Source organism: Phasianus colchicus, chromosome 3, assembly GCF_987193195.1.
Source record: "Phasianus colchicus chromosome 3, bPhaCol1.hap1.1, whole genome shotgun sequence".
NCBI classification, from domain to species: domain Eukaryota; kingdom Metazoa; phylum Chordata; class Aves; order Galliformes; family Phasianidae; genus Phasianus; species Phasianus colchicus.
The window spans coordinates 63162383-63234471 of record NC_143438.1 but is presented as its reverse complement, the minus strand read 5'-3'; the positions used below and the strand labels follow the sequence as shown (position 1 = coordinate 63234471).

At 39.1% G+C, this 72089-nt stretch overlaps 1 long non-coding RNA gene across 1 annotated transcript; it reads right to left on the bottom strand.

Annotated features, from left to right (window-relative positions):
- Positions 1 to 19910: 19910 nt before the first annotated feature.
- LOC149918639 (uncharacterized) lies at positions 19911 to 52444 on the bottom strand. Its single transcript, XR_016465615.1, has 4 exons — positions 52364 to 52444; positions 24097 to 24224; positions 20923 to 20999; positions 19911 to 20134 (listed from the first exon to the last, which is right to left on the bottom strand). It is a non-coding gene; the product is annotated as an uncharacterized LOC149918639 (long non-coding RNA).
- Positions 52445 to 72089: the final 19645 nt, after the last annotated feature.

Genomic DNA, 72089 nt, shown 5'->3' with positions numbered 1-72089 from the left:
CAATCTTAAATGCAGAATACCTGCACTGACTGTCCTGGCAGAAAATCAGGAGGAACCAAAAGTGCTCCCAAAAGTATTTTGATGACTTTAAATTTGTATAAATGTTGTGTGAAATTTTGTGTTGTGTGTAATTTATGTGAGACTCTGACAGCAGATCATCAGTCAGAAAACTTGTATCTCCAATGCAAATCCATTCCTTTCCAATACATGTGTTTGCTTACACAAGGAAAATGCATCTCCAATACTGGAAATGCTAACAATTCTGAGTAAAAGAAACATAGTTTGCAATTAAGAAATACCTAACCCATACATTTCCTATTTAACAGCTTTATACACAGACTATTTTAAAACCTTCCAGCCTTGCTATGGATTCTGAACAAAGATTCATTTTTCTGGCTCAGTAAAGACAACTGTTAGAAGTACAGTTGCAATAGAGGTCTCCCAGATGAATGAGGGAGAAATTCATTTTAAGATCTCTCTATCTATCTAGAAGTTCCTCTCTCTCTCTCCACTGGCTGTAGAAGGACCCTAATGTGACCAGTTGGAAGATTTGGCCGAATATCTAACCTTTTAGTTAACCATCCAAAACTGGGTAGGATAAACCCAGGTTTAAGTGACTGAACTTCATATGAGCCAAGCAAGATAAAAAGAAGGAAGAACTGGGTTGTGGAGCTATGCACTCGTGAGCTTATATTATAACCAAATAATAGTTGCATTATTTGAATGAAACTGCACGGAAAGCTATGCATTCTACTGGAGAACAGTCACTTCCTCCACAAGTAGCTAATTCTACATTACAACACATGTGGATTTGGTGTTGCAGCACAGATTCTCACCAAGGCTAATGGTAATTACATCTAAGAATTACGTTCCATTACTGAGAAGTCTTTACTACTCTCCATTCTGAGAACTGAGAGATTTGTACACAGACCAGTGCACAGAGGATGGATGCTGAGCTGACTCCATAACTTTCCAACTGTTTGACCTTTGCCCATTCAAGGAAAAAATAATCTAGTACTCAGTGCAAACTGTGGGGAATCCTTAGGAAACAGTTATTTTAACAACTGAAGATGCAATAATTTCAGAAGGATTATTAGGAATGTGCACTCATTTTCAAGTGTCTGTAATATTTGGGAGAGTAAATCCTGTGGTTTTCAAAAAGATTTTCTTCCCTAAGTTTAAGGCAGATTTTTAATCAGCTGAGCAAAAATGCTTTCACACTAGGACTCTGAAAACAAGGGTGTGGACAAAAATTATTTCTGTGTTTTTTGATAAATACATGCATTTAAGAACATACTTGCCACAGAAATTGATATTTGTAATATATTCTGACAAAGCGCACTGGGAGAAGCTCCTACATTACATAGAGTCTCGTGTCCCCACAGTGCAGGCCCATTAATATTCAGGTTCTGAGAAGAAATAGGTCTCGGTTTCTTCACTGGTTCTGAACAGCTTGCAAATTAATTATAAAAATAATTTTAAAAATGCCTTATTTGGAATGCAGCATGAGATTTCTGCCAGAGTTAAAATTCCTAGTAAAGTTAAGACAGCTGATCTAAGTGTTCCTGCTCCGGCAGGGGGACAGGACTAGATGGTCTTTCAAGATCCCATCCAATCTATGACATTCTGTGTGATTCTGTGTGATTCATATAGAATCTATACAGCAAGACAAGCAAAACTTGAGAAAACCTACTGGCTGATAAATCACTTCTGTCATGCTGGTGCTGGTGGTCTGAGAGGGTCTGGGACAAGAAATATGCTATTTGAAGAATTATAATTAACCTTGATGATGTGATTGGAATTTAACAACCAGAGGAAATCACTTAATCCTCTATTGCTGGTGGAATTGTTTAAAAGAACTAAAATTTCCAGCATCGAAAAGAATTCATAATGTTGCAAGTGTTCCAAGACAACAAAACAGGCGGAGCTGAAAATTTGAAGATATGAACAGGCACAAACCCAACCCAAAGAAACTAATTGCTCAGCATCTGGAGCAAAAAGTTGCAAGAGCAGCAAAGGATTGCATCACTTTGAAGGAGTTTACAAAGTTCAGTGCAGTGAACACAGACAGCATGTACACAGCAGATAGAAAACAGCAGCATTAGCTTATAGGAATTTCCATAGGAACAACAAGAATAAGCTACATGGATACGAATTCTGAAAACAAATTGATTACTCTTTAAAAATTATTCTGATTTGCTGTGATGAAAGAAGGAACAGTATTAACACTGTAAATGCTAGTAAAGGGCAAAATTCAGGCCACTGTAGGGTCACAAAGATGATAAAAGGCCTGGAGCATCTCCCTTGTGAGGAAAGTCTGAGTAACCTGGGTCTGTTCAGCCTGGGGAAAAGAGGTCTGAGAGGAGATCTGATAAACATTTATAAATATCTGAAGGGAGGTGTAAGGCAAATGGATGAGGTCAGGCTCTTCTCAGTGCTGTGTAGTGATAGGACAAGGAGTAATGGCTTAAAACTCAAACATAGGATGTTCTATATTAACATGCAGGAGAACTTCTTAATGGCAGGGTAACAGAGCACTGCAACAGGCTGCCCAGAGAGGTTGTGAAGTCTCCTTCTATGGAGATATTCAAGACCCATCTGGATGCCTACCTGTGTGACCTATTGTAGGGTACCTGCTTTAGCAGGGGGGTTGGACTCAACCTCTTCAGGTCCCTTCCAACCCTTGCAATTTTGTAATTCTGTGATTCTTACTAAAATGTACCTTTCATGAGGGGAGATTTTGATTAAATGTTAGGTGAAAATTTTTCACTCAGAGGGTGAGGAAGCACTGGCACATGGATGCCCCATCACTGAAGTTATTCAAAACCAGGTTAGATGGAGACCAGGGCAGCTTGATTCAGTAGGCAGCAACCCAACTCACGGCAGGGGATTGGAACTAGGTGATCTTTAAAGTTCCTTCCCACCCAATCCATTCTATGCTTGCAGTAAGGATAAAAAGTAAAAAAACAAAAGCGTAAAAGTTCACAGAAAATCTTGGTTGTTTGTAATACCACAAGGAACTACTGTATTCCTTGAACATAAGCACAAAGAAGTTCAAAGCAGTTCATGTCCTGAGTATTATTCAGAGGGCAAGTTGTTCAGAGGAAAAGGGGACCAAAGTGAAACAGAAGTCTTTTGCAATAAGGAACTGAAAGATCCTGACTGTCCTGTGATTCATTTCTTCAGGGAAGTCCCTCTTGCTCTGTGAAGAAGGCTGAAGAGGAGTGGAGTAGGTCAGTGTTCTGGGAAGCCTCAAGAACATGTAACTGCTAGAAGATGTACAGTCTGTGGTCATCGTGGGGAAAACAAAACCAATGTCATTTTTTTCTCCTGTAGAAACAAGTCACCTTCCTCACAAAATAAACACGTACATTAAATGTTTCCTACAACGTAAAAAGGAGACCTTGGAAAGATGGTTAACACCAAACATTTTCACTTGTTGAATATTTCATTATTATTCTGGCATCCATATGGTCTGGACCCATCTGCATCCTTTTTGGGGAGCGAGTGAATATGTGCATTAATGACATCTGCTCCAAGGAAGCAATCTGTGATTCCCACCTCAAGTAGCAGAGAATGCCTTGCATTGTTTTGTTCTGATTTCTTTCGGATCAGACAAATGGGTTGTGTCCGTCTTGGAAACTGCTTACACTACCCTCCTCTCTGTCCCACTGGGACATCACTAAATTTCATTTATTTATTTTTTAACTGGAAGGAGGGAAAATAATATGAGATTACGTTACTGTTTAGTAGGAAGGAGATTTGGTGCATTACAGTTCTGAGGAAATGTATTATATTCCTAGGTGTGACATTTTCATATGAGTATGTTTGAGATTTGCCAGGCTTGTAGAACTGTGGTAGTTAACCAAGGCCTTCTCTCTCTATTTAGAAAGATCTCTGGGGCTGTCCAACTTGAGAATCATAGATAGGTTTCATCACAGGAGGAACACATATCACATCAGTTTGGGTTGTCCCCAGTTCTTGCAGCATTTTATAAGAAATAGATCAAAATTTACAGTATCTGAAAGAGAACTGTTTGGCTGGATGACATGTTGACATGGTGAAAACTAGGAAAGAAAGCAAAGACGTAACAACTTTCTGTAGGGCTACTGGATTAAAGCTTAGCTGCCATATTGGTGCAGTTCAGTGCATCATAAAAACTGGAGAGACTAAGAGACCAAAACATACAGGTAGGAATCATAAGGAATCATAAGGAATAACAGCTCATGAATAAATCTGACCTCATCAGAAATGACAGTCAGCTGATACACAGAGAGATATGCATACAATTAAGCTGTCTCAACCTTGGTAAAGATATTCAGATTGCAAGTCTAATAGTTTAAGGCATGACAATGATGTTCATGAAGCATTAACAGACAGAGCTAAAAGGAACCTGGAAAGTCACAAAAAATCTGAAAATTCTCTTAAAATCTGGGATGCCTCATTTTGGCTAGGGCATAACAATATGTCATAAATAAGCTTTGAAAATTATTTCTCAAGCCATTAATCATAGCAAAACACTTGTAACCACAGGACTTGCTGCCAATCTGTTTCTTACAGTAGCCTAGTGGTGCTAGGTGAGGTGTTTGCTCATCCTGTGGTACAGAACAGAATGGTTCCTTTATCTTAGGGGACTATTTCACATTTCTTTTCCACTTTATATATTCTGCCTGATTCTGTGATGCAAATTATGTCATAAGCACCTTGTTCATCAAGCTTCAAAGATAAGAAGACATATTTCCCCGTTCCAGACTGAGTATAGACCTGATGTGGGTGGAACAGCTGTGCAGATCTGTTTTTTTGCCATCCCTCACTGTGGGTAAAAGCACACAATTTTCCTCTGTAAATTGCACAAACGCATCTGAGGACATCCTGAGTTTGTAAGAGAGCAGCGGCTATCACAGATTACCACCTCCGTTACTGCCAGTTATCATCACTTGATCCCTTCACGTTATGAAAGAGAGGCCAAAGACAACGGAGTGTCTTCATCCCCCTGTTCTCATGACACTCACCTCTGGGTGAGTCTGGGTTCCAAGGGAAACACTTCGCCGTTTCTATTAGCTCAGACGCACGCTCTGCGTTTCCAGACGCAGCCTCCAGCTCACAGAATCTCCGCGGGCCCTTACTGCCCCCTATCGCCTCTTGCGCGAACTGCACCCTCCTCCGAGCCGCTCTGAGGGAGGCAGGGCCCCTCTCGACGCAGCAGCGCAGGCGAGCAGCCCCCAGCAGCTGCAATGGGGCGGGGGCTGTGCCCGTGGCCGCCCCACCTCACCCCTCCCGCGGCCGCCAAGGGCGCAGCGCGGGCGCCACCCGGTGGCTGCCGCGCTGAGGTGCGCCCTGAAAGGCGGCCTGCTTGTATGCTGGGATGCTGCGTCCGGATACAGAGTCCTGGTACAGCAGGGACACGGACGTGATGGAGTGTGTGCAGAGGAGGGACACAGAAGTGATCTAAGGATGGAATACCTGCACTACGAGGACAGGCTGAGAGTGCTGGGGCTGTTCAGCCCGGAGATGAGAAGGCTCTGGAAAGACCTGATGGCGGCATGTCAGTATCTAACGGGGGCTGTAAGAAAGAAGGGGACAGACTGTTTATCAGGGTCTGTTGTGATAGGACAAAGGGAAATCATTTCGAACTAAAAGAGAGGAGATTTAGACTGGGAATAAGGAAAAAGTGTTTTAGAATAAGGGTAGTGAAGCCCTGGAACAGAAGTCAGGGCCATTACAGCTGTAGTGCTGCCACAGTGGTAGCTCAAGGGAATGTGCATGGGGCAGGGGGGAGTCAGACACAATCTTGCATGGTACAGCACAGCATCTTTCAGCTGCACGCCTGGCAGCAGGAGTGAAGCCTCATATGTTCAATTCCTGCAGACTTGAGGCTGGCAGTCTTCCAGCAGTGGCACCAGAAACATCATTTTTCTTCCCATTATTTCTTTGAACATAGGAATAAAAGAAATGAAACTTGTCCCATTGCTACTACTCCTGTCTTGGAGCTGCACATCCTTGCACAAAATAATCTTTTTTTTTTTTCCTTTGTAATTAATCCTGTTTTACATCAGGTCATCCTAGAAGTGTTTTCTGTCTTCTCTCTCCAAATATGGTATACAAGATACAGTCTGAACAGAGGAAAGGAGAGGACATCATTGCTTAAGCCTGAAGGTCTGTATCCGATCAAGGAAAATGATGGAAGTATTTTCTTCCTGTTGTATCCCGAGACTGATTCAACAGACAGATAGTGACTGCAGCTAATAAAATCTGCTGGTATCTGATCAGTACCAGTCTGTTTGAAGAGTGGAAATGGCACTGTGAAGATACCTAGAATTACTGTGTCTCTTGCTATACAACCATATGTTCTTGCTTGCTATATAACCATTCCAGAAATTGGAGATGTCTCCTTGTACCTTCACCTTTTCAGTTTAATTCTCTGCTGATAAGCCAAAATCTATCTTGTCTGGAAATGCAGCAATGAAATATTGGCTTTCTGTCAAAATTCCTTTTGACATCAGTGGGATAGGATTTATTCTAAAAATTTAGTACATTCAGTTTTTATCTCTTTCTGCTTTTCTAGTTTATGTTAGGAGCATAAAAACTTCTGCTGGTGTAAAAAAAAAAAATAATTTTGATGCATCAGAAATGAATTTTTTCAGGTCCTGAGAAAAAAAACCTCTACCTCATAAATTTCTTCAATACTTAAGCAACAAAGCAACAAAGCATTCTCTGGAAGAGCCAGCTTCATCGGTCATCTTGCCCTGATAGTTTATCACTATCCCTGCCCTGTTAAGAATGTTTCCCTGATGTTAAGGAGCAATTTCCTGGATAAAAGGAACTCTGTCAAGCACTTCTACAGACTGTGCAAATAATGTTCCTTGCACTGTGGGAGCACAGATAAAATACAGACGAGAGGTGATGACTGGTCCTCTGATTTGTTTTGTTTTTCTGTATCCTCTTCTGACACTGCATGAAGACGATAGACTCTGACAGCTTCATTAATGAACTTTCTTCCTCCTGCTTCTAAGGCTAGCTTTCTCCTTGTTGAAAACAGTTACCTTAAAAAGGGGAAATCTGTCCAGACAAAGCTGCAGATTTCATCTATAGACAGTAGGCTTGGACTAAAGATTTTGACTGCCTTAGATTGCAAAAGCCTTCCAGAGCTGGTAGTGAAGTCTTTTAGGTGAGCCCATTTCATACACCCCATAGACGGACTGAGAGGTGAAAGTCTGGATGGTCTGTCTGGAAAATGAAATCAGGGTACACAGTGCTCTCTTTTTTCATCTACCTCATTAGGCCTTTTAAATCTAGGACTGCTGATAACAAAAAGCATCTGAGACAATGTGGAATCATTTTTTTGTTTTCTTTGTTTTTCCAGTTTTTAGTGGACTTGCTGAAAGACAAAGGAGAGCAGTCTTCATCCTTGGGAGGGGCAGAATATATGACTTCCATGTCAGTGTACCACTGCAGAGTCTCGTGTCTCAGACACACAGCTCCTCCCAATTTCAGTCTCTCCATTTCTACTTTATGTTAGTCCTTACAGTGGACTCCAGGTAAAAGTGCCTTTTATCACAGAAGAAATGATTATAATTCACAGCTACAAATAACACAGCAGCAACCATTTACATTTGTTGGTATTTACAGTTTGCCTGTAGCAATTCGGCACTCTAATAAATCTTGTTGTGGGATTAAATACTCATTTGAATGTTTATTAGTTGCAGTTTTAATCCAACGTAACACAAACAAACAAACGTGTGAGAGGATGTACCAAGTATTACTGCCTTAGCTGACTTCTCCAAGAGAAGAGCCACCTAAAACTGTAGCTGCTTAAAATGTCTTGGATCCAATAGATTCTCAGAATTTAAACCTGTTCCTGCGTATAACCAAAGCAAGGAAAGAATAATGTGAAGTGATTACAGAATATTTCTAAAGCTCTTTCTTCTTCAAGAAGAAAGTGTATCTTCCATTTAAATTAGTGAGAATTAAAATTTAATCACTGAAATTTTCTATGAAAATTGTCTAATCACTATGGAAAAAAAAAAAAAAAAAAAAGTCTTTTTAAACAGCAAATTTTAAATGTACAGTGTAGTTTGCCAGTTTCCAATAAAGTGAGACCAGGCAATATATTTGCTTTTGGATCTACAAGTAGTATACGCATAGTGCATCTTTCCTATTTATGCTCTGCAATTGTAACATTCACACACCTATTTATGCCTTGCAGACTGGAAGTAGTGAATCTGTCAAGATGTAACATGGAGGCGTGAAAGGATCTCACTGTGATGGTGAAGAAGATCTGCTGTCTGAGAAGTGGATGTCCCAGAGGTGAGCACTCCAGCTTCCATCAAGCCTGCTGGGGCAATGGGAAGAAGGGATGGAGTGTTCTTAGAATCCAAGAGGGACACATGGTGGAAGAATCTGTCTGCATCTACAAGCAGTTGATGAGCCAGATATATGAACTTGCATTAGCATGTGCAGACAAATGTTTTCAAATCAAACCATACTAGAGCCTAAGTACTTGCATGACCTTTTAAAGCTTAACAGTAACATTTTTTAGACTCATTTGTACCTAGAGCAATCCTTTATGCCCAGTACTTCGTTATTTATATTAATGGCCACTTACTGTAAGAAGCATTTTTACAAGGAGACTGAACTTATTATAATGACTAATAAGTATATTTCAAGAGGATAACTTTAGGCTGTGTGGGGAAAACGGTACCACCAGCACGTGAGCATGTGAAATTTAACTGGATGTCAAAGTAATATGCCTAAACAATCACTTGGTTTGTATTTCCTGAAGTCTGAAAGAACTCAATCAAAGAAATGGAGTAGAATGTAAACTTTGTAAGGGACTATTTCTGAATACTGGTGCACATATTCTCTCATTTTATAAAGCTTTAGGAGAAAGCTATAAAGCTATAAAAGAAAACTATATTTTTTACTCAGGCTAAATCATCCCAATTCACACAAGCTGAACTTCACTGCTTTATATAATGTTGTTCTATCTGAATTCATGTCAGCAATAGACTCACACCACAGCACACCACAATTTGCTTTACTTGACCTGAATAATAGCAGATATTTTATAGTTTTAATATACTGGCTGATACTAAATTTCATTACCCTACCATTCAGGAGAGTGAAAAAATGAAAAAGTATGTTAAAACCCTCTGAAATAACTTTCAGCTTCTCCCTAATCAAAAAATGCATTTTCTTTAAAATGATGGGACGATAACTGAACAGTGTCTACATATCTTACCAAACATACTGAATCCCACTGTACAGTGTCCGTTTTTAATACCCTAAACTGAACTGTCAGTCTGAGCAAGCATGGTTTTCATTCTTCCTTTTTATTCTACCTATGTATTTTGGAAGGGAAGCAATAGTGAGAAAATGTTTTATTTCATTTTGGAGTGGAAGAAAAAAAAAATTTAAAAATAGCCTGCCAGTGTTCAGAATCCGAAGTACTATATTTAAGAATAGGTACAAGTAATGAAAGTTTTCTGATGTCTAAATCACTTCAAGTTAAAGTCTTCTCAAAATTATTCTCCAAAGTCACAAAAATGTTGTGTTTCTAATTATGTTGTACATTATATAGTAAAATATTAAAAATAATAGCATGCATCTTCTCTTTTTTTCATATAAGGCAAAAGTATAAACTCCTCTATATGGTTTATACAAAAGAACATTTTAGAAACATATTACTCAGAAGTCTAAAGAGATAACGGTATGTAAGCATTCAGCACCCAGAGGTTGGCATGCTGAAGAATTTAGCTTTTTAAGTACTCAAAAGTATAAAAAAATCCTATGTTTGCACATAGTCAGGCAACTGACTATCCAAATAGTTTCCATACCTGTATGAAGGAACGTTATTAAAAAAAGAGTTTAGGATTTACAAAAATTTAGAATCTTAAGTGATTTTTTTGTTAGTTTGTAATACTGTTCTGATACCTTAACCTTCTCCTACAGAGAGAGTGGTGAGGTACTGGAAAGGCTGCCCAGAGAGGTTGTGGACACCCCGTCCCTGGAGGAGTTCAAGGACAGATTGGATGGGGCCCTGGGCAGCCTGGTCTAGCATTAAATGGGGAGGTTGGTGGCCCTGCATGTGGCAGGGATGTTGGAGATTCATGATCCTTGAGGTCCCTTCCAACCCTGGCCATTCTGTGATTCTGTGATTCTGTGATTCTGTGATTCTGTGATTCCTCATTTGATGAATTACGATGACAATTTAGAATACTCTGAACACCTACTGATCAAAAATCCAACATCCACTTTCAGAGAAGATTACACCATTTTATCTGTATTGACTTTGCTAGAAATTTTTAAGACCTTCAGTCATCAAAATGGCTATAGAGGCAAGAAGTTCCTGTTGGCATGGGTGTCCAACCTTATGGCTTGCCTGGGCCACACTGCGTGAAGAGGAATTGTCTTGGTCTTCCTATACAAAGGTTACTCTTTAAGTAATATCTCCTACTTATCTCCATGGAAACTACAGCTGATACAAAGAGCACAGTAGCTTTTTGATAAAGCAAAATCTCAGCTACAAGACATAATTTTTTAATGTAGTCACCACCATTAACTATGCATTTTTACCAATGAACAAGAACCTGCATGCCTGACTGATAAAAATCTGCATTCAGCAGGGGTGACCCACTCTTGCTGTTGTTACTGCTGAAACATACCACCCACCACCTCACTGTGCTAACATCCAGTGTTTGATCTCCATAAACATTCAGCAAGTGTCAGTGAATGTCAGCGGGGCCAGAAAGATGATCCTGGTAGCTACAGGCCTATCAGTCTCACCTCTGTGCCTGGGAAGGTCATGGAACAAATAATCTCGGGAACCATCATGGACCAATTAAAGGTCAACCAGGGGATCAGGCCCAGTCAGCATGGGTTTACAAATGGTAGATCCTGTCTGACAAACCTGATTTCATTCTATGACAAGGTGACCCGCTTAGTGGATGCAGGTCAGGCTGTCGATGTGATTTACCTGGACTTCAGTAAGGCCTTTGACACTGTCCCCCATAACATTCTCGTGGAGACGCTGGCTGCCCTTGGTCTGGATGGGTGTACGCTCTGCTGGGTGAAGCACTGGCTGGATGGCCGGGCCCAAAGAGTCCTGGTCAATGGAGTTGAATCTAGTTGGTGGCCGGTCACGAGCGGTGTCTCCCAAGGCTCAGTACTGGGGCCACTTCTGTTTAACACCTTCATTGATGATCTTGATGAGGGGATTGAGTGCACCCTCAGTAAGTTTGCAGACAACACCAAGCTGGGAGGCAGTGTTGATCTGCCAGAGGGGAGAAGAGCACTGCAGAGGGACCTGGATAGACTGGATTGATGGGCCAAGGTTAACGGCATGAGTTTCAATACGGCCAATTGTTGGGTCCTGCATTTTGCTCACAACAACCCCAGGCAACCCTACAGGCTTGGGGGGGGGAGGTGTGGTTGGAAAGCTGCCTGATAGAAAGAGACCTTGGTGTTCTTATGGACAGCCTGCTGAACATGAACCAGCAGTGTGCCCTGGTGGCCAAGAAGGCCAATGGCATCCTGGCTTGTATCAGGAATGGTGTGGTGAGCAGGACTAGGGAAGTCATCCTGCCCCTGTACTCGGCACTGCTGAGGCCTCACCTTGAGTACTGTATTCAGTTTTGGGCACCTCAGTACAAAAAGGATGTGGAGGTACTGGAGCAGGTCCAGAGATGGGCAGTGAGGCTAGTGAAGGGCTTGAAAAATCAGCCCTATGCGAAGAGGCTGAGGGAGCTGGGGCTGTTTAGTCTGGGGAAGAGGCGGCTGAGGGGAAACCTTATTACTCTCTTCCAGTACCTGAAAGGTGCTTACAGTGAGAGCGGGGTAGGTCTCTTCTCACTGGTGACAGGTGACAAGATGAGCAGAAATGGCCTCAAGTTGCACCAAGGTAAGTTTAGGTTGGACATTAGGAAACACTTCTTTACAGAAAGGGTGGTTAAACATCGGAATAGGCTCCCCAGGGAGGTGGTCACCATCCCTGGACGTGTTTAAGAGCCATTTGGATGTGGTGCTTGGAGATATGATTTAGCAGAGGGTTGTTAAAGTTAGGGTACTATGGTTAGGCTGCAGTTGGACTTGATGATCCTTGAGGTCCTTTCCAACCTGAGTAATTCTATGATTCTATGATGCCTTTTTTTCTGCATGGAGGAATTCAGTTCCACACCTTTGCTTCAGACACATTTTCATGTTAGATGCAATTTTGTCAGACTGCCCCTCTGCTGCCATCTGTCACATGGCAATAAAATCTAATGGAATATTGGCAGGAAGGTTCAACCTCTACTGCCATACCATCAATATCCACCTCTGACACCATGGCTCAATATAATAAAACAGGAGGCATTATTTTTGGAGAAGCCCTAATAAAATATGTACTATAAAATATAGTTCATGTATACAAGTAACAAATCTTACTTTAATATTTTTATTAAATGAAAAAAAAAATGAAACGAGCAACAAGAACACAGAACTAGTGGGGTATGTGACCTTCTTTTTGTGAAACTAATGCATCAATATCTGGTTTGATGTCAATGGCTGCAATTCTTAGTGAGTTCTCAAAGTGTTCATCAGAGATTTTTAATGAAATTGTAGTCTTCCGGTGCTTCATCCTTGAAAACATTTGTTCACAAATGTACGTACTGCCAAAAAGTGATGACATGGATAAGGTGCAGGGCAGGAACTGAGCTTTGCCAGCTGGGCCAGGCTGCATGCAGCCTGCAAGCCATGGGTTGGATATCCCTGTGTAGGCCATAAAGGAGATAGGACGGAAATGGTTAGGCTGGAGAGAGAAACTGTTCCACAGCTACCTTTGCCACTGTTTCAGTTTTAATTGATTCTACCCTTAAATCTTTGTTTTCAGAATACACTCATGGGTAAATATTATCTATCTGTAATCTGTAGCTAGACTTGGATTTGTTTTTGTTGCCACTTCTTCCACTGTTATACTGTTCACATTAAAAGGATGTATTAGCATATTTGCATAAATTATAGGTTCTTGCCTGCTTCTATTTCCACAGAGACTAAGGCCAATCTTACAGAAAATAATTGGTTCCCATCAGACTTCAGCAAGGGATGACAAATCCATCACTTTCTTATGTAGTAATTGTAGCAGCAGTTAAAAATATGTGCGTTATTCCAACTCAACTACTCACAACTTGTTATTTCAGCTTCAAGAGGCCTTGAATTTTTTTTCTCACTACCAAGGCTTTTCCTTCATCTATCACTATATACTTTCCAGAAACTTCATAGGTGGGAAACTTCACAGGTTGAAAGTATGTTTAGATTTTTCACTGCTCCAAGACTGTACAGAAAAAGTCAGTCTTCTTCTGGTCTTTCCCAACTAATCCTCTCAGGTACTAATCCAAAGAGTCCCCTTAGATCTACCAGGAGTGACACACGCATTTGATGCTGATGCATCTTGCACCTCTTTCTCCTTCTTTCCTTGGTGATACAGATCCAATCTTTCTGACATGGTGCATGAGAAGCTGCACCAGTGACCAGTTGGCCATTACATCTTCGATTGTATTAGGCACTGGGGAGAAAATTAACTCACATTTGAGAAATGAAGAAGATATCCATATAGGAGACCACTTCCATGCTACAAATGAATGGAAGTAGTCTCTGCTTCAGTAGTTTCTTCCTTGACAGCTATCTAGAAAATGCCCTCACATGACACTAGTATTATTTTTTAGTATGAAAAAGAGATGGTATGCACAATTTCTGATTGCAGAGAAAGAGAAAAATAAGATTCATTTTCTCTTGTAAGTGGTGAGCATAAAATATGAATTAGCATCAATATGTTGTGATATCTGAAACCTTCTATTTTGGCAGTGTTAAGCAAATTTTCTTCTTTTTTTCCTTTCTTCCACCCTTCCTTCCTTCCTTCCACCCTTCCTTCCTTCCTTCCTTCCTTCCAACCTTCCTTCCTCCCTCCCTTCCTTCCTTCCTTCCACCCTTCCTCCCTTCCTTCCTCCCTCCCTCCCTTCCTTCCTTCCTTCCACCCTTCCTTCCTTCCTTCCTCCCTCCCTCCCTCCCTCCCTCCCTCCCTCCCTCCCTCCCTCCCTTCCTTCCTTCCTTCCTCCCTTCCTTCCTTCCTTCCTTCCTTCCTTCCTTCCTTCCTTCCTTCCTTCCTTCCTTCCTTCCTTCCTTCCTTCCTTCCTTCCTTCCTCCCTCCCTCCCTCCTTCCCTCCCTCCCTCCCTCCCTTCCACCCTTCCTTCCTTCCTCCCTCCCTTCCTTCCTTCCTCCCTCCCTCCCTTCCTTCCTCCCTCCCTTCCTTCCTTCCTCCCTCCCTTCCTTCCTTCCTTCCTTCCTCCCTTCCTTCCTTCCTTCCTTCCTTCCTTCCTTCCTTCCTTCCTTCCTTCCTTCCTTCCTTCCTTCCTTCCTTCCTTCCTCCCTCCCTCCCTCCCTCCCTCCCTCCCTCCCTCCCTCCCTCCCTTCCTTCCTTCCTTCCTTCCTTCCTTCCTTCCTTCCTTCCTTCCTTCCTTCCTTCCTTCCTTCCTTCCTTCCTTCCTTCCTTCCTTCCTTCCTTTCCTACAATTACAACAACAAATCATTTTTCCAAAGTCTTTATCTCTACCATGTAGATGATCTCCTGACAGCGGGCTGAGTTTACTAAAATGAAGTCAAAGACTATCTTACTCTTCAGTTAACTTTCAGTTTCAACTATTCTTTTTTTAGGGACACTGTTCTGTGTAGGTACACTGCCCTGAGCCTTGTGCACTGAGCTCTGTTAATCCACGTAATTCTTATTCTGCCCATCTGAGTGGAGAACAAACTCAAGACACAGACCCAAAATCATGCAGAATCAAACACTGCAATATACCAAACTGTTAGCACATTGTCAGTGCCATAAGATGTCTGTGGCCCTGTACGTAGAACACAGGGGTAAGCAGGATAGTTGTGGGGTTACTTTGTTCCTGGTGGATTAGTATATATTCAATCAATCATTAATAAAACCTGACACTTAAAAATCATCACAAATACAAAGAATAAGAAGGTATGGAAGCAATACTTTAAAAAAAAAAAAATCTAAAGAAAAGAGATAGACAAAGCTCTTCTGTTTTTGTGATTTTTGCTGCAAAATGAAACTATCAGAACAAAACTCCACATTGTTAATCAAAGTTAAAGACAAACATGAAAGGCAAAATTCATCTTAAGGGCAGTATTTGAATGTCATATAAATTGATGATTGTAGAATCTGTAGGATTTGTTCTCATCTATCACTAATCCAAAGCAGCAGCAAGAATTTAAAAGCCTGCTTTAAGATGGTAGACAGAGTGACTTATTTAAACTTCTTGCTTTCACTTAAATTGCATACCAACATGTAAGCAATGAGTCTTTTCTCTGTTTTCCCCTCTAACCACAGTCTATGTGTAAAACCAGGTAGCAGAAATTTTAGCCTACATCCCTATTAAATTGGGTAATGACTGTTCACCGTGCAGTTTTTGGCAAGTAGAGACAGGGCAACTGTTCAAGAAAAACAAGAAATTTCCTGCTCTATATGAACTGCTCATAAACACTTGAGCCCTGGCACTTTTTACTCAAACTCTGCAGGTCTCAGATGCCTAGTATTAAAAGACACTGCTAATTACAAGCAGTGTGGTTAAGGCAAATGCTTAGCCATACAGAACATTAATTGACACTGTTGTTGGGGAAAATGAAGGGCTGTGTGTGTGGGGAACTGTTTTCCCAGTGAGAAGGCCCAAGTCACTGCAGTTTTTGCTGTTTTATTCATATTTTCCCAGAGTAGGTCTAGATTTAGACTGCATTCTCTACCTTAGAAGACCAAGGAGGGAATTGTGATTCCACAGTTCCTTTCTGGCTTCCCTGGTTCAAGGTGGGAGGTAGCCTTCTAATGACCTGTTACCACCAAGTTTCCACAGCCACACTGGCCAGGTCTGTAGTTAAGTGAAGTCAAGGCTCAGTTCATTCCCTTTGTTGTAGTCTTGCTACTTTTTACCTACCTGTGTCTTTTATATGAAAGAATACCTTCTGACTGTCCCTCAGTAAACTGTGCAGGACATAACAGTAGGAAAAAAAAATAACCAGGACCTCCCAATCTTGTTTGAGATATTAAGAGGATTTGTATAGCTGCATCTCTTCTTTCTGATCTTCATTCAGTATCACAAAGCCCATCTTTGGATACAACCAGTCTTGTTCTGGCTGCTTCTTATATAAGATGCTTCCATTTTAACTTTTGACAGTACCTGAAGGTTCATTCAGTCAATCTACCAGCTTTCTGTGAGAAATTAGGACTGCAGCAGCAATTTTGGTCAATAGCCAAGAGACCTGTGAAAATGGGTTGACTGAGAAAGAAGTAGAAGGAAGGCGTAGCAGTAACAACACTTCATTTCCAAAGAGGAAAGGCTGTTAGATGTGAACCCTAAGAACTCTCCTGCTGCGAGGTCAAGAGCTAGGGAAATTATCACTAACAGTAAAAAACTTTTAGTCTACCCTGTTTGTTCTGTACCTACAGGTGAATGGAAAGAATTTTAGCTTTATCACAAAATTTAAATAACAGATTAGCTCTAGGAAATCTCCATAGGCATGAACATCTCATGTAACTGAAAGAAGAAAATAGTTATTTTTGCTTCATTTCTCAGGAAGAATTAAAAAGGTTAATGACCCAGACAAGCAGCTTTACTGCTTTTTTTTTTTTTTTTTTTCCTTGCACTGATTTTCTATGGTGAGACAAGAAGAAACAACGTGTTGAGGAAGAAGGAGGCAAATCCCTGTATTTACAGAGTATCCTGTTACTTTGCACAGCGCATAAGGTGCTCAGATTCAGCAAGTTTCTAACAGGAGTCAAGGCTGATTATATGATTGTATAATGGGAGTGGAACAAGGATGAAGAAAGAACAACCCAGGCAGTTAAATTTTAGGTATTTCAGTCCTCTTCTGGAAACATGCACTCTTTAACAGGACTATATTTTAGCCTCTGGATTTGAGGATAAACTGGGCAGTCTGCAAAGAGGGAGCTGCATTTTGCCCAGTGAACTTGCAGAGATGAACTGTGAGAAACTAAGCATTTTCTAAAAATCCTACAAATGTATTAATTTCTAACAGGACTGGATCTACATAATATTATAGCCTCATTCGATCAATGCTGGTGTCAGAACGGTCACATCTTCTCTCCTGCACAGAGCACAGCAACCTCCCAAGTATTTTTAAGGCTGAAACTCCTGATCCCAGGAGTGCAGATCTCAATTTGTACAAGAGAGGGCAGCCGAGTCCCACTAATACTGCCTCAGAACTTGGGACATCTGGAAAATCTGTTATCTTATTTGTTACACTTGACTGTAAAGATTACTGCATAAATTGAAAATTAATCTTTGTTCTCTGTTTTATGAGGGACGGGAGAGTACTCTGAGACTTTGTATGTTTGAAGGAAAGTTTCAAAATAAAAATCTTTGTTTTATTCATGGGAAATTTTTGCTAATGCGATACAAATATGTGGGCTCCTTCAGTGATAAATGACTTTACAACTTGTAGTGTGAAAGCCGAGCTGAATTAGAGCCCCATGTCTGGACTGATCTCATCAATTCTAGATCCTCAGCAGGAATTTGGCATGTGATCACACACTTCTGTATGCATCCACATATCTAGACACTATGGCCACTTGTGTCTAAATTCTTGCTGCTTGGGTTTATTTCATGCATCACTTTTGGGTCTTAAATGCTAGGAGATGCAGGCTGAGGCTGAAGGTCTGCATTGTCTAGTAGTCTGTCTCTGAGAGTGGTTAATAGCAAATGCTTAGGAAAGGAGTACAACAGAGTGAACACAGAGGAATTGTTGTCTGACAGCCCTTCCCACTTCCCATCAGTTTCTAGTCTAAACCAGCAACTTCTTGAGCCAGAGTTTGGACCTTGACAGCTGCTCTTTCTTTCCCCTGAGGACATTCCAAGTGCTCAGTATACCTGAGAACAGGAAGACATTTTAAACATTTTTGTTGTTAGACACTGAGGATTGTTTTGCTGTGTGAGACAGGCTTTCTCCAATCCTGAAGTTTTCTTTCTTTCTATATTCCACATTTCTTTTTTTCTTTTTCTTTTTCTGGTCTTTTTTCTTATGTTCTTCACAAGTTGTTGTTTTTTTTTTTTTTTGTGTGTGTGTGTGTGTGTTTTTTGTTTTTTTTTTTTTTGTTAAGCCAGCTGAGTCTTAGAATCGTGCTCTTCTGCTTTCTGTCACAAGCCAAGGCACTGAGACAGAGGCCTAATCCAAGTTTCAGTTCCACCAGAGTAGAGATATCTAGCTATACAAGAGATGTCTAGCTATCTTTTGTCTGCCGATTTTTTTTTCTCTGCATTGCTCAATTCTGTCTGTTTTAGTTTTAATTCAATATATTTTGTAATATTTATTTCTCCATTTCATGATATGTGTTTCAGGACTGTCCCATCTGTGTTGATGTCCTCTCATCAAGAGCTCAAGAGCTGGAAATGAACTGTCCAATGAAAAGCATACCCCAGTGATCTGGTTTGCTAAGATATGGGACACTGAGTTTTCAGAGACTGACTGAATTGTCAAAAAATGTCACATCTCATTATCTTTTCAGAGCTGGGGAAAGGGCTCTTTCATTGCAGATTGAGTGCACAGAAATTAGTTATTAAAAAAAAAAAAAAAAAAAAAAGGAAGAAATGTCCCCACAACTTTCCTTGCTCTTTTCTTTACTGCATGACCAATTTGCCCCACTCTTGCTACTTGGACCTGGGAATTTTCATGTATCAGGGCCACCTTTAACATTCTCTTTACATGAGTCCTGTCTTCCTTCTCTAGAATACTGTATACTATACAAGTGAAAGGGAAATTCATGAGTGTGGAAAAGTTGTATCCAACTTTTCCTTCTCTTGGCCTATGACTGTTTTCTGTTCAGTTTCGGCCCCTAAAGCTCCAGCTATCCAAACACTCTGTAAGTGCCTATGTTCTCCACTGCAAAGCTGCCTGCTAGAGACAGGGTTTTGGCATCCCTTGCTATCACATCAGTGGCACTAATTTCTTTGTCAACTAGTGTAATAAAGAAACATACGCTTTCTGGATTTTTCCATCTCAAAGCAACTGTCATATGTGATAAGGCGTTGGCAAAATGAGTATTTCTGTGTACACTAATTACAGCATTAGTGTGATTTATGGATGATTTATGGACCAGCTAAACCACAGAGTTTTGGTGTGAATGCCCTGGTTAGTTATGGAGGTGATGTGTTCATGGAAAGCAATGATTTGACTCTAGGACTAAGTTTCAAACCCACAAAGTTCAAATGGGTTCAGAACTTACTCAAACACATTCTCACATTCCTCTATTTTACAGACAAGGGTAATGATCCTAAAAGCAACTGCCCCACAGCGTCAGTGGAGTGAAAAATTGAAGGGTTGTTTTCCAAGTAATCTGACTCTGTACAGCTGGATCAATAGTCAATATTGCCAGGGCTTGGCTGCCTTGCTTCGACCTAATTTTTACCATTGCAGGTCACTATAAAGCCCAATGTGAAAGAACCTCTGGGATCTGGAAGGGAAAAGATGACATAAAACCCTACCGGCCCTCAAAGCTCTCAGCTTTTTAATAGACAATATGTATTGAAAATTTAAGCATTTAGGCAGGTTGAAAAATTGGGTGGAGCTGATTCCTGGTGTTTGCAAAGATGCTTGTATGGCATAACTACTTCAGTGGGCAGAATTATCCTGCCACCACTTAGACTGGTGTCATTACCTGTATGAGTGAGTGCTGCCCAGTCATTAAAGCTACATTTCAGCCATGCTGTCATCTGACTCTTCTATTTGTACTCTGTGTTTTCCCATAAAAAATTGCTAGGGTTGATTTTTCTTTACCTGTATCAACAGTGTCCCTTGCAAAAGTGTCTAGTAAGTTTGAATTAAACTAATGAAGCCTTTGAACTACACGAATAAAATACCTCAAAACTTGTGCCAACAGGTTTTGAAAATTGTTACGAGGGTCCCCTCACCATTCAGCCCCATGCCTCGCAAGCTTCTTTGATACACTCATATCTTTTTTCTCCTCTTTTTATCCTTCCAGTAATTCTGCTTCTGAATAAGAATGTAACCAGGGAGTATCCTCTGGCAGAGAGATGATGAAGGTGCAGTGGGTCATGGTCTCTTCTGCATCAAGCAACTGCTCTACAATTGTCAGAAAAGGAAATACATCAAACAGTCAGGACTTTATAAAGGTCAGTTCTGGAGCTTACATAAATCAATGCTACAAACAGCCACTCATGGCAAAGAAAAGTGGCTCTACAACAGCTCTGCCCTGCTCTGGGGCTGCGTGTTGAAAGGGGGACAGTTGCATAGCAGGGATGTGGAGTTGCCAGTAAAATGCTTTTATTGTGGCAGGAGGGGCTCATGGCCAGCAATATGTCGTTGATTTGTGACCACAGATGCCACATGGGTGGTACAGACAAGCTCTGACTACTCTCAAGAATTGGTCCAAGTAGCTCTTTAGAAATTCCACCTGGCGAGACTTAAACCGTACCTTTTCAGGACATTGTCACTGACTTCCTCGAACATCTGTAAATAGCTGGTTTGTATATGTTCATGCACCGTGGAGGATAGAGTTTAGATTTTTTTTTTTAATAAGGTTATCCTTTTGACACAAGGCCAGATTGTAAGGGAGTCAGGTCTTTGCTGGGGAGAGCTGTTTGACTGACTTAGTGGGTGGCATTCTCATAGTTGAATAACAATTTCTTTGTTCTGCTCATTTTATTGTACCTTTATTCTTAAGTAAAAGGCCTACTTGATTTATATATGAGCAGACTGATCTCTACTTTGTGAAAGCTGTTTTCACCTTGAACACTACTGCTTCTTTCCCCAACTTTTACCAACGCCCCTCAAAAAATCAATCCACTCTTCCACCGCAGCAATATAAGGGCAGGTCAACAATGGCTTCATTCATTTCAGAAAATCCTTACCTGGTAGCGAAAATGAAAAGGATCAGTAAGAAAATCATTCCTGTTCACCTATTTTCTGTCATAGATTCTTCTGGCAGCTGTTGCATAAGAAACAGCAAGAACCTGTAATAAGTCATCTCTTTTGAAAGAAGCAGCTATAATTTTGACTTTTTATATATCTGAATGTTTTTTCTTTATTGCTGTTACTACTTCATGTTCAAATTTAGACTTTACTGCACTGAAACCACAACTTTAGGACAAAAGAAGAACAATATTTCTTAACAGTAAGAAAATTTACTGTGTCTAGATCTACAGAAATAAACCAAATCATTAGAAGATACTAAGAAAAAATGTGTATTTGTCATGAAATATGATCAGTGAAAGCTAGTAAACAGAAGTGGAAGTTCTGTTTTCTCACAATCAAATAATAATTTACTGGATTTTAACTGATCTGTTTCAGTAAGATACGCAAAAATTAACAGAAAATCAGAAAGAAATACAAAATTTAACAGTACTGTTGTGAAAAGCTAGTATCGTATGTAATGGCTGATTTGGTAAAATTAACTTCAGCTTTTAAGAAAATGTGGGGATATTTGCACACGGGAACAAAAGGAGAAAGGGATGGGTTGAATAATTGCCTGATAAATTCTTTTTCAGTCAGGAACATTTTTCATATGACGTTTTTGAATTTTTGAATAACTCCATTTAGATTCTCACACAATTTACAAGTTCCACAAGCCTTGCTGTTCTTTTTTTTTTTTTTTTTTTTTTCCCCCAATTGTAGAAGAAAGAGGAAAGAGCAAGAGATAGTTTAGCTGCACATGGATTGAGAAACCCAGTAGGTTAAAGGTAGGAAATTCTGGAATGCTGAATTCTCCTTGGTAACTTTTCCCTTTTGGTAATTTTGCCTAAATAACATTTGCCTTTTTCCTGTTTATTTTGTATATTCTGTTTTTCCTTTTATCTTTCTTCTTGCAATTACTAACTGGTGTTCTGATAAACTTTTATATGTTAATTACTATTGAGTATCACGAGATACAAAAGTACCTTTTACAGATGCTCCTTCTGTAAGTCTGCATACAGACTCATCTTTTTGAACTTGAGTTTGCTGTTTATATACACAACAGTTTTATTAATATACTTATTTTGGCTTTCTTTCTGTAAATACAATGTTCTTGTAAGGACATGGGATATTAAAATTATTCACTTATGGAACCATCTAGCAGAAGTTTTCATGCTCTTTCCATGTAGTGTTTGTTCCTTCATTTTGTCAGTGAATTTGGGCTCCATGAGATGGAACAAATTTCTTTTCATTCGGTTGAAATAAAAAAGTCTATTTCTTCTTTATTTTTCTTTGCTGCCAACCTAGTCATGGAAAAAAGGGTCAGCTGCTAGGAACTTGATATTTTATAGCTCTCCCTTGACTTTACTGTGCTTAACTTTTGAGAAATTCATTTTTTTTTTTCTTTTAAACCTGTATCTATAAAATCTCAGTTTCAAGTTGATGCTTAATTTGTGCATTCACAACAGAGTTTTATTTGATATATCTATACTGCTTAGGGTTTTTCTGCACATCAGAAAGATATGAACTCTCTACCATACCCAACTTATAAGGCTTCATTTGCACAAACACACTCAAGTCAGTGCTTAACACAAAGCTATTAAATTCTAAGTGTGGCTTATGCACTTTGGTGAGTGGGTGGAAGGATAAACCATATGCTTCAAATGAGCAGATATCTCAATATTTTTTAAAATTAGGCACTAAAATCAACTTTTTGTGTTTATCAAAAACTGCAGCTGAAGACCTCAAAATATTGATAGTAAAACAGCAAAATGATCATTTCTGAATTTTGGGAAAGCAGATAACATTTGATTTGCAAGCTACCTCAAGTAAAAGTGTGTTCTTACTGTGGGTTCACAATATGACATTGTGTATGTTTGGCTCAATGTGGTTAGGGAAACACAATGGTTATAAAGTTGCAGTGACTTTCCCATCATTTTTCTATACTCAGGAAAAATTCTACTAATTCTACTCCTGAAAGAGCATTCTGAATATTTTTTATTGGATTGTAGCAGAAGAAGCAAAAGTTGGCTGTTCTGGTTGGTCACGTCTGCATAGACTGAGCGAGTTTGTTAGAGATACTAAATCTTGTGATGCCCTTTCAGAGAACTGTAGTTTTTAAAAAGACAATGTTCTGGAGGAGATGTTAGGCTAAAGATTCAACCACTTGACTTTTTCTCCTCTAGGAACAAGCTGCCTTTTAGATGACCAGGTCTTGATCTATCCTAGCCCTGCAAAGAAAATACTGTGGTATTTTCCCTGTAATGTTGATGATGAATTTTTACAAAGGTTGTGCTTTTGTTTTCAAAGACTTGGCCTGAGCTCCAGCTGCACAACACAAAGTAGTGCAGAGTGAATTGTGCCTTTGCACCACAATTGGGTTTCCTTTTTAAGATACTGGCATGTTGTTCCCAGCAGCTCACGTGAATCCTGAATGCACCTTGTTCTCCTCAGTCGCACAGCACAGAGACTTGCCAAATGCCTCCACCTTTTTTCAGTCTCTTTACATCCCTCCATGTGGGATTTAGCAGCAAGAGGCTTCACCTAAGGAAAAGGATGAGGATCCTCTCTCCCTTGTAGGTTTTCTTTGGAAGGATCTACAGAGAGTTTTTACTCGTTACATAAATCTCTTATCTTCAGATTAGTGATGGAAAGCTTTCACACATAAATGTCTCTCTGTCTTTACACTTAGCTCGCCATTCAGTTCTGAGTCATTTAGCTGCTCTTTTTCTCTATTTTTCCCTCTGAATCTTCTCACTAGGAATGCCAGCTTCAGACCAGCAATCAGTACTGAAAATTGTATAACTATATGAACTTAGGTAAATTGGGCTCATCAGCATACTGCAGCATGTAATTTATTTAAGTGGATGTGGAAGCAAGAGATGCCTCTAAGTAAGTCCTTTACACACTGGTCCAGGTTGCGTAAACATTTTCATATCCTGCCAAGGATGTACTAATTAAGCAGCAAAACACATAGCAGAAAGTTTTACCTTTGACCACTTACAATTAACGCCATTTGACATAAATTATTTCCTGTCATGTTGTTCCGTGATGCATCAAAGTAATCTCACGCTTTTACTAGAGAACTATGATTACAGGAGAGCTATGATGCATATAATAACTCCACATTTTACCTGTCTTGTAAATCACTACAGTAGTAACATTTTTCAGGTGAATGGTAGTGTGGTGACAGCAGTGGCAAAGAAGAGGCAACATCTCCTGTTGACTTTCCATGTATCTTCAAAGTCCTGGAATATTACTCCTATAAGAAAGGAATAGAGATCATATATTTCTGCCTGATAGGCTATTTAGAAAAAGAGTTTAATGAACATTTTTAAGTTCTTTATGATATATAGAGTGAAGATACTACAGAAGTAAAACCTTCCACATGCACAGTACAAGGCAGTATTTCAATGTTGTTGGTCATTGCTATTCAAAATAAAACTGGAGAATAACTCACAGACATTCATTTCAAAATTGTCAGGAAACTGGAGGGGAAGAAAAAACAAAACTCTCAGGCATTTAGTTTGACACTTGAAAAGTAAGTCACAGAACCTAATCCAGGCAGATCTGATCCACACCTAATTACTTACGGCTGAACTGAAGCCTATGAAAAACTCAGAATTTTGTTGACACTTCCACATTTGCACACAGTATGAAGTGTGGAAGACACCATGAAAGATAGGCACATGCTGTTGTATGAAGGCACTCCTGAATTCCTCTGTTCAAGCTTCAGGCTGGTCATATACAAGCAACTTCTGACTGGGGAACTATATAGCTGTTTTGGCAATAGGAGCTTTCTGGGCCCATGCCAATCTGACGTACAGAGATGCTGGGTTTAGTAGCTGAAGCACAGCACTGTGAGTAGTAACCCACTCCTACATCCCTTAATGCTGATAAGTACTCAATAACATGATAAATAGGTACCTGTCTTCAGCTGCATATGTCTGTGCAGTCTTTCCCTGATGGGGACCTGCTCTCTGAATCTAATTCAAATACTTGTGAGGCTGCCCCATATGCTTTTTTATTTGAAACCAGTGGGATTGGTACTCTCGGTGGGACAGAAACTAAGTGGGTGCCCACCTTCTGACTGACTGTAAAATGTTGGCTTTGAGCTTTAAACCCCACATTAACCAGAGCACTCTTTATAGGTAAAGCTGCCTTATTGGGGCACTTTGCCACAGCTCTGCTAGAGGAGAGGTTGAGGGTGGGATGGTGCTCTGTGAAAATGAGATGAGTTCAGCCACCAGTCTACTGGGCACAAAACCAACCAAGATTTTTCAGAAGTCTTGGCCTGGCAAAAATGATCTGAAATTTTTAAGAAACAGCAGAAAGCATGTCCTGGATACTGAGCAGTTCTGAAGTATTCTTTCCAAAGCACAGCTATCTTAGAACCTCTCAGCAAGGATGTTGTACAGTTTGTTTATGTTCTAGTAGGAACATAACATTATGCTTTTCTCTAAATTATTTGGAAATGATTGAATCATTTTAATGAAACTTTCCAAAATAAGTCAGCCTGAGACAGATACCTTGTCTGGGAAAATTCAGTCCAAACAGTTAAAAGTTGGCAAAGTTTCATAAACAAGAGTGTCTTATAATGGTCGGCATTGGGCGGCTCAGCTGTAGTTGTCACTACCAGCTCTGCCTAGACTCCCTAAACTGTCAGAAGGTGTTTGTGCTTCAGAAAGTTGTTTCTACAGTCTATTTGAGTTGGCAGATGTTTGTTTTTTAGCTGCCAGTATTACATTTTGCTTTATATAAGTGAGGTGCTGAAATTCCAGCTTAGAATATGCCCGGCTTATAGCAATTTCAATTTACATCACAACTGTAACAAAGCAAGAGGGTTCACATTTTTTAAGGGATATTTTCTCTTTAAGGATAGAGACTTCTGCATGGCCCAAGCTGAGATCTGCAACTCCCACTGACCATGGGGGCGGTTGGACTGGGTCTGCCTTTGCTCTGATGCACTCTGATATAGCAGGTGTGCAGGATTTAAGCACTCAACCAGCTGAGATGTTTGGCCTCAAGTATTCAGATGTTGTGTGGGTGGGCTGACTGCCCACATCATATTGCAAGGAATAGGGTTATCATTTTGTGCTATTGGAATATCAATCACATCCTCAGTCACACATTGCTTTTATGGCTTCTCTTTCCTCCCTGAAGCCTCCCCAACTCTACAAGGGTGGTAAAAGAGCTTTCCCACTCCACAACTTATATGCAGTTCAGAGGGACATTTCATGAGGATACTGTGTAGGTCTTAATGAGCATAGAGGAACTTTTGTGCCTCTCCTAGGAATCCAGGGTGAATTAATTCACTGATGAACAGTTAAAACACAGACTTAACGGTAAACCTGTCATACGCTGGCTAAGAGGTGGACAGAAAGCACCTTTCTTTTCAAAATCCTCAAAGACAGACAACCTAAATTTCAATTATGTAATTACATCAATAAACACATATTTTAAATGTATTTATATAATATACGAGTAATTGGAATGTCTTGATAACATACTACTCTGAGGCAGAAATACGCAAAATTTTGAATTATTTAAATATGTAAAAAATATATGTACAAATACATATATAATATATATGAAACACAGAATTCTGAAAAACAGAAACATTCAATTTTCATGTTGATTTTTTATTTTGTGTTATAAATTGAAGCTGAAGAGGAAGTTTAGAAATCAGTGGAAAAGGCTACCCAAAATGTCTTATTTCAAAGAAAACTCAGATTTTACTTTCCTATAGAATTCTAAAATCCTGAAAAATTAGAAGAAAACAAGCAAAGTGAGTATCCTTTAATCGCACTTTTCACTTTCGCTAGGTATATGTTCCAGCAAAATACTTGGTTCCGATTTTCTCTTCTTGCATCTATTTGTAACCATACTGAATTAATCCTACTTTATATAGAAAACAAGAGAGCACAGCGTGAGCACTTTTTGTCATACCTCTCTGAACATCTGTGGAAGATACACATCTCAGTGCCACTGAATACAGAAATGAGATACAGTCTGTAACACATATGGATCTACCACAGTAGGCACAGAGCAGCACATGTTCTCTTTCAAGGCAGATATACCTGTGGCTGCATGGGTGAAATGTATTAGCTGAAAATGTCAAGCAGCTGCTAGGTCTGCTTGGCTTATTAATCAGATGGGATCATTACTGAACTCATAAGCACTCCTTGTATGTGCTTCCTGTAAAACCTAATATACTGCATGCCATAGGTTGTTTCCTTATATCCTTAGAGATATGCTCTTGGAGGTGATACCAGCATAGATTAATTTAGACATTTCTTTTAACACAGGTTTTGCTGCACAGGTTTTAGAAACAAATTTCCTTTTTTTTTTTTTCCCCCCCCTAGGAATTGTAATACTGTATTCTTGTTTAACCTACTTATAAGGCTGTGGTAGATAACATTGTCTTGATTGAAAATTGCTAAAAATTTCTGATAAAATACATAGTTTTCTTCTGTTTGCCAAGTCTATACTTGTTTGGCTTTAAATTCTAGATGCACATATCAAGCCTTTCCCGGGAAAGTCTGAGCAAAGACAGCTTAGCATAGGGAGAATATATTACATTCTGTTAGTTGCACTGTCACAGCTATAGTGGTTTAAAGCAGTGTATGAGCAAGGAGGCCCTTTAGATAAAGACACTGTCATGTGGCATCATATCTACATTGCTGTGAATGCTACAACAGAGCTATTTGAAATTTCGACATCATTATGTCTATATTCTGTATTGCGTCTACTCTGATCACGTATTTTTATACCTTCTATAGAATGATGATTTGTTCTTTCCAAGGAAGAAATAGGAAGATTTTCCCTTCTCTGAATCTAGCATGGCACTCCTCATGTCCAAATCTTCTCAGTATTAGTGAAGTCTCAGAATAGTGTTGATACAGACAGCAAATGTGAGGCTGAGTCCCATTTGGTTGTTAAAGATCCCAGTGGGCTGCTTGGAGGAGTGATTGTGTTAGCTTGGGGATCAATCAGTACTACCTTTAACACCTCTTTCATCTCTTTCCCTTACTAATGTCTCCCTTGGCAGCATTACATACAAAAGAACGTGTCAAAAAACAGTCAAATGAACTGCAAACCACGTGGGCATGGCCTAACAGAACCTTCCAGGCCCTGACCTTGCTCCTCTTCTTTCACTGTCTGCTCATTCAGCCCCTCTCAGTATAACTCGGAGTGTGAGACTTGTTCCCATTGCTGGGGACCTGAGGATACCCAGGACCTTTCCTCATGCTACTGGGAAGCCTGGTGCTGCTCCACACGTGGGCTGCATGCACCAGGCGCATTCCTGCCCGGCTGCTGGCACTGCAAGGCAGGGCCAGAATGCAGGCCCAGCACTCAGAAATGCTGTTAAACTTGGCATAGAGACCTCTGGCCACTTCTATTTTGAAAACCAGTGGAAACAGCAGGATCTGAGGAGGGTACAACGGGTGTTTCTGAAGCTCAGAAGTATTTCAATTTAATTATACAGCCAGGGATGGTGAGGCTCGTAAAGCTCCTGTGTTTGCACCTTTGCTCATACGCTTGCTTAGAAATGCTGCAGCTGCAGAAAGGTTTAAGAAAATCTTTTCACCTTATAAAAACTGGAAGTATCAAACCATGGCAGGGTATCTAAGAGGTAGGGTTCTGGTGTAAGGGTTAGTTTAAGTGACCTATTTAAAAGTGAAAGTAATAAACAACCTGGAGCCTCATTTTTGTATATCCTGTCAGGTCTTCAGGTGTACTGAAAATGAGAGCTGAGTGCATAATTCAAAGGCTTCAGGGGGCCATGGCGAGATTTTATGGGCTTTTCTCAAACATACAAATGAAAAAATTAGTTGACAGGGAAACAGCAACGTTTAAACAAATTTTCTGAGGGTTTCTGCTGTAGGAAACACAGGCCATTCTGTGAACCACTGATATATACATGTCATACTCATCAGGGGTATATTCTGAGCTTATAGAATCACAGTCTCCAGCTTAAACCATGACACAAAAAAGAGTCATTTGCAAAAAAGTCTCTCTGTAAATCTTCCACCAAGCAACCTCAGCCCATTTGTGGAACTGCTGAGAGTTCAGAATTCATGAAAAGAGAGCTAATGTCTCTAAGTTACAGACACATAAGCATATGGATTCAAGTACTTATATTAATAAAAAACAGAGCTATCCTGGTTATAAATGTTTTGGTTGTTTTACATCTCCTTGTATGTATTCTCATGTAATGGGATTTTACGTACCTATTTATTATTGGAATTTTGTGTGTGAAAATAGAGTTGATCACTCATTTTTTGCTAAAGATATTTAAAAACAACACTTCAATACCTTCTTATGTATGACTTGATGCTGTACTATTAGAAAATTTCTTTCTCCTCCCCTGATTAGCTGTAGATCTTCTGCCTCCCCGCAGCCACTTCAGAAGTACAAAAAAGCTTCCTAGGAGCTCAGGCTACTTTTCAACAACCTACTGCATGCTTATTTCAGTACAAGTAGAAACGAAGTACATCATCAAAAAGACATGACAGAAGAGACCCTAAATGTGTTGGATTTCTGTGATAGTTTTGAGGCATATCATAATCATATGATTATGATTTTATTTGAGACTACAGCTCAGACACTACTACATTTACCTTCAAAATATACCTTAAGTGTTTCAGGAAAGAATCTGAAGATATGATGTTTCCCTGTAAATAGTGGTTTAATTATACTTGCAGGATACTCAGGGAAGGGTTAAGAACATTTTAAAAATAAATACGACTACACTTTCTGCCTTTTAGAAATATACTGTGCTTCTTATATTCTTTATTTTAAATTTATTTTTTATTTTTAATACAAGTCTATTTTTAGTACAAGTTTCTAACAAACATTTTGCTTTTTCAACTCAGTACAGAGGTATATATAAAAAAATTTGCTGCTAGTTGTTTTAGCATCTTCTGTGGGTATTGACTTTAGATGAAAGACTTCTGATTCTCTGAGAGTTGCATGAGTACTAGTGTATTTAGATTTCTATCTGAATTACACTAAATGAACTTCTCTGTGTGTTGTCTTAAAATGTGTGTATGTCTTCATGTATATATTTTGCCAAGAGTAAGAATTTGGGTACAAAATATATACATGTTTAGTAAAATCAAAGATGTATCTTCCTCTAAGAAGAGGTTTGAGGAGATTTATAGTTACTGATTTATAAGAATTCTGTTTGAAATGAATGGCAGAAACCTGAGTGGAAGTTTAAGCTATGAGATTTTCATTCAGTTGTATTCAAAATAAAGGTGTGATCAAGTTTATAGTTCTTTTGCTGAGTTCTTACTAGCAAGGATGCTATGTTGGATAGTATTGCAGATTTACCTTGTTACAATTTCCTAGCAGACCGAACTTTAACAGACTTATCAGCTATGACTATGCTAAAGACACTGAAATTCTTAGTTATTAATTAATGATTATTAATTACAAGCAATAACAAAAATACGCTTTTTATAGACTTCTTTTTCTTACATTTTTTCTTATACTAAGAGATCTGGAAAATCTATTTAAAGTTAAATAAATAGCAAATATAAATTATCAAGAAGAGGGTACTACATGTGGACATGTGCATGTGCATATTTAGTTTGTTTCTTGAAAAGATCTTACGTGCCAAAAGTTTCCTAATAAAAGATATCTGTTTTTCCGACAATCTTTCTCCTCATCAGTATGCCACATCAGCTGGCTCTCGCAGAACAGTAACTCTCTGAAGACTGCATACAAAACACAGTTTTAAATTTTTTTCTAAATAAAGATTCCCACTTTGATCACCTAACCTAGATCCATGTGTGTATCCAACCCAAATAACATTTCCTATGAGCATTAACTGTACGTCTTCTTCAGATTAACTGGATCAGCCATGGGGAGAGCGGAATCTTATATCTAGATTTTCATTCTCCTCTTTCTGGTCTTTCTAGTTCATGGGGAGAAAATGGATGGCACTAACTTCATCAGCATTTCTCACTCTCTTGGCTTCATTTTTATTTTATCTGGCATTCAGCAACGAAGCCTGTGTGAGTTATTACTGTCTCATGTCTCAGTACACAATTAATTTTTTTTTCCCCATCCCAAACTGCCAGGGCCCAGCTTTCATCCAATCTTTACAAAAAGACTACTGTGTGAGGGGATGTTTTCATTATTTTTTCTGATGAGGAAGGCATTACAGTAGAATTTTCTTATTTTAATTTCTCTCTTTCTGAGGGAAAGAAAAAAAATTCCATTACTAAGTTCTAAAGACCCATTGTTTTGTATTGTTTTAGAAGACCAATGTGTCAAATAGTTATTTTCTAGCTGTTAGCTAAGTGTTACCATCCAGAGAGACCTAGACCCATCCAAAGAGATTTAGACAGGCTCAAGCAGTGGAGAACCTCATGAGATTGAATAAGTCCAAGTACAAGATCTTGCACCTGGGTCATGGCAACCCCCACTGTCAGAACAAGCTGAGGGACAAAAGGGTTGAGCACAGTCCTGACAAAAAATACTTCAGAGTACTGGTGAATGGTTACCTGGACATGAGCCATCAATGTGCCCTATCAGTCCAGAAAGCCAACTGTACCCTGACCTGCACAAAGCAAAACAAAAACAAAAACAAAACAAAACAAAACAAAACAAAAAAACCATGATCAGCAGGGAGAGGGAAGCAATCCTGCCCTTCTTTGTGCTGCTGAGACCACACCTGGAGTAGTGTGTCCAGATTTAGAGACCTCAGTACAGGAGGGGCATGGACCTGTTGGAACGCATCCAGAGGAAAGCCACAAAAATAATCCAAGGTATGAAATACCTTCCCTGTAAGGACAGGCTAAGAGAGCCATGGATGTTCAGCCTGGAGAAGAGAAGGTTCTGTAGAGTCCTAATAGTGGCCTTTCAGTATCTAAAAAGGGCTAGAAGAAGGAATAGGATAGACTCTTTAGCAAGGTCTGTTGTAATAGGGCAAGGGGCAATGGTTTCAAACTAAAAGAAGGGAGACTTCGGTTGTATATTCGGAGACGTTTTTTTACAGTAAGGGTAGTGAAGCACTGGAATAGATTGCCCAGGGATGAGGTGGATACCCTGTCCTTGGAGACATTCAAGGGCAGGCTGGATGGGGCTCTAAGCAATCTGATCGAGCTGTAGGTGTCCCTGTTCATTGCAGGGGTGTTGGACCAGATGACCTTCAATGGTCACTTCCAGCTCAAATGATTCTGTGATTCTATGATTCTATGATTTTATGATTCTGTGATTCTATGATTAAATGCTCATTTCCCATCTTGTGATTTTGAGTGTATTTGATTTCCCTATATGGTATCAATGCTCTTGACATAAGAAATTACTCTTATTAAAATAACATCTCATTTATAGCGGGGCTTTCAAAATTGAAGCTTCTTGGAAAATATGAAAAAATATATATCAGACAGACTTTACCATAAGTCCTTAATGACACAGATTATCCACTTGGCCTGGAAGCAGTTCTTGTATTCTGTATTCCTTTTATTTCTATATGTTTACAATTGCTATGGAAACCAAAACTGTGGTATTCACTACTTAGACTCATTTTCTATCTGATCTATCTCAAAATTATATAAGAATGCCATGGCAATTTATTGGGAAAAGGGGATGGTAAGTGAAAAGCCTGAAATGTGTGCAGTAGCAATAAACTGTAACAAAAAATTCTAACTTACCCGAATTCTGGTCAGTTAAGAAAACTGTAAAGTATACTGAAAATTAGTATCAGTCTTCTCTATTCTCATACTCTGAATAACACCAGAGAGTCTCAGTTCACCCCCCGTTCCATAGAATCATAGAATCTTAGTAGAATCACAGTATCATAAAATCACCAGGGTTGGAAAAGACCTCCGAGATCATCCAGTCCAACCATCCACTTACCACCTTTTTTCCAACTAAACCAACCTTAATACAACGTCTAAACCTTTCATGAACACTTCCAGGAATGGTGACTCTGCCACCTCCCTGGGCAGCCCCTTCCAATGCCTGACCACTCTTTTGGAGAATAAATTTTTTCTAACATCCAACATCAGTCTCTCCTGGCACAAATTGAGGCCATTCCCTTTAGTCCTGTTGCTAGCTATGTGGGAGAAGAAGCTGACTCCCACCTTGCCACACTCTTCCTCAGGTAGTCATAGAGAGTGATAAAGTCTCCCCTGAGCCTCCTCTTCTCCAGAAAAAACAATCCCCATTCCCTCAACTGCTCCTCATAAGACTTTTGCTCCAGACCCCGCACAGCTTCATTGCCCTTTTCTGGATGCTTTCCAGGGCCTCAATGTTTTTCCTGCAGAGAGGGGCCCAAAACTGAGGACAGTATTCAAGGTGTGGCTGCACCAGTGCTGAGCACAGAGGGATGGTCATTTCCCTGCTCCCACTGGCAACACTATTTCTGATATAAGCCAGGATGCCATTGGCCTTCTTGGCTACCTGGACACACTGCTGGCTAATGTTTAGCTGAGTGTCAACCAACTCTCCCAGGTCTATTTCTTCCATCAAATCTTCAACCATTCTGCCCCAAGCTTGTAGCATTGCCTGGGGTTTTTGTGGCCAAAGTAGAGGACCCAGCACTTGGTCTTGTTGAACTTCATCCCATCGGCCTCAGCCCAGCAATCCAGCCTGTCCAGATCCCTCTGTAGGCCTTCCTATTCCCAGGCATATCAACACATCCTGCCAGCTTGGTGTCATCTGCAAACTTACTGAGGGTGCACTTGGTCCCTTAGTTTTCACCTAAATTCCCCCAGAGTACTTCCTCTTTGTCATCCTAGAGTGTGCTGGAACTGTGCTGAATTTTTACTTCCAGTTCTGAGAAGTTTTAAGCATCTATACAGTACATAGTGAATAAAAACCAGTTTGAGATAACAGTTTGCACTAGTTTACAAAAAAGACTGAAAGAATCCAAAATTCTCAAGTTTAGGGAATTTGCCCAGATGATGGGAGTTGAAGATACAGAGATTTCAGGAAGGTTGTAATGAGCAGGGTGCCTCAATCGCTAACGTCATCATAAGCAGCAGGTTAGACTGGTGGCCTCCTGAGGTTTGTTCAAACCTGAATGCTTCCATGATTCTGCAAGCCTCTAGAACTCCATCTCCAGAAGACCAAAAATTGCAAAAGTCAATTGGGAAAGATCTTACAGTCAGCAAAGGCTTGTAGCCTCAAGAAAGCAACACATTTAAAATACAACCTCTTTCTGTACTTCTATCAGCTCCTTAAGGATCTTGCAGTTCTGGGCATTGGCTTTTATGAGTAATTCTGAGAAAAAAATTGCCTAGCCCAATGTAGAGTGTTTAGTTACTTACATATTTCAGTAGGCAGTGAAACAGCGGTACATCCCTAATCCTCCTGCTTGGTTATATCAGTGCTCCAGATGAGGGAGTAGAGCAGCTTGTTAAACTTGTAAAGTTATACAACTCCCACTCCTTTCAGCTTTTTTTTTCTCTTGGCACTTTTATTTTTCAGAAATGCATGTAGTTAAGCAAATACTAGTGCTGGCTTTTTTGTGACTATATTTCTGTTTTCCTGTTTTATGAAATGTTTCTAATTATTAATTGTTAGTGTTACTTTGAATGTATGAATGAGGTAAAATATTTACTTATTTGTCTTAAACAGGTCATGATTTGAGAAGTCTGTAAAAACCTCCACAAAGATGCAATGATGTTTAAAACAAAACAGAGAAGTACATTTATAGAAACAGCCATTATCAAAGGTGGCAGGACTTTTTGGCTTCCCCTGTTGAAAACAGGATGAATATATCACTTAGAACATGAATGGGTCTTTGACATAACACAAATATCTAGCAGCTTCATTGTTTCACAGCTGGCCTCCAAATGTCTGCAGTTTGCAAGTGACCATATTTGATCATCACCTCAAGGTCAATATCAAAATCTCACTTGTTTTGATCTGTGGAGTTTTAGGGACTTCCTGACATGTCACAAATGCGACATAGATGTCATTCATGAAGATGATACTGTTACCTGCCTAGAGGTAGGGCAGCTGCTCTGACAGCACAGTCTCTTTATTATTCAGCTGATGTGAAGGAAAGGTCAGGCTGGAGGCTGCAGAATGACACGTCAACTTGTAGCCTGGGATAGTGCCCAAGGTGCTTTCTTTCATCCAATTCGAAATCAAACAGCTTGTAAACTTAGTGCTATTTTGTCCCTCGCTACCAGCTCTTTGTTATGATTGGTGAATAATGATTTTACTAAGCAAAATAGCTGTGTTAATTTGAAAACAGAGAAGAAACATTATCACGGTAGAAGAGAAAATCCCCATGCAGGGAGAACATTTTTGATATTGTGGGAACTTCATCATGGGAGTCAAAACTATTATAGAATCCAGTCTCCCTGAAGTTGAACTTAAATTTGGAAATGAGATACAGCTTTTTAAGTGAGGGCATTGACCATTGAAACAAATCTCTAAGGGCTGTTGTAAGTTTGTCACTTAGCATCTTTAAATCAAGGTCATCTGTCTTTCTAAACTACATAGTCCATTTTAACCATGAACTATTGCACTGTTACACTGTAGGGAAAAATATTAACCTTCAATGGAAATTTTCAGACTTTGGCTGCACAATGAGTAGTTCAGACTAGTAACTTCTTCTAAGTTACATAATTAAAGCAGTCTTTTCTACAACTATTACTAATATTCCGCAGAAAGTGCATGTAGCCAACCTACTAAGAACTGGAAGGCACAAATTCCCATGGAAGCCCACAATCTGTCCTTTACACCACTGCACAAGCTCAGATGATGGCTTATGCAGTAACTTGGGTGCATGTGCAGGTTCTGCAGGGGACACATTCCTCCAGTGCACTGACTGCTGCAGGAGAAACCTTCACTTCCTTCTGTGCTCATCGCATAAGTGGCTTTTTATTTTAAAGTGATATATCCTAAAATGCAACACATCTTTCATAAAGATCATTTTCAGGCAGCAGAAATTAATTTATTTCTGCTATTTATTTTTAGCATTCAGAATACATTATCTACACAAAAATTTCAGCTGTAGCCTTTTTCTGAGAAAAGCACATCTTGTGCTACTCCTTACAAAGCTACTGCTCTTATGTATCGTTGGTAGCTACTAACACAGTGAAAACTGGATGTATGCCTTCAATTATTTGGACTGCACTTTGCAATACAAGTCATTTCAGGACACAGGACAGAGGACAAAGTACAGAGATTGCTTATCAAGTGTTCTTATAATATTTCTTATATCTTTACCTCTCATGCACCGAAGAGTAGTTTCTGGGTATTATTTTACTGGTAAAGAAACTATATACAGAGTATTTTAGCTAAGTAATTTATATGAGAGCTGAAAATGGCCTTTTAGCAAAAAAGGCTCTAGCAGACCTAGGAGCCCATAAAACAGACCTTCTTCACCTTGTGTGAAATTGAGAACACAGCTTTAACAACTTACTGTTATTTCATTTTAAGCATTAAATCAAGTGATTTGAAACTTCTCTTTTCTAGGGCATAGATGTGTGTTTTTAGATTAGGGTGGAAATGGAACCTGCTGACACTACGTGTAACTATTATTATAAAGTCATTGTTGGATCCATTAGCCTCTTTCTAGCGTTCAAAACTTTTGGTCCAATTTACCTTATTGGAAGCATTTTTCCAGAGATAACTGGCACTAAGTGGAGATGTTAAGATTCAGCTCAATTGCTAACAATTTGTATTAGTAAAAACTGCTTTTTCCTAAAAGGAAAACCTCAAACCTTTCGTACTTCCAGTTTTTTCTGAAGTCTAATTTTTCATCTGAGAGTGAGCTGGAATGCATTTAGTTATTTTCCGAAGAATACAAATAAAGTATTTCCAAGCACCTGATTTAAATTCACCAAGTTGTCTTTGAAAGCAAAACAGTTTATATTTGCAGATAGACAAAAGAAGACATAAAAATGTGGGGCAAATATTCCATGTGAGGATAGGAGAAGATTTATCCATGACAACATCGAGTTGTAGAATGAAGAGTAACGTTTAACTGTTTTGTAAGGCATTTATTCATTAATTGCAAGTTATCCTTGCAATTAAACACTTATAATAAGCACTGTATATGTCCCCACTGGTATTTAATTTAATCCTCAACGTTTGATGACACGTCAGACCTCATCAATTTTACACCTTTTTTCCTCCCGGAATGAGCTTTCATTTACCAATTTCAATCCAATTACTCTTCCTCTCCCATTTCATTAGGCCTTGTAAATGTGATCCCACAATACTGCTGTTAACAACTGCTAGCAAGACCTCATAAATATATTTTATAATTGATGGATGTTACATAACAACTGAATGCCTTAAAAATCATGCTGAAAGGCATTAGAGTACCAGTCCTGTTGGAGGAAGAAGTTAAAGCCTCCCTCTCCACATCTGGAAATAAATTCAGTTCGACTGTTCTTGCTTGTTATTGAAACTTCTCTGTTTGCCTGTTGTGCTTGATTCATTATTAAAGATGACAGCTGGCATTTCACTGAAACTTACAGTCAGTTACACACTCTGAACTCATGCAGAATTCAAAATTGTGCTGATGCAGGCTGAAACTCAGCCTAAAAGAAAAGAACAAAAAAAAATTAGAAATTGTGTAATGCTACAGATTTTTCACTGAAACTCAATAGAGGCCAGAATGGAGGGTGATGAGCACATATGCAAATATTGAGAAAATTTAGATGGAATAAGCTACAGACTAGAAGTACAACCTCCTCAAGAATGTTCTTACTTTTGTTGCCAACTGAACTGCTATAGACATGCTGCTGGAAGGTGACTTCTGCCAGATTTGTGAATATTTATGTTTTAATTTGACCAAGTGGATTTGTAGTAACTAGTCAACATGGAAACAGTCTCTGGGAAAGGACTGATATAAATATATCAGGGTGAAATAGATGATTTTGTATATAATATTCTATGTATTAAATATATAATTTTGGAAAAGCCTCAGCCATGTTTTATATGTCTGCAGTAAAGCTGTAGATTTAGATCCTGAAGTGAATAAGGCAAAGTATGAGGCCATAGAATTATAGAACAGTTTAGGATGGAAGGGATCTCTAAAGGCCTTCTTCTACTCAAAACAAGGCTTTCTGTTCAAAAGGTGAAAGAACAGCAATTCCACAGCCTCTTCTGTTGCTCTATTACTTGCACTGTAAAGGATTTTTTTGTTACATCTGTTCAGAATTTTCTCTCCTGCAACTTGACGATAACCTCTTATCCTGTTGAAATATGCCTATGAAAAATGTCTGTCCTCATTTTCACTACAGCCTCTCTTTAGGCAGACATAAACTTGCAAAAAGTCAGCCTCCTTTTCCTCAGATTAAACAGTATTTCTTCCTTGAGTAGGTTCTTCTAATATCTCATACTCACCAGTCCTCTCACCATTAGGGTGGGCCTTCTTTGGGTTCTCCAGTCTGTAGGCCTCTTTTGTATTACAGAAGATCCCATAACTAGGCACACCATCCCAGATGTGACCTGCCAGCGTCAGATAAAAGAATAGTTTCACAAAACCTGCAGACTGTGCTCACTGTAATGTATTTCAGCATGCATGCAGTCTTTATTGCTGTAAGAGTGCAAAGCTGGCACATTTAAATTGTCACCCTCCAGGATTCCAGCTGTTTCTATAAATCAGCTCCAGTCTGTACTGGTGCATGATGTTATTCCATCCCATATACAGAATTTGACATTTCCCTTTATTGTACTTCCTGATGCTTCTGCCAGCCCGTTTCCACTGCGCTTTGGGGTCTCTCTGAATGGTAGTCCTGCACTCCCACTCATCACCTGTACTGCAAATCAGTGCCATCCATACACCTGGCATGGAGTCACTGTTCTACTTATTGATGAAGATATCAGGGAGAGTGATGAATACTAACAACATACAGATGGATAGTTGGTCCTAATATCACACCCTGAGGGATGGCATTCACCAGAAAGCAGTAGGGCTTGTATCCACTCAGGTACCTTGCCCATTTTTCAGCTACATCATAGTCCACACATACAATTCAATTTCCCCCATTTGGCTACAAGAGCACTATGGTAGACAACGACGAAGGTCTTGTTGAGACTAAGTAAATGACATTGGCTGCATTCTTCACATCTACAAAGATAACGACTCTATCATAGAAGACAGTCAAGTTTTCAGAATAATTCTCAACAATATTATCCTTTAAAACTCTATCCAAAATGCTCCTGGGCTCCTTTGGTTCTTATAAAGTCCTGCCTACTAGTTCCCTGAACAACCGAGAACTTCTGAAGATCAGAGCTGTTTTGGCTGCTTTTTGTCTTTCTCTGTTCTCCCTGGATTTTAAACTCCACCATCTCCTTGCTGTTGTTACAGATGACCATCAAGTTTCCAAATGATTCTACCATACTCATGAGCAACAAGTCCACAAATACGTCTCTCTTAGTCCAGCAGTTGCAATAAAAAAAAGTCTCTGACCCTCTCCATAAATCTGGAATGTTTGCATCCTCCAGGTATCAGAGTGGTTTAAGAACCATGTACTGTGATTATAAGACTTGTCCGCCTCCTTTTGTTGGCTCCTGACCTATAAGCTCACAGCTTTCTCTCAACAAAGGAGAAATGCTTTAAATATTCAAGCCACACCTTTGTGAAGACAGAAAATCCCCTTTCTCATCCATTTTGCCTGCCTTTCCAAAGTGGTCTATGAGTCACAGTGTTTAGGACTGACATACAGCATTCCTCTTTATATTTTGTATGTGTATATTCTCTATTTCATTACCAAAAAAATTTCAGTCTGAAGCATCAACAAATGTTTCTCTAAAACACATTCACAACTCTTCCCACTTTTTTATCCCTATTTATCTGTCATGCACATCATTTGGACTGGAGGATGTAAGCACTGGGGCTCATGTCTTGCCTGTCAAACATGTTGCATTGCACGTAGTGCACCAAGTTCACCTCTTATAAATCTTCATTTCAGTCAGCTACTACATCTTTCAAGGCCTCTCTGACAAGCCTCAATTGTAGTCATTCCATGGAATTGCTCCAGGTATTCCATCTTTATGGAGGCTTTTCCTGTATACGTTTGCTTGATTTATTTTTACCCTACACAGAAAATCTCCAATAGATCATTTACCATGATAGCGGTTGTTACAAGAGATGAGATTATGAAGAATAATTACTAACAGAAGCAAGTTGCTTAAAAATCATTAATGCAACTCAGTGAAAATGTTTATTAATTTTCCCTTATGAAAAGTGATCTATATTTAGGGTCCACATCTTATTTTGTTAGTTTGGTGTTTTTTTGTTTTTTTTTTTTTGTTTGGTTGGTTGGTATTTTTCACTGCAGCTTTCATTCTTTCCTATCTTTTCCTTTCATTTCTGTATTCACTGTCAGCATCAGAGTTGATACTGGACAGTGAAGATTTGTCCAGTGGTGTTGCTTCAAGCTTTAGCTGTCAAACAAATGTAAGATTTATGTGTATATAACAGGGACAATACTGTTTCCAAAGGTCTTATAAACCCTAACAACTATCCTATTCCAGGTAATCTGGTGTGAACTAGGAAAAGGATGTTCTTCAGTCCTTGGACTGCACTAATGATACCAGATAAACCGTTCACTACTGAATGACTGTTCTGGGACTGTTTTTGATGAATTAATTACTATCAGAACAAGCCAGTGTCATTCATGGAAAAGTGAGTTTCCTGCCTGTATTATACATAGATGAAGGTATAGCATAATTTTCTCAACTACAGACATAAAATACTGAAGACTTACCGCTAACATTGCAACAAATATTTTTGTTCATTTCTGCCTATGTAAACCTTGTGGGTTATTCAAGAAACTCAATCAAACAATAAAATGTTTGGTACTTTTTCTGCACTTTTATAATTAGTTTTCCTGCTTTCAGTTCCAATTCCACATAAACATAAATGGATAATGTTGAACTGTTCCTGTGATTTTGTGGATATTATAAAATAATAGCTCAGTAAGGAAGAATTTAATTGCCATATCCCAATAGCTGAAATTGTTTGAACTTTAAAAACAAAACAAAGCAAAATACCTTTGTACCCTTCAGTCTCACTTTTGTACAGATTTACAAAGTACTTCAATCTTAATCAGCCAGCAGATAATTATGAAAATAAATATTTATATGTACATCTGAAAGAGATTCAGTTTCTTAATATTAAGCCACACAGCTTCTTTAAGTTACTATATTTGTTGAGTACACATAATATTATTAGAATCAAGGATAATGATATGTACTGAGAAGTCAAAGTAGTCCAAGAAAAAAATCCTACTATCCTGGATAAACCTAAAAAAAATAAATAAATTAACCTTCTGAAAACTGTAGCAATAGAGACTTTCCTAATAGTGTTCTACTCAATATCTGAATTAAGCCTTTGGCAGGATTTGTATGTGTTTATGTCACATGAATCTGTGCATCTACAACCCTAACCGTTGCTAATATATTTGCATAACTTACAGGAATTTGGAGTATAGTGGGAATATTGTACACAAGAAACTGGAGTATGGTAATTTCTGTATGAAGTGGCTTGGGAATATTTTTAAAAGACTTTGTGAAGAAGTGTTTCTAAAAGGACATCTGTTATACCATCCCATAAGGTCTATGAATCTGTAGCGTGGTAAACTGTATCAAGTTATCTTCTTTCGATAGACAATCAGTACACCTGAGAGCCAGCCTTTTCTGACAGAGCCATTTCATCTGATAGAGTATCAAATGGCTTGTTGATTATTCTGACTTCAAAGGCCAGCGGTGCTGATATCTTCAAGGTGGTCTGTAATGCCTGAGTGATGAGGCCACCTGTCAATGTGACTGCAAAATTAAAGAGAATCTGATGGGAAATGGAGGGTAAACTTCCTCTCCCTCAGATTAGCCTGATTAGCCTCAAACAATTTAACTTCTACAAATCAGTTTTGTAGCTATGGGAAAATTATTTATCAGTAGCTAGGTTTTTTGTTTTTTTTTTCAATTTTGGTTCTGGTAAACAGTTCTGTAAAATGTGCTCTCCCACTTCATAACTAGTTTTTCCATGCACTGGGTTACAAAATAAACAGAATTCCTCTTCAATCAATATTTGAAATGAGTAATATGTTTTGAGTGGTAAAAATAACTGTTCCTCTATTGCCACATTCTTCTTCATTTTGATGACAATGCTCTGTTGAAGACAGTTCAATGTCAGGAAATAAATAAGACATAAAGAGTTGATTCATTGAGTAATAATAATGTAATGAGCAAGAATTTCTTAGCTAACAATAACTGCCTTATTTTAATCTTTCTGACAGGAAGGGGAACAATCTTTTGTGTTTGAGGATGACAATACAGGGGTGATGACAGGCTGACTCTATCTCTTCTCGGTGAAGAAGAAGCTAATAAGAACTTCTAAGATATATGTAAAAGTGGGGATTATGTGTTGGAATATGGACCATTATTTTGATTTTGGGGGGGCTGTTATTGTAAGTAAAGCAGTAGACTACAAGGTGACCCACACTGTTAGTAGGTTAACATAACTTGAATTTCGGGCTGTCCCATAGCCTGCTCACTGCTGCACATCTCACAAGAAGCTGATAGCCATCCTTGTGACTACTGGGACTGTATCTATCCCATGCCAAAAATGAAAGGCATCTCCATCACCTAACAGGTGTTTCTCTGTACATGTTTGCAGTGAGGATGCACGTTTGGGCATAAGATGAGGATGTCTGAGTACTGATTTAATCACAGCCACGTGCTAGGAAAAGTGTCTGCAGTGTTTGGCATCCCCTAAGCAGTCCAACATTTCAGTGAGTTTGAACACATCTGCTGTTAGCTCTTAAGACAGCAAGAGAAATACTGTGCAGCCACTCAGCAAAATCCCATGTGAATACTGAGCTCTGTGTACAGGAGATGATTTTAAAAAGGCTCCCACCAGAAACAGGCCTTATCTGCCAGTGAATGTATGGTCTGCAATGTTTCAGATGGCCTGTGCCATCTGTTACCTTTTATAATTGAGAGCAGATATTTGCCCTGTAAGCAGGAATTGCCTCTCAGCTGCTTGTAACAAAATTCAGGTTCCCTTGCATAAGTCTGTATAATATGGCTTCAGGAGCTTGGAAAGAACCCTAAGTGTAGTATTTATTCCAGAGACCAATTAGTTGTTATATGTCACTGGCTGTCCTATTTGACTGCTTCGGAGTTAAAGTACAAACCAGGTCAGCTAAGTTGAGGAGTGACCCAATACACAGAGTTCTAAAGATCTGACATGGTAAACTCGTGGGTTTGGGATATATGTATTAAAAAGACCATGGTGGGATTTTTTGATGTAATTTTGGTCATAAGCACAGCTTGATCTGCTCATAGTTGTTAACTACAACAGAAGTACAGACAAGCCTGCTGTGGAGAAGAGTAAGGAATGAAAACCTGCTGTATTATCTCTGGGGATGGACAGCACACTGAGTGTGCAGCTGGGGTTCTCGCTGTGTGCCGATCTCCCTGCTGCACTGGCAGTCAGGCCCATGTGTCAGCTGGCTGCTGTGTGCTGATCTCATGTGTCCTGGCAGCTGTCTGTCATGACCTGAGCTGAGCTCTTTCCTGAAGGTGGCACTGAGACCATGCAGTCATTGCGGATTTGATGATCCAAGAGCCTCCCGTGAGGTTTTCCATATCAGAAAACTAAAAATGTCCAGGCTCAGAAGTGATTTGCTGTAAATCTTCATTACTAAGCTGAAATTTATCCACGTTAATAAAATCCTGTTAGTAAGCAATTTACATAGCAGCTGTTTCTTCAATAAACCACCTTTTTTATGTTATATGCTTGGATCTGTCCTTCCTTTGACTTTTATCACCCAAATAACTGATGTTTCAATTGGTACAGTCTGGAGCACGCACATTTCTTGCCCTTCACTTCTTAGGAAGGCCCCTTGGTTGAGCTGAGAGCAATCTTCTGAACTATCAGTTTATTTACATGCTCAGCTTCAGGACATGCAATGGATATAAAGAACAGCAGTGCAGCATTATCAGCATACACTTGTGGCCTAAAGAGAGAGATTTATGCTTCTTCATTTATCCCTAATAAGGAAATTGAGCCTAAGCTGTGGCAGCCACAGCCTGCTGTTAGAACAGGCAGTTCCCTTGCACTAGAGCTAATGAGGCTTATTTTCTTCTAGATTTTGATTGACTTGGTGACTAAGAAACCTGATAGACATGTTTTTGAGATCTCTGCCATAAACATATTCTCTTGTGACCGATAAGCTGTGCTGCCAGCTCTCCCCCAGTCTGGGCATTTATCACTCCTTTCTTCTCTACCTGCATGTAATATTTGCAGTAACTTAATTATCAGAAGACTACCATTCATTTGCCAGTCTTGACTGAAATCAGACAGCAGGTGCACAAGCTGCTGTATGAAGAGGGAGACAGAATACAGCTATAAACACGCATTCACACAGAGACCTGATGGTTGTATAAGACTGACTCCCACAGTAAATCAGCTTAAAATGATGAAGACTTTTATCACTATAAAATGATAAGAGAAATTGTGTGTGTGTGTGTGAGAGAGAGAGAGAGAGGGAGAGAGAAATGGAACCACACTAGCAGTAGCTGGGCATAGCTACTGGCTTAGAAAATCAGGAGCAAAAAGAAGAGACACTCCTTTGACCTCTGAAATTCCCTTTCTTGTGAGCAAGGTGCCAATGCCCATAGTACTTGGCATGTACTAACTAATACCAACTTGCCATGGACAGTGTGCCCTTCTCACCCTGAAGAGTCACCTGATTGCAATTCTTCTGCAGTGTTCATTAATCAGTTCAATTAATTGCTTCTCTGGAAAGGGAACTGTTAACAATGATTTCATAGAGTACCGCCTTACCAGGCAAAAAAGAAGCTCTCAGCTGTCATCTTTAAGAGATGAGGCTTCTGCTGGTCTGGCGCACAAATAAATACACGCGGAGTCACAAACATGAAATGTGCAGACAGTAAGGTGTAGGATGCCCATTAGTAAGGACATCAGCTGATTTTCTCTTTCCAGCAGCAGGCAGAGGAAGGCATAGGGTTTCTGCCTAATCCTGTATAACAGGATTCCCAGAGGAGGTGACCTTCCCACATGAATTAGAGCTACTGGAAATAGCTCCCTACAGACCACCTTGAACTGTACTCAGCACCTTGCGTGTTTCGCATTGAAAGTGATGTAGTGTTAGCCTTCTCATTTGCTCTTCCAGCACAGGATATCAACTTTTTTTGCCTTTTTCATTATCTTGGAAATGCTGTTTTCACTTTTGTTATTGAACGTTTCCCTTTGAGAAAGATGTCAGAAAGATGTGAAGGGCTCACAGACAGCACTTTAATTCCTCCCGTCGACTGTCACTGTCTGTTGGGAATGTCTGCAGACACTGGATATCAAAGTAGCATCTGGATTAACTGAGTAATGGTACAAAATAGTTTTAATCTATGATGCTGAATGACCCATAGCATGAAAGGGTGCCTTTCCTCAGACATGGGAAAGTTAATTTCTGATGTCTGAATGTTGGCCTTATTTCCTCCAGCCTTCTTATCTTCAAAAAATGTCATCTCATGCTTGAAATTGCCTTTAAATTTAATTTTTTTCTGCATGGAGAAAAAAGAATATTTTTCTTGCCCCTTCTAGATTACTCTATTTTGTTCCAGAAGCAGAAAATTTTTGTTTTCTTCATGTATGTCTATTTTTCTTCCTGATTTTACTGAGCAACTTTTAAATCTAACTTTAAGAAATAAGGAGCTGATTTCACTCTTTGCATGAATAGTATATTAAGTTCACTATTTTTTATCTGCTGACCTTTAATTATTTATCATTCTTTAAATTTTGGAAGGACTACATTGCTTTCTAGCTATTGTTAGTTTTAATTCTGATGTCTTACTTCCTTTCACTTTCCAAACAAAATAGTCATAGCATATTTAATCTTTCCTGATATTGAGGTCTCCCTAGTTCCCATGACTTTAATTATTTTTGTTATTTTTCCTTTGGATGTAATCTGCATATTAGGCTTAAACTCTACAAAGTCAGCCATTGCCTCACTAACCTCTATGCAGTTTCCAGTCTTGCTGTAGATGCTTTCTCATACTTCTGGAAGGAAAATCTTTGAAAGAAGATTATCCAAGCAGAACTTCTCTTCATCATATTAATCTTTTTTTTTTCCTACAACTGAACAGAGTACTCCATCCTTACGTATGTGCTCTTCCAACCCACTCAGTTCCCTTTATCTCTGCATTCTGTTTTTTGCTCAGCAATGTAGCAGTGGTATTTTTAGCTCCTGAACACATCGCTTAACATTTGCTCACATTTAAACCCATCAACTGTTTCTTCAGCCATTCCCTTAATGTGTTTAAATATCACAGAGAATAATCTATACCACTTAAAGTACTGATGTTAGTTAAGATTTTGCTTTCATCAGCAAAATTTGTCAGTGTATAGAAAGATCATTAGGACCAGCTGACACCTCTTTCATAACTTAATCCAGAAGTGATGGACTCAGAACTACATTGATTAGGAGTTAACAAGAGATGCCTGATGTAAATTAAAGAAAGAATAATGAGTTCTGTCATGAGAAGCAAGTACTTCTGAAATTTATGATAACCACAGAAGCAAGCTGGAACTTCCAGTCCTGTCTAGCTTTATAATTACACCCAACAATGTTTCCTAGCAGATTGCTGAGATACAGGCACGAGTAACTCTTGATTGGCCAAGGGTGTAAAGTTGTATCCAGCTGTATGTGGAACAGGAAACTTAGATTGCAAGTATTCTGCAAGGGAAATTTCCACTTAAAGGATGGAGTATATATACACATATCTCCATGTACACTAACTTTTTTTTTCTATGCTAGAGCTGTATCTTTGCATATGGCTCATTGAGAGACTATCCTCTCATTTATACAATGTAGGGCAGGTTCTTGGAAAGAGCACACACTGACAGAGCTCTCTCCTCAGAACAGGACATATCTGTCTCCTTCATTGGTCCCTTAGAAATGGATGCAAAATGTCACATATGCAATATCATGCTGAATATGTTGTGCTTGCTTCCAGGCAACTGCTTCAAAATGTGTTCCAACTGTTTGTTCTTAGTTCTTGATTTTCAGAGGAGATACAAACACCTGAGGACAAACTGAAAAACTGAAAACAGACATCATTTTGAGCAGGTACTGAGTTAGAGAAAGTATTGAAAAGGTCATCTTAAATCTCACCCTGTTCCAACATTGTTTTCCCTCTACTTCAGACAATAATGCAAAATCTTTTCCCAAAGATGACATCTCATATTTTTAAAGTCAAAGAGAATGATGGAATAATTATTTTGAAAAAAGATTAGATGGATAAAAAGAGATGGCTACAGCTCTCTATAAATATGGTAGGTACTGAAATTATCGTCCATGGTGTGAGAGCTCCAGAGGCCCAGATTCACTTACTCACCTTCCTGTTAAGTGCCCAAGATGAACAGACTATACTGGAGCTCACCTCTCCTGTTTCTACTGTCCACTGCATAAAAAACATCTTTCTGATGGTGCCAGAACAAACTTATGTAAGAGAAAGAGTGTGTAATCACCTAAGAAAAGTGGAAAACCTTTGCTTTCCAGACTTTTTGTAAAACTGTTCTTTTTTTCAATGGAGATTTAGCCTAACATGCAGAAATAATCCTGGAAAAGTTGTAGGGGAAAGTGGACACAGAACAATGGCTTCTCTCCTGTTTGCACTCTGAATGCCTTAATCACTAAACTGTGAGGTCGTGCAGTTCTCTTTGCCTCTAAGAAGGCATGTCTATGTCTATGTCTATCTATGTCTATGTCTATGTCTATGTCTTCTATGTCTCTACAAAGTTTTAATGGCCAAGAAACACCAGTTGCTCATGATTTCCTACAATGCAAACAATGACCTCATGTTTGGGGTTTCTTCTGAGGAACTTTGGATCTTTCCATCACTGAAGACAGCAGAGGATGGCTGACTACTCTGACAGTATTTTTAACTATTTAAGCAAAAAAAAAAAAAAAAAGGTCAATCACTTCTTTCACAGCTAACCTCTTAAAAAACAAAGAAATATATGAACAAAAAAAATCCAGTAACTGCTACTGTATATTGATACTTCATGTGAAACTCTCATTCATTAAATATACTCAGAAAAACCATACTGGCTTTTCTCCTTGAGAAAGTTCAGCAAGTGAACTCCTTCTGAGTCAGTCCTTAGCAAAAGCATAGTGGTTGTAGCTGAAACATGTCTGGCATTTGCACCTGAAATATTCTTTTCCTTTGTCAAATGCCATTAAATCATTTGCCGCCTTCACCCTCCCAGCCAGATTTATCTTCACCACAGTTCAAAAGATTACCCAATGTACTTCTTCTGCATTAACAACTTTACATGAATAAAGACAAATCAGTTTTCCAGCAGCCAAGTCAAATTACTGAACATTCCCATGCAATTCGCACAGAGTTGGATTCAGTGCTGGGTATTGCAAATTGATTAGCAGGCTCTTAATGGCTGTTTAGTTATGAACAACACAAGTATTGATTTAAAAAGCAGCTTGAATTTTGAAGGCTGCATGCATGAAAACAAATACAATACGCTATGATGCAGAAATGCAATTATTGTGACCTAAGAGAGTAAAATCTACCTTGAAATAGCCAAACACGTAAGCACTAGTAAATCAAGGCCTTTATTTTCCTGCCTTTGTCCTTCCAATGTTTAGTTTCACAGTAAATGAAAGGGGCTATTTGAAGTGAGGGAGAGGAGAAGATAGGTCTGTGACCTCTAGCTAGACCGTGGAGATCAAAGGCAGTCTCCATATGTGTTAGATATTATCTTTTTGAGGCAAGTGGGCATGATGTTTTGTGATGCAGCAGTGTGGAAACACACAAATAATCTGATTAGTGACCGCTGAGAGAAGAATGATTGACATTGTGCTGAAGAAATAGCAGTAAAAGCATGAAAAAGAGATTTAGTTTTAGTTTACAGAAGAGTCCTTCAAAACTCGATAGCACTCAAATACTGGCTTTATAGAAAATTTCTCAGCTTACATAAATATTGTGACTTACTTGTAAAAAAAGAATTGGTTGTTAAAATCAACATTTGAAAGTCAATATCCACTATAAATTTGTTAGGTTAACATACCCGTGGAACTATTGTTTCAACACGTATATCCTTTTGTGGGTTCATATTTTTCCTTTAAATACATGCATGGCTTAGGATGTCTCCATTCCTTCAATGCAGTTTACTCATTCCAGTACAGAAGGAACATTTCTAGCAGGAAATTATGTAACCACTGTGAAAAAATGCAATTTTGTGGTTGGGACCATGGATTGACATTCAGCTCTATTATTGTAAATACAACAAGGCATTTTATCAGGAGTGTCACATTAGGCACATGTGTCCTACCGCATATACAGATGAGTTTGATAAGGGTTTTACTTGGATGAGGCTCCAGGTCAAGCAAATGGCCAACACATTTAACAAGTCTCTCTTGAGGTTTCCTCTCTCTGTAGGAATGGATAGTAGTACTATTCTCACAGAAAGACCATGAAAATCTCTTTGTGTAAATCTCCAAATCCAGAATGAAAGAAGTAAATGTGAAAAGGATTACTGTTCAAGCCAACACATGCAACGTGTCAGCAAGTTGTGGTGTGGATATGGTAGAATATTCTATTCAACTAAAAATGCAGCATTTTCCCAGGAAGCCATGCTGAGGAAAAAAAAGAAAAAAAAAACCCAACAACTCTGTTTTTGTTCTGATTGCAAAGTATGTTAATAGGAGAATGTTGTCAAATAGCTGAATATTGTCAAAATCTGCTTAAGAAGCCTTAATGCCCCTCTGTCTTCACAATGTCAGTCACCAGCCTGTTCTTTTGAAGTTCTCTCTTTTAAGAGCAAACATAACAAAATGTGAATATAGTTACAGACATAATGTTGAACTTGACCTTTAAATAACTCTTTTGCTTTCCCTACTTTCCTTTCCAATTTACTATTCACTTGGCAAAGCTGGAAAATACATTTGGTCCTTTTATTACTGGACTTTTTACTTTTAATGTACATTTTGCTGGTGTTATTCTCAACTTGTATTTTTATCTTCAAGTTATTTTCCTTTAAAATATATGCATATTTAAACTCACTTCTGAACACCAGACATATTTAATCATCTAGTTTATTATATTCCTGGGTATAGCCAGGCTGCCCAAGAACCTGCAAAATTCTTTTGTTGTAATCATAGACAGTTCTGAGGTCTTTTTTAACAATGCATTGCAATAGCTTGAATGTATACTTCTTTTTAGTAGTTCTGAAAATGAACATTCAGGTCCCTTTGGTAGCTTGCAGTGAGATAGAAAATACAGAACTCAGAAACCATGACTTATGTGGAATGCAACACAGATGCTTTAGTAAACCCAAATATAACTGAGAATAAATAGTTTGTAGTATTTTATGCGGAGGGATGTCCAGTGCTTTGTTGTTTTTGATGACCCAAGCATTGAGAAATGGTTATAGAGGACACATGCACAGAATATACTTGGCCATACATCAAACCTTTCTCTACCTGTTATACATTTTGACTCAGGTCAGAACTATCTGCAAGCATAAGCCCCATGCTTGTACAGACCTGCCTAACCCATAGAGAGGATATGTGTTCACTCTTTAAAGGCCATGTGAATAAAAAGTAATGGAGTGATCCTCATGGAAACTCAAGCTGTAGACAGATGCTAACTTGCACAACAGCAGTAGTATTTTAAAAGGTTACTGCCTCTTATCAGTTCATTATAATCCTTCACCTGAGACGAAGTACACGTCCCTGTGACAGCTCTTCATCTATGTCAGCACAACATAGAAAAGATTAGGCTAATTCATTGCTGAGAGAGATTTGAGTTGACTGATACTTGCACTGAAAGAGAGGCAGACAGCAGTCTTTATTTTTCTTTCCTGAAAATATGCTAATTAACAGCTAACGGATGCAGATCTGACACACCTTTAGAATTGAAATTCTGACTCCTTGAATTTGGGTACCCTTGGAGTTGATGGTAGCTACATGAGAAATGACAGAGCTCTCATTATTCCTTGAGGAACCAGGGGTGTCCCCCAGGAGATTTTCAAATAGAAATATGAACAGATGTTGGAAAGTCAGGCAATGGTACCAGACCAAAGTTTAAACAGCAGTGAAGATAAAAACACAGTTGTATCTCTGTCTTGAAAATACTGCTCAGAAAGAATTGGAAAGAAGAATTGCTTCTTGCTCTAGTACCAACCATTATAGCTAAAGCATGGGAAATCATCATTCTGACAGATGTTTGCTAGAGGCATGGATATTTTTAATACTTTTTAACAGCATTATCTCGAGTTGATTAATGAGATGCATCAATGAATTCTCAAGGGAAGGAACTCAACCTGATCTTAGCAATCACAAGGATGATTGTCACAATGTAGAAATGTTAGAACTGAAAAAGTGGAATAAACTAATTCTCCCCTCAATGAGATAATACTTATTTTCTTTCTATAAAACACACACACTTTGGCATTACTGTTCATTCTGCACAGTGTCTTTCTCAAGGATGTTTAGAAAACAAAACTCTTTAATTAGATACCATAAAAAGACTATTTTCTCTGAAAATATTTACTCTATATCCTTTCAACCACTTTACATGCAGCAATAAATAGTTCATATACCAACAACGTGTGAACAAACACATCAGTTGATCTTGTGGAGAAACTGACTCTGAAGAGTTAGTCAGTTCTATAGAAAAGGCTATATAAATTAGAACCAATCCGTAGGTACTGAAATTCAGTATTAAATATAATAATATCAAATTCAGCATTAAAAAATCCTGCTTATTTCCCTATTGGGAGCATGATGTTTGATATTCAGTAATAGAGTTGGTTTTGTATTTAACAATCAAACTAGTGTGCAGCCTATTAGCAATGTACTCGATAACCAGTTTGCAGAGAACATCCTCTTGATATATGCAGAAATAATCCATCCTTAGAGTTTGACAGAATGACAGCCATGCTCCGAAGCTATTTAAAATATCTTCATTAAAACACATAAGTGTATCCTTTTTGCTACTGCTTACTAAGGTCAAACTCTGTTCTGCTGATACAAATTCAAAGTAACTGTACTGAAATTAGTGTATTGTTTCATATTTATGATTACATAAGTGGGAATACTGTCTAGTCTCTAGTATCTGTGATTGGCAACCCTCCCCATGGTAGGGGAGTTAGAACTAGATGGCATGAATGAGTTTTATGCTTTACAATTTTACATAAACCATGAATTAAAACTTGAAGGAAAATATGTATGCAGATAAATGGAAGAAACGGTGAGTGTCTCAAGTTTCCACACTGATATCTGAGACTGCTTAATAATTCAGTGTCATCATCCCTCTAGTCACACTGTACATACTTTGGTTCTTCATTTACCACTGTTGAACTCATGCAGGGCCATTCCAACAGAGAACATGTTATGACCATTCTCAAAGTCAAACTGTTACCTGAGGTTGTGCTCTCAGCCCTCTAACAACCCAGATTTGGTGGCACTCTGAAGAACTGGGTTTGGTGGCCCTGTAGTCCCTGCAAAGAAGAAGAAGTTAGGAGCTGTATGGATTCCTTGAGGATCTCAGAGTCAACAGCCCCTGTATTCCCATCCTACACTTAATAACACTGGCAAGTGTGACACACCCTTGTTCTGTAGCACTCTGGAAATTAAAATAGCCAAATAATTATAACACTTATATTATAAGTATTATAATTATATAATAAATATAATTAAATAATAAATGAATTTAAACAAAGTATTTAAAAGATGACAACAATTCCTGATGATAATCCTTACTGCTGTAATATGCTTCCCATCCTCCACTCTGCTTCACTTGTGTCTCTAATTTTTAATGCTCTGATCACCTTGGAAAATTCATTTTTCGCTATGCTGTATTAAAGCTTATTATGATTTATTTTGATTTATTTGTTGTTGTTCGAGACTTGAATTTTTTTTTTTTTTTTTTTAAATGTGTCTGCTTTGGGAGGAATTTAGTCTCTCCAGAGAAGAGGCTATTTATAACAGCAAGTTTGATGGTCCTCTTGATCTCCATCTAAGGTATCACACTAGCTTACAAACAAGGTAAACATGCCCAGGGCATCAAAATATGAAGAGTGAGAAATCTGCTCTAGCCACAATAAACTATTGCTTGTAAATAGCTTTCCTCTCCCAGTCTTCCTTCACAGATGCTTTCCTATGAAAACACTGGAGTGTGGCAAAGCTACATTCTTAGACAAGCCTTAATTAACAGAGAGTTAGGCATGTCCTTTCCCAAAGCCAGGAATGCAGCATTATGGGCCTGCTGCACAAAATAGCCACATAACTTAATGAGCCATTGGCACTTTAATTTTATAACACACTTCCCCAATTAAGCTCTCTAGACCCCAGACTTAAACAGCTGTCCACAGCTGTTGGAAAGTGATTTATCACTGTCAGGTTTCACAGCCAAAACATTCAAAGGTGCAAGTTTTCAATATCACTCAGCACACAAACATCTGTCTGTTTTCATGAACATAAAAGCTGCGTAAATTTTTATAGATTTTCATAGCTTATTCTGTAATATGCTAATTCTTGTTAAGCCTGTGCTCTCTTGATGTACACTCAATGGGCTGGTCTGGGAATACGGAAAGACCTGCACTTTGAGACAGTATTTTTCTTCCCATGAAAAATGTAAAAGTGAACAGAAATCATCCCAACTTTACATATGCTTGGTCATACTGATGAATGCACTCTTAAGCATGTCTTAAGAGCAAACATTTAGACTTTCAACATATGCAAATGAATTTATGCTTTACAGCATGCTCCACTTCCTTTTAAAGGGAATCTTCTAGTTGTGTGATACCATATTATAAAACAGACAGAAGAGCCTTGTGAATAACAAACTTAATAAAATCATACAATGTTTTGGGTTGGAAGAGACTTTTCAGTTCATCTAGTTCCAGCCCCCTGCTATAGGCAGGGACACCTCTCTCTAAACCAGGTTGCTCACAGCCCCATCCAGCCTGACCTTGAATGCTTTCAGGAGGGGGGCATCCACAATCTCACTGGGCAACCTGTTCTTCCAGTGTCTCACCACCCTCACAGTAAAGATTTTCTCCCTAACATCTAGTCTAACTCTACCCTCTTCCAGGTTAAAAATATTTTCCCCTTGTCCTGTCACTACATGCCCTTATAAAAAGTTCCTCTTCAGCTTTCCTGTTGGCCCTTTCAGCTACTAGAAGGTCACTCTAAGTTACCCCTGGATCCTTCTATATGCTGAAGAGCCCCAGCTCTCTCAGCCTGCATTCATTGGGGAGGTGCTGCAGCCTTCTGATCATCTTCGTGGCCCTCCTCTGGACCCATTCTAACAGCTCCATGTCCTTCTTGTGTTGGGAGCCCCAGAACTAGATGCAGTACTCCAGGTTGGGTCTCATGAGAGCAGAGTAAAAGGGCAGAATCACCTCCCTCACCCTGCTTTTAACTCTTCTCAGGATGCAACCCAGGATATGGCTGGCCTTCTGGGCGGCAAGTGCACACTGCTGGCTCATGCTGCTGAATCTTTCATCAACTGACACTCCCAAATCTCTCTCCTCAGGGCTGCTGTCAAGCAATTCTCCATCCATTATATATCTGTGCTTGGGATCTAAAAATGACTACATTCAGAATTCACAGCCAAAGCATTCAAAGGGGCAGATTTCCTGTGTAGTTTACTGAACACTCAATACATCTAATTCAATACTGTTTCAATAAATATAAATATTATAAATATTAATAAGTATTCACATCTTTTTCATACCAATCCTCCCTTTTCAATTTGAAACACAGTACACTTTGTACACTTTACTTGGTCTCTTATGCTTTCAAGTGAAGTAGGAGTATCTTTGGTTGGAGCAGGAGATAAACAAGAGACTATTTAATCTGGCTGACTGAGATTAGGACAAATAGAAAATAGTCTGCTGTGGATCTAAGCAGGAAAAGTTAGAGCAGTGAGTATTAATTTCTCCATAACCTGACTTACTCCTGATATGGAAAATTCATTGATACTATGGTGAGAAGTCATACTGTCTTACAGTATTCCATGTATACAGTTTTCTTTAAATGAATTCTCTCATGTCTTCAAATGCAGTCAAGGATTATGATCTTGCGAGCTCAAGGGTGGATCATTTAATCCATCTGTGAGCACAAAGGATTTGCTTAAAGCAACTCTCAGTTCTACTTTAAATTGAAGACTGAGCAACATAAATTTCTCCCTCCATTTTCTTTTGCTTGTAGACTCTTCTCAGCTAATTCAGAGCGAATAATTTGTTAATTAAAACTAAATGCAGAACCCCAGAATGCAGCTTTCAATCAACACCAACTGCTATAAGCACAAGGCTGACAGTCCAGTATAAAAAGTGTCTTAATGCAAAAAACTAGAGCACATCAAGAAAAATGACAAATTGCTAATTTTTAAACACAAAAAGGCCACAACCTTAGAAGTACTTAAAAAAATAATAATAATTCAGGGCATAGTAAGAATGAGAAGTATCATTTGTTCAATGAGTAGATGGAACAAATGAATGTAACAGAAGTCTGCCAACAGCTACTGAGCATAATGATAGAGCTCCAGCTTCCAGATCAGGAAGTCCCCAAGCAGTAAATTGCCAGAAACCCTAGGAGAGGGAGCGGTATGATATGAAATAACACTCGATACCTGTGCCATTCCTAAGCATTCATCTCCTGACATTTTCCAGGAGCCTAGAGGATTCAGTAGCTATAGACACCAGTAAATTTAGCATACCTTTGGTATGACCAAGTATAGATACTAAGTTCTTACAAAGCACCCAGGAAAATATTGGTTCTTATAACTTAAAATTTTCAGCAACATATGAGGGCTGCTCCGAAAGTACATCTCCTAATTTCTTTTGTTGGCCCAGATATCAGAGGCGGATGTTGATGGTACGGTAGTGGAGGCTGAAGGTTCCCTGCAATGTTCCATTACATGTTGTTGCCATGTGACAGATGGCAGCAGAGGTCAGTGTGACAAAATGGCATCTGACATAGAAAGGTGTGTGGTTAAATTCCTCCATGCAGAAACAGTGGCACCCACTGATGTTCATTGATGCTTGTTGAAGATTTATGGAGAACAAACAGTGGATGTGAGCACAGTGAGGAGGTGGGGGTGCATTTCAGCTGTGGCGACAGTGGGTCACCTCTGCTGGTGCAAACTTTTTATAAGCAGAGCATTCAGACTCTTGTTCATTGCTGTTGAAAATGCATAGCTAGTGATGGTGACTGTGTTGAAAAATAGTATTATGTGGCTGAGAATTTATCAAACATTGATATTATGCTCTTTGTATCTGTTGCAGTTTCTATGGAAATAAATAAGAAGCATTACTTTTGGAGCAAACTGTGTTAGTATTTAAGGTTTTGAATGTGTTTATTTCCCCATTTCTTAAGGAATGTTTTACACAACAAGGTAATTGCCAGTACAGCTATAACTCATAACTTTATAACTTCCTACATAGTTGGAAAACTCATCTACAAGGAGAGAAGAATTCTTTCCAAGGTTACAAGACAAAGTCCTGTTCTCATCTCACTCCCTTGCCTCCATTGCCACTGGTAACATCAGACAAATGCAGTTTTGTGAACACTGAAATAAAATTATACCAAAACCACAGTGTGCTCACAGTTCTCTTTCTGGAGCAAAGTTGAAAAAGCAAAGCAAACCTAAGAGACATTGGTCAAGAGACACAAAATACTGCTGGGAGTCACTTCATTTGCTGCTGTAATGACCTGAACAGAATTAAATTCATCATTATCGTGATTGTGTTCCAAGTAGAGAAAAGAAAATGTCTTGAGTAAGTCTTTCTGTCTTTCTTCCAGTAAGGTCACTACCTCAGGCAACTCAGAGTGCAGCAACCCTGAAGCATGTCCAGAGAAGGGCACCAATAAGGGGTCTGGAGGACAAGTCTTATGAGGAGCGGCTGAGGGAGCTGGGATTGTTTAGTCTGGAGAAGAAGAGGCTCAGGGATGACCTTATCACTCTCTACAACTACCTGAAGGGAGCTTGTGGAATGTTGGTTGTTGGTCTCTTGTTCTGCATAAGCAGTGATAGGATGAGAGGGAATGGCCTTAAGTTGCAGCAGGAGAGGTTCAGGTTGCATATTAGGAAAAGTTTCTTCTTGGAAAGAATGGTCAGGCACTGGAATGGGCTGCCCAGGGAGGTGGTGGAGTCACCAAACCCAGAGGTGTTCAAGGAATGTTTAGATGTTGTACTAAGGGACAGCAGTGGGGAAATATTGGTGGGAGGTGAACAGTTGGACTGGATGATCGTGGAGGTCTTTTCCAATCTTGGTCATTCTATGATTTTATCAACTTGGGTGAGGAAGCATTGTTCTCAGTTATTTGTTTTGCAAGAAGGCTTCAGTAGAAAACACAGGGAACTTTTAATAGCAACAGAATCATGATCTTGTATGTTTACAATTGTCCTAGAGGTAGGAACAGATGCAGCGCCATGTTCTACTAAAATGGGTATGGCTTTAAATATACGTTGGTATAAACCAAAATGTATAAGTGAGGGTCTGGCTCTGTTGAAATCGGTGCCTTTTCAGTATGCTTCACTGCAAAGTTACAATGAAGTGTGTGGAACTTGGTAGACAAAACTAAAATAAATCTGCTATGTTTTATCACGGTTTTAAAAACAGTCTTTTCAACAAAATTTTGCTGTGCTGTAGAGTTAAAAGCAATCATAGCAACATTTTGTCATACATACCTCCTTGCATGTAAAATTTAACAATCCACTGGGAGTAGATGAATAGTATCAAAATTTAATTTTCAATTCCAGCCTGTGTTTTATGAGATGTTATTCTTTTTCTTCTGTAGTCAGCTGGCACCTCTGAATGACATTTTCCCACTGAGCTATTTTTAGCTGAAGCAAAATCGATGTTAGTCTGAAAGACTGGGAAAGGAAAAAATGAGTTCAGCATTTTCAGTTAGCAGATGTTGGAGAGATAGAAGGGAAAGTTTCTTGCTAACCAAGTGTTTCTCAAGGATAAACAATGATTTAACAACAACTTGATCTAAAGCACATTCTGCAGAAGAATTTACAGTATCTCTAATACACCTATTTAAGTTACATGCATCTAAGGTGAAGTACTCTGAGGCCAAGAACTATTTGAGAATATCTTGAACCAGAGGAAGCCCACAGCAGTCCTGCTTTTGAAGCTGCCTACAGCTTCAGCCTGCTTCTCCATGGAGAGAGTAACTGAAAGCCCTCAATGGAGGTGGAGTGGATGAAAGAGTGAAGCAGGCATCTATCTGACAGCCCTGTAGCATCTGATCCATTACATCCTCTGTAGCCTGATGTGATGCTTTCTTCTGGAGTATCTCCTACAGATTTAATTCCTTGTGTATTTTTTTTTTCCTCTTGGAAAGAAGAATGTGATAAAATTCAGCCGTTTCTGCTCAGTTCCAAAGAGTATCAAAAATCCTTCGTATAAGAGTTAAAAACAAAGCAAAGAGTTTTTACACACAACCTTATACGTTTTTAGTCAGCATCTAACTAAAAGAATCTTCCTCTTTGAACTTCTCAGGCAGTCACAGAAAGAGGCAACAGAGAAAGCTGTTTTCCTCTCAGCCCCTTGGGAAGCTCATCCTTAGAGCTGGAGCCACAACTTCAGCACAGCTCATCTGACACCACGCAGCCCCTCTATACGTGAAAGCTGCATCCTTCCCTGCACCAGAACAGGTCCAACCCAGTAGCAAGACACAGGCAGCATAAGGCTGCCCAGTTCCAGGGGGTCTGACATCTCTGTGCAGGGTTACACAGCTACAACACACCACTGAGCTCTGCCTGCAAGTTCTTTGTGCTGTGCCCTTATCCCCCAGCTGTTCTCTAGAGGATTTCTATTTTAAACCTGTGGATGGTGTTACAAAGCCTTAAATAAATAGGTACTTTGATGAACTACTTTCATATAATTAATTCCATATCATTTTCATCAATATAAAAATGTGCCATGCTTTACTTATGATATTGCAGTTGTTTGTACATTTGTGAGGTGGTATGGAAAGGAATCCTGCAGTAGTCAGACGCTGTTAGGTAATATGGTATTCATCTAAATTAGAAATTCATTTACTAACAGTTCTGTACACTGAGTCTAGACTGAAACAGCTCAGAATTTCTTACAGTCTGATGCAAAGGGGAAAAAATGAAAAAGATATTCAGAGCTCATGTGAATTGCCCCAAACATAGGACTGGCATATCAAATCCATTTCACATTTAATAAAAAGCTTCTATGTTTGCCTTAGAATTAATGAACATTTAACTATTCTCCATCAAATCAAACCTTCCAATTTGTAAAGTAACATAACATGTGAGACATCCTCCTTTGTTTGCGGAGGGGTGCATAGAAGCGTGTGTGTAACTTCATGCATGTGAGCACAACAGGGCTGGATTTCTCTGCGTAAATACTCACTTGTGTGAACATTTGTGGTATCTGAGCTTTTCCTTGTAGCTTTTGGCTCTTCGTGAAAATCCATAAACTGGGGTTCCAATAACGCAAACACTTGCATATCTGAGTTAACACTGTGCATATGAATAATCTAATTGAACTCACATGCACAAAATTATTCACATATGTTTGCAGGATCGTGGCCAAAAGAATATTGATTACCATGACATATATTTATTCATTTCACTTCATTTAAGACGAGGCTGAGCCACAAAGTGCTGGCCTAATGCTGCTTCTCCTCAAAGAGCGGGGGTGTTCTGAACAAGATCTTGGTTCCAGGCCATTTCTAGCTCAATTAGCATGTTATAAATTTTATTTGTTTGTCTATTCTTATTTCATTCATCAGAATAAAATGTAGGACTCTAGCCACTGAACAATACCTGGATTATTCACCTCATCTCTCCGCAGTTAAAGAAAACATGAATGCACATACTCTAGCATAATAGGAAGCTCAATTTAGTAACTTTCTACCTTAATGTAATGACCCTTTTCCTCTGAGAACTGGTTTTGACTCCAACCCAAACTAAGGCAGAGGAAACTCATTTTGACTGTAATGGCTACAAGTATAATGAGATTAGGCTGACAGAATCCTGTTCTCTCCTCACAGCTGAGAGGTATTCGGTTCAAAACCTCCTTCACTGCTTAGAGGAGGAAGGTGCTAACATCACTTACCAACTTACCTTGAAACACAGCTCTAATTTCCTCTGCCAGACTGACTTTTGTGATGAAAAATACCATACAAAACATGATATCTAGTGCTAAAACTCTAGATAAAGTTGTCTCCTTATGCAGTAAACTCTGTTAAGCAGTCCAATTTTAAACCACAGTGTTCTGCAGTGTAGGATATGAAATTATTGCCATAATCTCTCATTTTGTAGTGTTAACGTATGTTTAACTAACTCACTAATCTGGTAGCTTCTACTTACTCCAGGTAACGTATGAAAAAGAGCAAGGGGAAGGGATTCTTATTTTATGGTTGGAAAGAGCACCTATCAGAAGCAGCATGGGAAAATTTAAGCTTCTACACATTATTTGTGGAAACAGAGTTCTAGAGATGCTGATGTAGTACAGCAGCCAAGGCACTGTGCTGACACATACGGTAAAATTCCTTTGGCACTTTTTAATCTTTTTACTCTAAAGAGCAATATATTTTGAGACAAAAAAGGGCTGATTTTGATCTTTTAATGCTACATCTTACCTCTTGATTCAGACTTCCCAGCACTGATGACTCAGCCATGCTGTGAGAGAGGCCTCTGTGATTCCTCTGCTTCGAAAAATAGACCTCGTTTTCCTTACTCAACCATTAGAAGTTATGGTGCCTTTTCTGCTGGATTAAATAGCTGTCCTCAGGATAAATCTATTTCATGCCAATATTTGTAAGTTGTTGTGAAGACCTGCGAACCAGCACAGCGGTCAGAGCGTCGTCATTCTGGGGACCATCAGAAAGAACATTTCAGCATCAGCACCTGCTGGTTTAGCAGAGTGCCACTGCTTCCCTTTTAGTATTTAACCAGCACTTTTTCAGTGGTTCTACATTATTTAACAAACGATCAGCAGAAAATCAAGTACTCTTTCTGTGTGAAAACTGCTTTGCTATTTGTTATTGCTATTAGCAGAACAATGCTAAGATCTTAAAACAATAACTGCATATTTTTAGAAGGACCAAAAGAAAAAAAAAAAATACAACAAATCAAAGAATGACAAGCTCCCATTATTTCTTCCAGGAAGAAAGAAGCGCAGTGCTTGTTTAATCAGTCAGTTCCTGTGTGACAGAAATAGGAGTGCTGCTCTGCATCGAAATTCTCCGAGCACTAAATCCATCAGACTTAGAGCTTATTATTCACAGGTTCAGATTTAACATGTCACGAATCTCCTTATACTTCCTAACATTCTTGTTTCTGATCTCCTGTGATCAGCGCTGCTTATTAACATGGCCTGTGGTGCACCACAGCCACCATTACAAACCTGCTGTTAAATCAATCACTGGGTGGCACCCAAGAGCCAGCTAAGGGGCGTATTGAATTGCAGACACTCTCTAATACACATATTTTAACAATTTCCTCCGTCTTCAGTGAAATTATGCTAATATTTTAGTTGAGTTTCCTTAAGTCTGGAACTCAAATTAAGTCTGTCTGTTTCGTTTTTATGATAGTGCTTGAAATCACTTGCAGACAAGGGGTTGTTGGACCATGAGATTTATAGTGGCAATGCCACAAAGGTGAAACACATCCTGAGGAAGAGGAAAGCAATCTGTATAGCCAGTGTTTTCACTGCAGTAAAGTTTATAGCAGTATTAAGGGAATAGTTACAAATCAGTTTGATGGTGTTGATTTCATTGAGAATAAGTATATTTACACTTGCAAGCTTTCTCTTAATAATTTTCAGTATGTTTTACACAATGGGGTTAGTGAAGGTTGAATCTGAGCATATTTCGGGAGTGACAAAATCTGTTTTTCTTTTTCCCACCCATCCTTCTACTTTGCTTCACAAAATGGTTTTATAACAGCTCCTAAGGGGCTGAGTCAAGGTTCAGCTATTTTATTGAGTCTTGCTGATGTTTCTGAAGATGCTGCAGGATCCTTTATGTTCACGTGCTTTTGGCTATGATGTAAACATGTGGGAAGTAAAATGCCTCAAGTGTATGAGTATCAAAAGCCATCCACTTCCTCTACTGGCTTTGTACCCTAACTAATTACCTGGAGAGACTGAGGTTGGAGTATATCATTTTCCAATATAAAGCTTTAGAAACCATGCAAGTTAAAATAGTTTATCTTCCCTGATTGCAATTGAACTGTTCACACCTCATTGTGCCTTTATAGTATGGGAACTTTTCACCTGCAGAATATCCCAAAATTCAACAAGCTAAAGAAAAAATTGTAACTTAAATATGTAACAGATAGGCCATTGTACCTTGGGACAAGTATATAGAGTAAGGACAATAAACTGGCTGTCTTCTTTAAACAATATTTCAGTTCAGAGATCCCATTTTATGAAAGGCACTTGGTCTAAAAACCCTTTCCAGAGGGAATGGAAGACTAGCAGCAGCAAAACCAGAACCATCAAGAAAAAGACTCAAAAACAGATGCTTTAGAAGGACTTTAATGGCTGTTCCTTTCCTCCAATAGCAAAAAAAAAAAAAAAAAAAAAAAAAAAAAAAAGGTATATAATAGTGAGTGATTCCAGCACAAAGAGCCAGCTGGTGAGTATCTATGGTGGGGTCAGGATGCTGGGCAGCAGAGAGGGTCTATCAGGTACCCATTTCAAAGGTACATTACCTAAAAGAGCATCAAAGAGCGAGCGCTTGTGTGCCCTGAGCTCTGATGAACATAAGCCCATTCTTTCCCTCTTTCTTCCCTCTTCATACCTGTTCAGAATTAATCTGCATTCAAGCATCTCACAGTGAAAACCCTTCAGAAGGTTTGCTAAATATTGTTATGTAGTCCCAGCACATCACGTTCAAAGCCTGCCCTCACCACGGCCCTGAATAGCACAGACATTATGCTCAGTGATTCCCAGCAATCTACTTGCTCCCCCTGGCTTTACCCTTTGCTTTTCCTTCTGCTTCCTTCAAATACTACTGACTTTGGCATCTTTCCTTTTCTAACTAAAACAGACTTCCAATTAATGCTTGCCTTCAGGATGGTGTACCCTCTACTGTGTGCAGCAAGGCAGGGTCACAGACCTCACTTCCTTCCTTAAACTAAGTGCAATTGTACAGGCCACACAAAGAGGACTGTCTTTTTTCCTCCCTGCCTTTGTTCATCCTCTTTTGTGTGGACTCACACAATCTAGCCCCAATGTAGTAAAGAGAGCTCTGGCTATAGAGCTAAAATTATGACAAACTCATCTGTGATACCAGTGAGAGTTCTGCTCTAAGATACAGACTTGGCATGCCTACCTTCTGTCTCCAGAAAACACCTTTGAAAAGTTAACGTACCTGTTCATATACATACACTCTTTTGAATCTATGAAACAGAGCATCAATTGCCTGAAAAATGTGAACTCTCTAGAGACAAAAATATCAAGATCTTTCACATAATAAAATTAACGCCCTATGTAATTCTTAAGATTCTTTATTTTAAGGAGTAGAAAAATGGACTAATTTTGTCACTTACAATGTTTTAAGTGAAATCACTGAAATTATTTGATTTATAATGGAAACATTTTGTTTTTGTAGAGAGTAATGAATAGCTATGATGGCCATGGTTTTTTCCCTCTCACTTTAAAGAACAATAGGCCTATTCAAGAAATGTGTTTTTGTTCTTTTTATCGTGTACTTTTTCTAGTTTCCAGTTTCCTCAATATGGTGTTTATTCATTCCTTGGAGAAGCAAATAAACACAAATCATTTATAATACCCCACGATTTTGGGTATTGTTTTCTACAGACAGTTTTGTTGCTTTTTTTTGTTTGTTTGTTTGTTTTTATTAAAAACAAAAAACAAAACAAAACAGCAGTGCAATCACAGTATAATATCTTTGTATTCAGAAGAGTTCTTTCTGCCCCAGTTCCTACAAAAATATAATTCATAACAGTGTAAAATGCAATGTAAACTTTTAAAATTGCCTTGTCATTGTGCAGTGCGTATCTAAGGATGATTTTCTCTTGGCAAAGCTGGAATGGAAGAGGAAAAACTTATGACAGTTCATTTCTGGAAAACAGGCTTCAACTGCAGGGACATTAATATAAATCTGCAGACAAGCCTAAGGAGAAGTAGCCTTCCTCTTACCCCTTTAGAACTGTGCATTACTGGATTTGGGTTTATTTCTCATTTACATCTCTTTGAGCAAGACCAGAGCTGATGTGAGTTAGTGACAGCAAGAATGAATTGTTGTATGGGTGTTATTACATCATACCAGCTTGTGTAATTATGGTTTGGGATTAATCTGATGGATTACATCGAGTTGGAAGCCACTCAACTCTAGAGGTTCAGAGTTGAGGACCTACTAACCAGGGCATGAAATAGCATCAAATATTCTTGGTGCAATAAATTCTCAAGCAATAATGCCATACTTTCTCATATTTGGTCTTTCTAGGTTGGAGAAAAATGTTTTTTCTACATCATCAGCTTCAAATCCGAATGCAGACATAGTTCAACACTCTGTAACACAAGATCACAAACAAATGTATCCCTCCATTCAGTCATCATCTGCAGATGGGAAAAAGTGGCTTTTTTCCTCAGAACACACTTTTAATTTGGGAATGACTGGTGAAAAAACTTTAAATGACATAAAATGGTGGCAAAGATTATTTTATTATTTTAATTAAACTTTCATTAGTCATTGGCCAAACGTTACCATTGATTCTGATTCCAGATTCTTCACTGGAAACAATTGTTTTGATAACTTAAAGAGATAGAAATCAAAAGGGAAAAGTGCTCAATGTAGAGGAGCCTCAGCAATAAGGTTATCTCAGCATCAAGTTGGATCATGCTGTGGCTCAGAGAAAAGGAATGGAGAGGTCCTTTCCTTTAACAACTGTTTCTAACATGTTAGTTCAGGTCCAGTCAGGTCTGGGAAACTGAAGTTGTACCTTACCATGGCAACCAAGTCTTAACGACATACTCAAATTCCTATCTGAAAACTTGTTTGTATTTTCAATTGTCACTTTTCTCCATCAGTAATCGAATCATTTCTTCCACAAAAAACTCAGACTTCACCCTCCCTACAGTCTACTTCTGTCATTTGTCTCACAGATCAGATGCTTTCCAGTTTCAGCAGATTTCCCAGAGACCAAAACAAATTGCAACCATATCCATAGTCCCTGCTGCCTTTTCACCACTTTCAGCTGAACTCACTAGTCAGCCTCGCTGATCATTTCTACTTTGATTCTACATTAGATTTAGCATTGATCTTTTTTATTGATTAGATTAGTTTTCATCTTTTTCACATTTCTATAAGTAGGTAGCAGTTCTTACCTCTTTTCTGCCTAATTGAAGAGCTTAGAAAAGACAGAAGTCTTTTATCTGTCTTTTATCCCTTGGGAAGAATAAATCATATATGTACCACTCATCTCTATGCTGAGAGGTCACATATTGTACATCTTAAGACCAAACTGAAGCTGTAGATTCTTTGCCACTGCTAGCATATATGCATCAAGTTCTAAGCTAGTTATTTGGAGAAGTTCCATTGCTGCCACAATATTTCAAATGCCAGACAACAAAAATGTTTATCTCCTTCTAAGCCAAAATATCAGGCCAATAGTACCCAGCTAGTAACAACTAAAGAAAATATAAGCATTCTTTGAAACGAATAGTTTAATTTACCTGCCCTGCTCAAATCTCTCACCTTGGAAAGTTTCTGTTACTTCACTACTGCTGTCTAAGCTGAAAAGGTTTTAAAACTCTGCCCAGGTATGAGAATGCATTTTTGCTGATTTGCATCAGCTGTATGTATGGTTTATATCACCTGCAACCTTTTGGGTTTTTTTTTTGTTTGTTTGTTGTTTCTATTTTGTTTTGTTGTTGTTGGTTTTTTTATTTGGTTGGTTTTGTTTTGTTTGTTTGCATTTTTTGCTTTTTTTTTCCTGATGCTTTAAAAGGCATCACATTGTCATGGGACTGTGAGATCTTTGGGACACAGGTTGTATTTCAAGTGCAGATAGTAAGGGGGGGGTACTTACAGTTGGTGACTGTTCCTGACTGATTTGATAACACAAATAGTTTTTCATTATATCAGCGAATCAGATTTACTGAAGTTGAGAGAAATGCCCTTTGATTGCTGTAGCAGCTACTGCTCCTTGTCCACTGTTACACTTTCTACTGGAGATTTTCTCTCAAGTTTTCTACTGGTTTTCTGTAGGCTCTAGTAGTCTTTCCAATTTAGCCAAATAGCTAAAAAAAATCCTGCAAGCTTTCTCTTTGGTTGCTTCAGTTTTTCCTTCCTCAGCCTGGAGAAGCCACCCTTCGTACCATATTTCTTTTAGATAGTTTGGTGTGATTATCTGTTTAGTTTGTTTCTTTGACTGCAGTAGCTTCTCTATGGAATCCCTGACTTCTACTTTATGTATCAGATGAAAAATACTAGCCTTTAGTTTCAAGGGCATGGTACTCTCTGCTACAGCCTGCCTATTCCTCTCATTCACCACTAAGTTCAGACACTGGGTTGTATGCAATTGCAATCTTGTACACTAGAGTGGCTCCAGGAGCGAGCTGTATGGTAGGATCTTGTTTACTTAGTGCTGTCTTGCCATTGGCTGTGAGCACTTTGGGACACAGACTGGATTTCAGGTGCAGGAAAAAGGGTGCAGTCACAATTGATGACTGTTCCTGACTGATGTGACAACATAAGTTGTTTTTCATAACAACAGCTGCAAATAGCAGCAAAGAGTTACAGCTGTCTAATTCAACTAACAGGTTAAAAACAAGGAGCTTTCAGCAAGGCTTTTCCAGTTGTGGAATTTATTATTATTTATCACATCACGAGCCTCTTCTCTTTCTGGTCACACAACAAAACTGTTTGATCTTCTGGGTTTTAGAAAGCCAGATTTGTTGATAGGATGGCTTTATTCTCACATTGTTTGACAGACTTTGGAAAATCAGCCTGTTCACGAAAATTTTATGTTAAATGTTTGGAATGTTCATAAAGGGTTCAATGAATAGAGTAGTCATTTTGCATTTTAGAGAGAAAGAAAAATGTTTGAAATGGAAATAAAGCCACAACTTTAAAAATTACAATGAATGCTATATGTGATGCCCCAAACATTTCATGAAGGCTATATGTGATGCCCCAAACATTTCATGAAGACATAAGTAGAAATGTTAGGAAGTTTAAAAACTGTACTGAAGAATAGATATCCTAAATGTGGAGCCACAACAGTTTTGTATATTGGCATTTAATCTCTGCCACTAGGTTTCTGTTGCTAGTATAGTCATTTCCATAGCAAGCTTAACGTAGAATATTGAAAATGTTCTGTGCTGAAATAGTAAGTTGTTATGTGGAACAGGTTGCCCAAGGAGGCTGTGGATGCCCCATCCATGGAGGCACTCAAGGCCAGGCTGGATGTGGCTCTGGGCAGCCTGGGCTGGTGGTTGGCGACCCTGCACATAGCAGGGGAGTTGAAACTGGATGATCAGTGTGGTCCTTTTCAACCCAGGCCATTCTATGTCAGTAGGAACTTCTGGGATGAAACCTGGGGGGTTGGGGAGGAGGGCTTTTAGGAGGCTGGAAGTGTGCTCTCTCTCTTCTGAGGCCAGTCACTCTTCTCAGACATGTCTCTGTAAGGTTTTACCTCATGGTGGACACTGCAGATGAGGGCTGTAAGGGGAAGGTCCCACATCTCTCTCTGAGGCCCTCTCCCGCAACTCTTAACACCAACAAATCTATCACTCTTTCTAACTTTAAGGAAGGACTGTTTCTCCCTAGAAATGAATTCTTTCTCAGAGCAAAGATATCACCAGCTCCGTGTGTCCTCTGGAGACTTGTCATACAACAAGCTCAGGAAAGCAACCAGGAAAGCACACAGGCTGAGCAGATGGGTGAAGCCTCCTTCTCACAGCAGCATCTGTTGTTCTGAACAAGAGTATCTGTCACGGTTCATTTGGGCCTCTCAAATTTACAGGAAATCTATGAATACCAATATGAAAATGTATGCCATGAATGAACAGTTTCTCATTGCTTAGGAAGGAGACTGCTGCCTGACAGAGCTTCACATCAGTAAGTTATATTAACATTGCATTCATGCTCATTTTGGAAATGAAGAAGCAGTCAGAAAAGTAACAATTAAAGCAACAAAATGATGAAAAATATTATCCACTTTAGATCTACTTAAAGTTGTCACATTGAGTAAACATAGTGTAGAAAGAACAGCTAGGAAATGTAAATGGTTCTGCAGTAAATTTGTGTTAGTTCAAACAGCTATTTCAAATGAGGTCAGAAGGGTGGATTTTCAGTGTAAGAGAGTCATCCAGACTTTACAGAAGGTACTATACACATACCAGACCCTTCAAAGAAGAACAAAACATTGTTGACAGGCAATTTAAACAAACACTGGATTGTCAGTTAATCTTATAACTGCATGGCAGGTATTTATTGTGAACCACAGATCACTCTAGTTCACATTGTTTATACCTTATTTGATATTAATGTTTTTAATATCCAAGTAGCACTGGAACACAGGCTAAAGAGAATAGGTAGTATTTATCTACATAAGCTTCAGTGATGCTGTGAACAGTGGGTGGTCAAACAAAAGGCTTGGTGGTATGAATGTGCTTAAAGCTAAACTGCAGCTAGCAGTGCCTAATAAACAGGTGAAGTCAAGGTACTCACCCTTGCACTGGTGTAAATTTGGAATAGTTCCAACCAGTTTAAGTGCATGGGTCAGATTTACAGCACTAGAAAGGGAAGCTGAATTGGTCCTGGTTTGATTGTAAGTGAAGGAAGAATCTGTTATTTATCTGCTCTCTATAACAAAGCATTCCCAAATGGTGCCTCCCAAGATCTTGAAGAATTAAAGTTTAAGCTGCTGATTCTTTGCACACAAACAGGTAATATGCTGCCACTGCTGCCTCCAGAGGGATGCAACCAGTCAGAGTAACATTCTTAAGCAATGCAAAGTGGAACGAAAAATGGAGAACAAGGCAGAAGTGATCGCTGTGTTGTAGCAGGGTAGAAGAACAAGAGCCAAAGTAGATGTACAGGAAGACGAAATGCACCATTTGGATTTGGGTATGTGTATTCTTCCTCTCTTTCCAATAACGTTCATGCAGTGTGTGCTGCAGGGAGAAGTTAGGAGGAAGAGCACAGGGCATGGGGCTGCAGGAGACACTACGGAGCAGCAGGGCCATGGCCTGGGGTTGGGTGCTGGAGTCTCCAGCCTTTGGACATGCAAAGAGAATCTGAAAGCACAGTAAGTTAAAAGTAATGAATTTTAGTGCTTACAGCTCATCAGTTCAGGGTAGCACACACACACAAGGCTGCCTCTTTGAGCTCTGCAAAGAGTTTCTCAGTAAGAGCATCTGCAAACTGACTGCCCCCTCTACTCTATCATCCTGTAGCATCTACTTACTGTCTTTACTTCTAAACTCTGTATCCACTGGAATTCCCACAGTGAGAGAGTGATCATGGCTGCATAGCTGTCTTTTCATGCTTTGTTAACAGATGTTTTATATTCTATAAATACCACCTCATACTCTGCCCCTTTTCTACAGTGCCACTAGTTTATTGGGAAATCTAAAGCCCCATCAGTCCTTTAACTCCCTTTTGACTCTGAATCCAAAGTAAATAGCATTGCATTCTGAAAGATTGTTTGAAGGATTAGGTTACTCAATTAGAGGGATTTATTCTACCTTACTAACTTCCCTGTAAACATTTTCATTTGGATTTTCAAGGACAGAAGTCCGTTCTCATAACAGGCACAGGCAATGCTTCACATACCATCTGACATTTCTTTATGTGACTTGCCATAATCAGAATTGAAAGCTTCTCTTATCAACTCTAGTGATATCATCAGCTATGATATCAACCCATGTCTCTATCAACACATGTACACATCTACTCGGGCTCCACTCATTACATGCTCTACAGAAATGGGAAGAGCAGGTGCTGCTACCATCCTGAGATAGAACAGCTAAGTATTGCTAGCCAGGGGGCGAGATACAAATATAGTCTGGAGAACAGTGACGTGGGCATCACAAGGTCACTTACTCAATTTCTTCCTGTGTGATGACCATCGTGCCCTGGAAACCACGGTGTTCAAAGTTCAAGACAGCTCTAACCTGAACAGTATTGCACATTCAAAATTCCCTGTGTTAGCTAAGCTCTCTAACAGTGTTTGGAGGGCTTTCTTTACAGTTCTTAAAGATTTATAGCTTTTAAGGTCAAAAGGAATCATTGTAGGGGTATCATCCAACTTCCTCTGTAATGCTGGCTACAGCCCTCCCCTGAACTAATTAACTGTAGTGGAAGGCAGTAACAGAATCCCTGTTTGCACAGTTAGCGCTCAATAAATACTAAAATGTAATGCCTGTGGTAGATGATGAGGAGTGAGAGTCTCCTGGTTGAAGCAGCCGGCAGTCCTGAGCTCAGGTCCTCTCCCAGCTGCTGAAAACTCCCTGAATAACCACTGCAGCCTTCATTTCTGTCTCTGCTCCATGTCTCTGCAACTCTTACCCATATCACAGTGCTCTTGCATACTTGCACAGTGCATTTCAGACTTTGTAAAGAAGGTGCCAGGCAGGTACAGGATGCTCGTTTTCAGACAGTGCCTTTCAGCACAAACTAACCTCATTCAGCAGGCTTCCTGTTGGAAGAAATTTGAAACCTCTAATAGTTGAAGGATGACACTTCCAAGTCACTTCCATGTAACTTCAACGTAAAGTATCTAATTGCAGGAAAGAGTATTTGTCCTACTCAAGTAATGTTCAATCTATTTTCCTGATTCCTTTACTTCAACCTAATAGTGCTATTTCACTGACTTTTGTATTTTGACTATGTACATCATATTCATCCAGCAGACCGTTAGAAAGGCCTGAGAAGTACTTCACAGAGTAGTGCCAGAGTATTTGCCAAGGTGTCAGTTTCAGTGTGAATTGAGCTGTCCTTTGCCCAGAATTTTCCATTCTTGTAATAATTAACGATGTTAATGTTCTATGGTTCTATGAAAAATACAGACATTCTGTTATTGTGAGACAAAAGGACTGAATAGAAGCAAGAAAATGTCTTAAACAGCCACATTTTTCTGCAGTTCCCTACCAAGGGTGGAAAGAATCAGCAGGTGTCCTGTGTCACCCCAGGCTCCTATGTGATCCAGAGGTACAAAGCTGCATGGACACGTGGTGCACAGGGGAAAGAAAAGTCAGAAAGAGATAAAAGAGATAGGAAAGGAGAAGTGGGAAATAAGTCTTTCTGCATTGCCAAGCAGCACAATAGCTTAACAAAGCTTGCCTTTACCTCTCCCCAACATTTTTTTGTTTGTTTGTTTGTTTGTTTTACTGATCCAGTAAATAACACTATTTGTGTTAACCCTAGTTTGACATTGATACAGTGCTGCTGTTTCAGTATTAAATGTCATGGCACTGCTAATAATTTTTTTTGAGATTTCGGTTGGAAAGATTTATAGTAGATTCCTTAGCCAGCAAAAGAGTGTTGCATAATGACCTTCTATGTGTGAGATGTGTCCATTTTACCAAACTCTGAACAGGAAACCAGTGGACATCATATCAACAGCAGAGAAAAAAAATACATGGCTCTCAAGGGAGCACTCAAATGCTTGGTGGTAGGCATGTGTATAACTTTTGCATAGTCAGGAGCTCACACAGTAAAAACAATTGTTTTAGAGTTAAGATAGGTCATCCATTCAAGGTTAAGTTAACCTGTCATGGGTGAAAGCCAAATTTGCATGTCATTTTTGGGACAGCAAGGTCCTCCATGATAGCATGCCCCTTTTTCCTTATCCCTGAAAATTATTTTTTTTTAATTGCCATTGGTTTTGTATTTTCTCATCATGAACAGATGTTTCTTCAATTCATTCTTACACCTCCACCACCCACTCAAAAGCTTAAGACTTTCCATATTGTTTGTACCAAAGGTCTGCTTGACTCAGTGTCAGTTGCAGATAGGTAAGGAAAAGTATGTGGAGAGAGTATATATATACAACTCACAGGAAGCAACCCATCCCGTAGTATGTTTTCAGTTACCAGGAGTAAGAGTTTAGGGTTTCCCTGATTCCCTGGTTAAATATAAACTGTTATACTGATGGAGCACTCATTTAGGAG